The sequence below is a fragment of the Silene latifolia genome, chromosome Y (assembly GCF_048544455.1).
Source record: "Silene latifolia isolate original U9 population chromosome Y, ASM4854445v1, whole genome shotgun sequence".
Lineage (NCBI taxonomy): Eukaryota > Viridiplantae > Streptophyta > Magnoliopsida > Caryophyllales > Caryophyllaceae > Silene > Silene latifolia.
Window position 1 is genome coordinate 90,832,392 of NC_133538.1, and position 72,089 is coordinate 90,904,480.

The 72,089-nt window shown below is 38.2% G+C and overlaps 1 non-coding gene across 1 annotated transcript; it reads left to right on the top strand.

The window, feature by feature from the left end:
• Positions 1-30,774: 30,774 nt before the first annotated feature.
• On the top strand, positions 30,775-30,881 carry LOC141636472 (small nucleolar RNA R71). The gene has a single exon (XR_012541079.1). It is a non-coding gene; the product is annotated as a small nucleolar RNA R71 (small nucleolar RNA).
• Positions 30,882-72,089: the final 41,208 nt, after the last annotated feature.

Consider the following 72,089-nt stretch of genomic DNA (forward strand, 5'->3'; position numbering starts at 1 on the left):
CTTCGAAGACGAGATAGCCATGGTAGATCTGCCAAAAACGTTCATGGTACCATCAATGAGGACCTATGATGGAACTGCAGATACACAAAACCATGTAACCTACTACAAGCAAAGAATGTTGGCAGCATCAATACCCAGTGAATTACGTAAAGTATGCATCTGCAAAGGCTTTCAAACAACCCTGACCAGGCCTGCCCGACAATGGTCCATAAACCTGCGAAATGGAAGTGACAGGTCCTTTCTAGATCTGGTAAACTAATTTAACCATCAATTCGCCAGCAACAGGGAGCTTGAGAAAAGATCCAGTGATTTGTACCGGATCAAGTAAAAACCACTCGAGACAATCAAGGCATTCCTGACTAGGTTCAATAAGGAGAAAGTGTCAATCCCTAGATGTGACGTTGGAACAGCAATGGAGGCATTTGGGCAAGGACTACCGCTAGATAATGATTTCTACCATGAGCTTACCAAGATTCCTTGCCATACCTTTGAAGACGTTCAGGGGAAGGCACTTGGCTATATCAGGCTAGAAGAAGATAAGAGCTTCAAAGCAGAAATCACAACCAACGGTGCAGGCTACGAAAGATAATAGGAAAAGTTCCAATTATAGAGGAGGCAGCTCCAGGCCATCTCCCTATACCAGAACTGACAGATCAGAAGTCAACTATGCTCAGGAGCAACGAGGTAACTCCTATACTTATCCACCTATTCAGGAATATAACTTCTCCGTTGATACTGCAGGGCTCATCAAGAGGCTTGACAACATGGGAGACATTTTCAAGTGGCCCAAAAAGATGAACAACCCCAACTCCAGGAAAGATACAACTACATAGTGTGAATTCCATATGGACATAGGGCACACAATAGAAGAATGTCTGGGTCTACGCAGACAAGTGGCTTACCTCCTGAAGAAAGGCTACTTGAAAGATCTAATGCCATCAAAGAATAGGGATGACAACACAACAAGGAAGGATCAGGAAAGGCCAAAACGTGACTTGCCACCAGCACCACCAATCTATGAAGTCAAATTCATTAATGGAGGATCTGCGATTTGTGGCCTGACTAGCTCTGCTACAAAGAAAATAGCCAGGGAGTCCAATATGGAATCTCCTTTTAAACCTAGAAATTTACCTCAAATTACTTTTGACGACACTGATATGCATGGAATCCCAGATTTACGTCACGATGGCCTGGTCATCACCATGAAAATTAGCACTGCTTGCGTCCCGAGGATTTTAGTAGATGGTGGCAGTTCAGTCAACTTGATCATGCTCGATGTCCTGATAGCCATGAAGATTGACGAGGATCAGATCATAAAAAAGTCAAATGTTCTAGTAGGATTCAGTGGTGAAACAAGGAACACCCTGGGAGAAATCTACCTGCCGACCTACGTTGAAGGAGTCTCATCATATGAAAGATTTGGAGTCCTTGACTGCCTCTCATCCTATAACACAATCTTGGGCAGGCCTTGGATCCATAATGTCAGGGCTATTCCCTCAACCTGCCATCAATGTGTCAAAATTCTAACGGAATAGGGAATAGCTACAATCAAAGGTGAACAAAAATCTGCTAAAGAATGCTATACGGAGTCATTGAAACATTCCAGGATAGGTAAGTCACTCTCTTAGCAGTTACAGTACCCGGTCAGGAGCAGTTATGTGGCGCTGGCTCAAATGGAAACTGATCAGGTAATTATAGACCCTGAGTATCCTGACAGGTATGTACTGGTAGGATATGATGCCCCTAATAATGTTAGGCCGGAATTGGTAAGCTTTCTTAAGAGTAAATCTACATGTTTTGCCTGGTCAAAGTTTGATAGGACTGGCATAGATGTTGATGTGATTACCCATAAGCTCAATATTGACACTTCTTTCAAGCCTGTGCAGTAGAAAAGTAGAAAATTTGCCCTTGAATGCAATGCAATAATCAATGAAGAGGTGGACAAACTCCTGGACATGGGGATGATTAGGGAAGTAATGTAACCTGAATGGATCGCCGATGTGATTGTGGTAGAAAAGAAAAATGGCAGTTGGAGAATCTGTGTAGACTACACAGAACTCAAGAAAGCCTGTCTAAAAGATCTATTCCCATTCCCTCACATTGATGCAATGGTGAATGCAACAGCCGAACATGAAATACAAACATGCATGGAAGCCTCCATGAGTTCAATCAAATCAAAATGCACCCAGCTGATCAAGAGAACACTGCATTTATCACGGAAAGAGGCATATATTGCTACACTGCAATACCCTTTGGCCTGAAAAATGCAGGCGCAACCTATCAACGCCTGGTGAATATGATGTTCAAAGACCAAATTGGTGACATAATGGAAGCCTGCATTGATGACATGGTGGTCAAATTTAAAAAGGTTGAAGATCATGTCAAAGACCTGGAAGTAGCATTCAAAATCCTGGAAGAGTTCAACATGAAGCTTAACCCCTCTAAATTCCACTTTGGAGTATCAACAGGCAAGTTCCTAGGGTACATGGTGACAAAGAGAGGAATCAAGGCTAGTCCAGAACAAATAAAGGCCATCCTGGAGCTAGAGTCACCAAAGTCAGTCAAGGATATCTAGAGGTTGACAGGAAGAGTTGCAGCTCTTAACAGATTAATATCCAGGTCATCTGAAAGATGCAAATCATTCTACAACCTAGTCAGGAAGAACAACTCATTCCAGGGGACGCCTGAACATGAAATAGCCTTCTAATACATAAAGTCTTACCTGTCCTCCCTACCATTGTTGGCTAAGCCAAGAAAAGGGGAAACCCTGATAGTCTACCTGTGAGTCACTGAAATAGCGGTAAGTGGTGTCCTGTTTATAGAGATTGAAGGTCAACAACACCCTGTCTATTATGTAAGTAAAAGTATCCTGGATGTAGAAATGAGGTATGGATTACTTAAAAAATATGTACTTGCATTTATCGTATCCTGCACAAAGCTCAGACACTACTTTGAGAGTCACCCTATAATAGTGCGGACCAATCTACGTATGAAATCTGTCCTCAGAAAGCGTGAGTTATTAGGCAGGATGGCAAAATGGTCAGTCTAACTTAGAAACTATGATTTCACATTTGAACCTAGGATAACAATAAAATCGTAGGCCTTGGAAGAATTTGTGGCTGATTTTAGCCCCAACCTGGAACCCGACCTGATAAAAGAGATCAACCGACTAGACACCCAAAAATCAGACCAGGACTGGGTCATGTACACTGATGGGCCGAGCAAACAATATGAGGGGAACTGGCTTGGGGTTAATACTAAAATCGCCACAGGGGTATATAATAGCCCAGGTTGTCAGTTGTGAGTTTATAGCAACAAATACTGAGGCTGAATATGAAGCCCTGATAGCTTGAGTCAAGGTACGTATAGATCTTGGCGTGCAAAATCATCAGGTAAAAATTGACTTGCATTTAATTTAAAATCAAGTCAAAGGAACCTATGCCGCAAAGGATTCACATCAGGGTATTCAGAGAAGGGGACCTAGTCCTACTAAAAGTTTTCCAAATACAAAAGACAATATTGCATGCAAACTTGCCCCTGTATGGGAATGGCCTGACCTGATCGATTCAATAGTAGGTGAGACAACTTACAGACTTCAAACCCTAGATGGAGACATGATTCCTAGATCCTGGAATGTCTCTCACTTAAAACTATTTCATGTATAAGTCCTTATATTTTGCCAAAACCGGGTAAGGCTACCAAATCTATTTCTCACCTGGCATGCTTCTACATGTAACTGTCATTTATAAAATGATCCTTGTTTTTGATTCTATGTGATTTCTTGCTACTCAAAATTGCCTAATATTTTCATAACCTGAATTTCTTGATTATTCCTTCACTTTACATCCTAAATCGTTATATCGAATCCTAAAAACTTATTTTACGCATTTTTTTTATTTAGCATGTTATACTTGCCTACTTAAACAAATATTCAGGATTGAGGGCCACTCCACCTAACCTGAACAGCATACCAGAAATGCTTCACAAACTATGACATAATAGAGATCACTAAATCTCAATATTTTGTCGCATCTAAACTACATAAAAACCTGAGCCCAGTACAAAACACAAGTAAGATGGTAAAAAATCCGGACTACTTGTCATAAGCCCTCCTGACCGGTTGAAGGTCGTAAGCCCTCCTGATAGACAACTTCCCCTCCTTCCCCAAAAGCCCTCCAGTCAGGCTAAGAACCACAAGCCTCTAAACAGGCTAAGGGCCATAAGCTCTCCTGGCAGGCATCATCTTCAAAAATACTAATCAGGTATAAAAGAAGAATGATTAAAGTAACCTGCTTCAAGTTTCACATTCACTCATAGCACGTGAAAGCCAAAATTAATGTTTATCCAAGGAATATCCCCCCTATATGGGCCAGAAACCATTCAAAAAACGCAAAGTTTATCCAGGGAACATCCCCCCCTGGATGGGCCAAAACTTGTCCAAACAAATTTTTAACCCGCCTTGTAGGCAGTAGCAGAGCAAATCCCCTCATCAGCCCTGTCTTCCTCATCATCATCCTCATCAACTCCAACTTCTTCAAGAACCTCCTCTTGCCTTTTCCTTTTATTGGCCTGGATGGACTTACCAAGGTCACACACAGCCAGCAAGGGATGCTGCAATTGCGCCTGATGAGTAGGGACCTGAATCTGGAGAGTTCTGTCACTCCTTGTAGCCTCACTACTTCCAGACTTCTCCCCAGTGATTTGATAAATCCATGCCTTCACTTTCGCCAGGCTAAACCCGGCGATCCTTGTAGAGGCCCTGGTAGCTACACAACAAAACTTTATATCAGTGAACATATGTTCAACTTAAAAATCGATACAGGAAAAGGAAACTTACTTCCAGAGGCTGAGGCCCCAGAAGCCTTAGGACCTTTGGTAGCCTTTAAAGTATTCAGCTTAGCCTTCATTAAACGAGGCAATGGTTCTTGGCCAAGGTAATCAGGCCAACTCCTCTCATCCTCTGGCAGGGCCATAAAGGCTGCAATGCGATCAGCTGACCCGTCAGCACCAGGATCACAAGTCCAATCAGTAACTATAAAACAATACAAGTAAGCACGCACTAGAATTATTATATAACTCATATATAATTGTGTTCTGACTACATGCATGCAGGGAAATACTTACCAGTCTCCAAGGCTGGATAGCTAAGATAATCCAGGTCAGGGGCAATAGAATCGGCCCAGACAAACATATAGGTCTTGGCCTAGCCCTTGTCATCGCCTGAATTAAAATTTGTTATCACATGAGCCATCTTTGCCCTAACAAGAAAATTGAAACGCCTAACAACATTATTCTTTAGGTGATTAACATTATTAAAATCCTCAATGGTAACCACCAAGTCGTGCTTGTTAGACAGATGCTCAACAGATTGAACAATCTTCCACATCATTGGCATGAGTTCGAAAGGAGAAACCTTAATAGCCCTCATAATATCAACAATAAATGAAGCAAAAGTAAGCTTACAGCCTCCCTTGAACGCCCATTCAAAAATGCAAAACCAGCCAGGGCTGCACCAATTGGCCCTGACTGGACCACGTTCTGGAATCCAAACATTGGCTCCATTAGGAAGGATAGCTCTACCCTTCAGATAATGTTCAAAGGAGGGTTTGAGATAATTAGCCTCACGAAATGAAGCAGATATCGGTTTAACAGAAGTAAAGCTGACATCCTTATGCATAACAGCAAAGATTTCTACAGGAGAGGAAATCTCAACAACCTTATCCTTAGGAATGACGTCAGGGATGTCAACCACCGATGGAATTTGCTAAGCCTCAAAAGTTTTGAGGGCAACAGTTCTTCTTCTCCCACCGGCCATTTTTGGAATGATTTAACTTTTTGAGAAGTGAAAATTATTTTGCAAAGAAGTCGGAAAAATAAGAGAAAGATTGGAAAATTGGAGAGTTTAAAGTAAGAAGAAATGATTAATGGCCTCAATCAATTTATAGGCGCCAAAACAAGCTAACGGATAATGAAAGTGGATGAGTTTAATCATGACTCTCCTAGGGTTTGATGAACCTACCCTATTAAATGCATTCTAGCCGTTAGGAAGTTGAAGAGAATACAAACTCTGAAGTCTTATCCAACAAGTCACTAATTTTTACCTGGACCGATTTTTTATCTCCTTATCCTTGGCAGAACCAGTGGAAATAAGGAGATAAGGGGCCAATTGTTGAGCCAGGATTTATCCTACCTGGTCAGACAAATGTCAGGCAACAACCGTCAGGTCATGCTATATAGGGGAAACCCAGGACAGAATATCTATCATCTATACAGGCGCCAACCAGGTGGGAAAGGCAGGTCAGGCTCTCGTATCTGGCCTGTCTTGAAGGAGTACACACCTAGCATACACTGGATACAACTTATACACGTCAGGCAACAACCCGAGTGTAATGGGGCGGTTCATACTTTCATGGAAGACCAATTCTACAAACCTATAAAGGAGGAAAATCTACCATCCAAGCTAAGAACGTGAGCAAAATATGGTTAAAAGAAGAAGCTCACATCCGGATTAATAGGGCACAAGGCCTATTAACTAGCAACGTCCATATTAACGTTGGAGAAGCCGTTAAAGATCATTGAAGGCCACTATAAATAGAAAGAGCAAAAAAGACATAGAGATATCATCAATAATCACACACTCTCACTCTATTGTATACATTTTTACTCATTTATTCATCCATACATTCATACTACAAATCGCGTGGCAGACCTGTACTCTGCCAGCCTACCTTAACCGTAATAAAATCCTTCCTGGCTTGGTGCCCATGGTTTTTTCCCTTATTCCTAGGGTTTTTGACGTATAAATCCTTGTGTTTATTTAAGTTATTTACTCTTTAATATATTTACTATACTAGTCATGCATTATCAATTGAGTTAGATCACCATGCATTAAACTACCCTTGCAAGACAATACATGCGTGTAAATTCTTGCTAAAACAATCGTCATATTGCTCGTGCCCCTATGGGCTACCTGATGCTTTTCTGTCACTTCTTTGATACTTGTCTTGGACGATCCTAATTACGGTTAACCCGAATGCATCGTGGATCAGATTGACGAGTTAACACCTACAAATTTTTTTTGGGATTCATTAATTTCATTACTTAACATATTGAATATGTGAAAAATTAATTTAGTAATAAAATTAATTTAAGATCTTATGCATGCAAAACAAATACAAGAGTAAGGAGAAAAATAGTTCCTTACGTTTGATATTTCGGATATATTGGCACTAGTAAGGTCACCAACCTAACTTAGTTCTTGAGCGTTCCTTATGGATGAACAAGATTCAAGTATAGAATCTCTCCCTAAATATTATTCCAAGATAATACCCTTAATAGTTTAAATTAATATGAGACTAGTATTAATAAAAACTACCTTAAAAATTGACACAAAATAATTGTATTATGCTCTTGAATATTTCGGTCAAGAGGGAGGATTTTTTAGCTCTCCTTGTTCTCTCAAAATGTAGAGTAAAAGGAACCACTAGTAAAAATATAACATGTATCTTTTTACAAATTATAGAATGAATAAAAATGTAAGAGAAAAACTCTTCTTTTTCTCTTTGGGAGACCGGGTAGCATGGGAGGAGAGGAGGCAATTCATGAGCTTGTTTTCTTCCCAAAAATAATAGGTTTGTATAGCTATGAAATAGGTCATCATTGTGTTTCTTTTTAATAAATAAATTAGACAACACAAACCTAATACTCCCTCCATAAAACCGATTATTACCCATAAAATGGAGGTCCATTTTATTTTTGTCATTTGTCAATTGTGACATATGTGACATATTACTTGACATGTTAGATTATAATGTATTTTTAACATATTAAAAATCATAATATAATTAAATATGTCACATAGAAAAATAATTAGTAATTCATAATTACTTGTACCAAAATGGGTCATATAATTTTAACCTACAACAACTTGTATTTATAATAAATTAGTCATTCTATTTTTAATTGTTTCATAAACAATAAATTAATCTAAGTAATAAAACAATTCGATTACTTAGACTGAATCTTATTTAATCAAATTACAATAAGACACGTAATTTTACTCAAAAAATCACTCGTCAATTTTAAGAAATTTAATTAACCCGTATCAGCATATGATTAACTAAATAATCAATTAAGAGCATTACTCTATAGGTATGACATTAGGGGATCAACTGGTCACCACCGTCGTACGACAGTAATGTCAAACTCTAGTCAGCCAATCATTACCTATATGTGTGGACCAGTTGACTAAGAAGTATTACTTTCCCTCATGTATTCTTAATATGAGATTTAAACATGTGATCTCACTATGATCAACTATGTGATCGCATTATTGTCGGGGACACTCCAACAATCACCGACTTGTCCTCGACAAGTGTGTGTCACCAATTCTCTGGTCCTATTACTATCTCCCACTCAATGCAAGGTATCTTTCTGGTCGTACTTGCAAGTGATCACATCGAGGGTGGTTTCCTCGATCTAGAGAACAACTGATTGACCGGAATTATCTACCACAGATACCTTCCGAGCATGGCCACGCATTTCCAGTTCATTACTCCTCGTGTGGCCCAAAGATATTGTTGTAACTCTGACAAGGGGTGGACAATTCATATCACACTATTCCCTTCGACTAGCCACAGCTCATCATAACCCAAAATAAGCCCTTTTAACCCCATTTACGAAGGTTGTAGGAACATAAATCAAAGTTACCCTGAAACTGTGCCACCTTGAGCGAACAGTCTTTAGTCAAAAGAATCGACTCATTATAATTCTATAGTAGCTCTTGCGATGACCAGGCCATATAATTTGCCTGAACTCCATAAGCGGTCATTAGGCGTGACAGAGTGTTCCAAACCGTCTGCCTATGTGATCGACTAGTCATCTCATATGACTCTATGTCACTTGAACTTGCCATCAATCGCATCACACTCTAGTCACTTCAAGACATCACCTCATACAAGTGACTATGGGTGATTACTATATTAATTTAGTTCACTTTAATGGGGTTCTATCTTGTCTCTACAACCCATTTGAATATGACAAAGTAAAGAAAAATTAAAAGATAAATGTGATTATGCATATGAACAAATAAAACAACTCTTTTATTTCATATCAGAATCTAACATAAAACTGGCATGCGTTTAAGTCCCATGGACACAACATGTCCATCATGTTTAGCCTGCGATAAAGGCTTGGTGAGCGGATCAGCAATGTTATCATTCGTCCAAACCTTAAAAATCGCAATTTCCTTCCTTTCGATGAAATCTCTAATTACATGGAATTTTCTAAGTACATATCTAGATCTATTACTAGACTTGGGCTTTTTAGCTTGGAAGATTGTCCCATTGTTGTCACAATAGAGAGTAATGGGATCATTGGCGGTAGGTACTACTTTTAGCCCTTCAAAGAATTGCTTGATCCACATAGCTTCCTTGGCAGCTTCTGATGCTGCCATGTACTCAGCCTCCGTTGTGCAATCCGCAGTCACAGCTTCCTTGAAGCTTCTCCAGCTTACGGCATCACCATTGAGCATGAAAATAAATCCAGCTTGTGATTTCATGTCATCTCTATCTGTTTGAAAACTGGAGTCCGTATAACCCTTAACATAGAGCTTGGAGTCACCTCTAAACATTAAGACAAAATCATTACTCCTTCGCAAGTACTTAAGAATGTTCTTGACGGAAAACAGTGACTCTCACCTGGATTTCCTTGATATCTACTCGTCATGCTCAAAGCATACGAGACATCTAGACGAGTGCATATCATGGCATACATCATTGATCCAACGGCGGAAGCATAAGGGATCAACTTCATGCGTTCAACATCTTTGGGTTCGGTGGGTGATTGAGACTTGCTCAATATGGTCCCACTAACCATAGGAACCAAGCCTCTTTTGGATTGGTCCATGCTGAAGCGTCGATGAATCTTATCAACATAAGATTCTTGACTTAATGCCAATATCCTTTTGGGTCTATCTCTATTGATCCGGATACCTAATATGCGTTATGCTTCTCCTAAATCCTTCATTTGGAAATGATTTCCTAGCCACTCCTTGACAGAAGACAACATAGGAATGTCATTTCCAATAAGTAGTATGTCATCCACATACAATATTTGGAACACAACATTGCTCCCACTGAACTTCATGTATAAATATGGTTCCTCAATACTTCGAGTAAAACCATTTTCTTTTATGACATGATTAAATCAATGGTTCCAACTTCTTGATGCTTGCTTTAGACCATAAATGGATCTCTTAAGCTTGCATACTTTGTTAGGATTTTTAGGATCCACAAAACCTTCAGGTTGTATCATGTACACCTCCTCTTCTAAATGCCCATTTAGAAAAGCGGTCTTGACATCCATTTGCCATATTTCATAGTCATGAAATGCGGCGATCACTAACAGTATCTGAATTGATCTTATCATAGCCACGGGGGCAAAGGTTTTGTCATAGTGAAGAACATGAACTTGAGTAAAACCTTTTGCCACTAGTCTAGCCTTGTAGACATCATCATGTCCTTCTATGCCATTCTTTACTTTGAAGATCCATTTGCACTGAAGAGGTCTTGCCTCTTCAGACAAATCCACCAAGTTCCATACTTGATTTTCATGCATAGAACTCATTTCAGATTTCATGGCTTCAAGCCATAAAGCTGAATTAGGACTAGAGATCGCAGCTTTGTAGGTGGCGGGTTCATCACTTTCTAAAAGTAACACATCGAGGGTCTCATCCTCTTCGATAAGTCCAACATATCTATCAGGATGGTTAGAAACTCGACCCGACCTCCTCAGTTGAGGAATAACAGCAGAATTAGATGACGAAGGAACGTCTTCTTGTGTCTCTATTTCGGTTTGTGGCTCTTGAACTTCATCAAGTTCAAAATGTCTCCCACTCTGTCTCTTAGGAATAAACTCACTTTCTAAGAAGACAGGCTTAGTAGACACAAACACTTTGTTTTCATGAGGTTTGTAGAAGTAATATCCTCAGGAGGTAATGGGGTAACCTACAAAGATCCATTTTTCGGATCGTGGGGCAAGCATATTGTCTTTCCTTGCCTTGAGATAAGCATTACATCCCCAAATCTTCATATAGGATATATTAGGAACCCTTCCTTTCCATATCTCATATGGAGCCTTTTTGGTTGCCTTTGTTGGACTATTATTCAATGATTTGATTGCGGTTTGGATTGCAAATCCCCATAACCAGTCGGGTAACTCGGTTTGACTCATCATGGATCGAACCATATCTATTAGGGTTCGATTTCTCCTTTAGGCAACACCATTAAGTTGTGGTGTACCGGGTGGAGTGAGTTGTGACACGATGCCACAACCTTTCAAGTGTGAATCAAATTCATTACTAAAATACTATCCACCACGATCGGATCGTAGTGCCTTTATCCTTTTGTTCAATTGGTTTTCTACTTCATTTTGAAATTCTTTAAATTACTCAAAAGCTTCACTCTTATACTTCATTAAGTAGATATACCCATATCTACTTAAATCATCGGCGAAGGTTATGAAGTAATCATAATTTCCCCTAGCGGTGATAGTCATTGGTCCACATACATCGGTATGTATAAGTCCCAATAGTTCACTAGCTCGAGTCCCTTTACCACTAAAAGGATTACGAGTCATTTTTCCTAGGAGGCAAGATTCGCATATACCATATGATTGAAAATCAAATGGTTTAATAACATGAGTGGAAACTAATCTTTTGATGCGATTCTCGTTGATATGACCCAATCGACAATGCCAAATGTATGATTCTTTTGGATCACTTGTTTTGAGTTTCTTCGATTGTATATTATAGATATATTTACTTGGATTAGAAGTTTCTAGAACATAAATGCCATTAATAGAAGAGCCTCGACCTATGACCAAATCATTTCTTGAAATAAAACAATAATTGTTTTCAATGGCAAAATTAAAACCCTCTATGTCTAACATAGCAATTGAAATAATTTTCTTAGAAAGAGAAGGTGCATAAAAACAATTATGCAAATACAACTCAAATCCATTTGCTAAAACAAGCACATAAGTTCCCTTGGATGTAACCGCTACCCTAGCTCCATTCCTAAGACGGAGATCAACATTGCCCTTGCTCAACTTTTCCACGTTTCTTAGCCCTTGTAAATGATTACAAAGATGAGAACCGCAACCGGTATCTAATACCCACGTTGTGGCGGAAGTAAAATTTACATCAATAACATAAATTTCAGAAGGAATTTTACCAAGTGGAATAACAAGTCCATCCCTAATATTTCCCATATATATGGGGCAACTCGTCATCCAATGTCCCATGCCATGACAATAATGACATTCATCATCAACTTTGGCTCTTTTGGTAGTCCCACTAGCCATCTTTTTTCCATTGTTGAATCTTCTACCTTTCTTTACCTTCCTTTTGAACCACTTTCCTTTAGTTGCAAGAGCTTGCTTGCTAGAACTCTCACTAGTTTTGGCATCCCATTCTTCCAAAGATAAGGATCTCATAGATTTAGCGAGATGGTCTTCCTGAGACACATTCACAAAAGATATAGTCATAGTAGGAGGTATGGTGGAAGTAATGAAATTAAGGTTTCCATCGGAACTGATCCCAAAATGAAGCCCTCTAGTAGTATCCAGATTGTAGTTGGAGCAAATATCGTCAAATAAGTTATGACAAGACGCAATGGTAATAGGTGTAGTTGCATTAGTAGGATCCATTGCGATATATAAACTACAAACATGGAGGTAAAGGAAATATTAACATTTGTCATTTGATCAAACTTGCCAACATTTTTAAACAAGTTTTAAACATTTATATAGTGACCTCCACCCAACTATTATAAATGATCCCGAGATCCAAATTCATATTAACTCAGGCACGGTGACCCGATTAATCCCTTATCAATAACTCTTTAATCGATTCTTCTTCTAGAACTCTCGGTCGATAAAATTACTCTAATATTTATCTTTAGCCCGGAACACATGCGACTACGGTCATGAATACTTCCGTTGAGCTCAATCCAAATTTCGATGCAATAACTTTTTACTACCCACTTACCTAACGTAACAAGTTTAGCACCCCGGTGAGTGGAGCCTACTTCGTTATGAAATTGGGCTTCATGGTTTCTACTATTTGGTAAGGCTAATTCTCAATTATTATTTAGTGAGAGGTCTTGTCAATTTATTATCTATCATGTTTTGGGTGAACTAAGGCGGTGAACTACGATAATTATAATCGACACGGTCGATGGCTCGATAAAATAAAATGCATGTTTAGTTATGGCGATTTAGCGATGCATGAAAACATATAAATAAATGCAAAACATAAAACATAAAATCCTAGTATGGCCTTCCTAAAATGAAAAAATAATTAACTATTACAAATTCGGAAACCAACTCCATTGGTCCCTTGAACTTCATTTGGCATGCATTCCAAGGCAACACCGTCTTGTCGGAACGCCTTTCCTAATGGCACCGTCTTCAAGGATCTCCGCAATTACCAGTAATAATTAAAAATTACATAATTTTCTATCATACATTTGTAATAAAAATAAATCTATTAAATTACAAAACGGTGATACTAGATCACAATAATTACAACCAAATCGATCTTCCCATACATTCCGGATAATAACAATTAAAACTAAGGCCATACTAAGTAAAATTACATAATTCAAAAATTATATAAATTAAAAAATATGACAATCATAAATAAAATGCAGCATTAAAATATGTATGAACATGCTTAATTTTATGCCAAATCGCCTTTAAAGAGCTAATATCGTATATTTTCCTCGGTTTTATGGATTTGAATGATTATTAACTATTAAAATCATGAAACATTTCATAAATCACATTTATGTTCAAGTTAATTACCCTAACCTTTTAGGACTCAAAATTTAGTCTTCACAAAAATTCCGACAATAATTCAACTTGAATTTCTAATATTGTTCATTTGGACTCAAAATATATATAAAAACTTCAAATTAAATTTAAATAATTCAAATAATTTGAAATTTTAACTCTTGAACATTATGGAATAATTCCATGACATTCATAATATTCAAAACATAGGTTAAAAATTTCGAAAATCGTTCAAGAAAAAAACATCGTTGCGGTTTATCGAATTTGGCAAATAAAATCATTAAAGCATAAGAAAAAAAATTTAATCAACTTTTCACTTTTAGATATGAAAAGTAGGATAAATAAGCAACAATGGACGTTTTTCTTAAGTCATGAAATATGTTTTAGCATTATAGGCTAATATAAGTCACTATTTAGTGAATTTTTACTCAGAAATTCATAAATCATGCAAAAGGAGTTCAATCCATCTAAAATTTTTACACACACTGAGTAAAAATGCATGTGCCAACATATAAAATTTTTATGACCAGATTCGAAATTTAACTCATATTAACCTAATAACCCATTTAAATTAAACTTTAACATATAAAATTCATATTTTATGCAAAATGACTTTATTTTACACAAAATTTAATATTCAACCAGTAGATTATATTTCTGAAATAATATCCAAAATTCACTGAAAAATTTGAAGTTTAACTATTTTTTTTCGTCCAAAATTGACAATTTTCTCATAAAAATCACATTTTAATGCCAATAATATATATAATGAACAATAAAATCCATAAATCATCCCATATGACCTAAAATCTATTTAGGACCAGAAACTTTTAACATGAAAAATTATTTCGTGAATTATCTTCATAAATCCAAAATAACAAGTTTTATTTGTTAACTAATTAACTCGGAAAAACAAACCCGATTTTGCATGCAACAACCTTGTGCTCTGATACCACTTGTTGGGATTCATTAATCTCATTACTTAACATATTGAATATGTGAAAAATTAATTTAGTCATAAAATTAATTTAAGATCTTATGCATGCAAAACAAATACAAGAGTAAGAAGAAAAACGGTTCCTTGCATTTGATATTTCGGATATATGGGCACTAGTAAGGTCACCTACCTTATTACTTACTTCTATTGAGCTTTCCTTATGGTTGAACAAGATTCAAGTATAGAATCTCTCCATAAACATTATTCCAAGATAATACCCTTAATAGTTTAAATTAATATGAGACTAGTATTAATAAAAACTACCTTAAAAATTGACACAAAATAATTGTATTATGCTCTTGAATATTTCGGTCAAGAGGGAGGATTTTTTAGCTCTCCTTGTTCTCTCAAAATGTAGAGTAAAAGGAACCACTAGTAAAAATATAACATGTATCTTTTTACAACTTATAGAATGAATAAAAATGTAAGAGAAAAACTCTTCTTTTTCTCTTTGGGAAACCGGGTAGCATGGGAGGAGAGGAGCCAATGCATGAGGTTGTTTTCTTCCCAAGAATAATAGGTTTGCATGGCTATGAAATAGGTCATCATTGTTTTTCTTTAGAATAAATAAATTAGACAACACAAACCTAATACTCCCTCCATAAAACCGGTTATTACCCATAAAATGGAGGTCCATTTTATTTTTGTCATTTGTCAATTGTGACATATGTGACATGTTACTTGACATGTTACATTATAATGTATTTTTAACATATTAAAAATCATCATATAATTAAATATGTCACATACAAAAATAATTAGTAATTCATAATTACTTGTACCAAAATGGGTCATATAATTATAACCTACAACAACTTGTATTTATAATAAATTTTTCATTCTATTTTTAATTGTTACATAAACAATAAATTAATCTAAGTAATAAAACAATTCGATTACTTAGAGTGAATCTTATTTAATCAAATTACAATAAGACACGTAATTTTACTCACAAAATCACTCGTCAATTTTATGGAATTTAATTAACCCGTATCAGCATACGATTAACTAAATAATCAATTAAGAGCATTACCCTATAGGTATGACCTTAGCGGATCAACTGGTCACCACCGTCGTGCATTTACGAATGTCAAACTCTAGTCAGCCAATCATTACCGATATGTGTGGACCAGTTGACTAAGAAGTATTACTTTCCCTCATGTATTGTTAATATGAGATTTAAACATGTGATCTCAATATGATCAACAATGTGATCGCATTATTGTCAGGGACACTCCAACAATTTTATCATTTTATTATTTTATCCTTTTATCTTTTCATTTTAACAATAAATGGACCGTGTTAAGCACCTTAACCCGAGCTTGGTAAATGGTTGTTTAATTTCCATTTTAACATGAAAATCAACTTAAATCCAACTCGACATCAATTGCTTGATACTCGGATAAACAACCGACATAGCAAACTCTCAAATGTTATATTACTTTTGGATGCACATTCATGCATTTAACCCATTTTATCAATTTTTGCACTAGCAACCACGATCGATCAGTATAGGCCGTTAACGATAGCGGGATTCGGTGTCCAATTAAAGGGCTTCCCAATACGTACCCTCACCGCTTACTCAGACCCTTTGGATTGTGGACTACCTTATCCATGGCAACTAGAGTCATTCTAGACATAGAATGCTAAAGGGGGACGAGTCCTTATCTTTAGTGTCTGTGTCAAGCACTGCTTCATGATGGTTTGACTAAGGTATAAAGTGGATCTCGAACGGTGTCCAAGCACTCCACATTTGCTTGGTGGTGACTCCGAAAGTCGTTACATCCTCTCGAGACCTTCACCGAGACGAAACAATCCGATCTAAAGCAATCCGGTCAAAAGCATTTATACGTCACCAAACGTGGCTTTTGAGACCACCGTTACGTCCATATGTCGGCGTGCGGGTGGCCTATGTCTACAAGTGTGTACTCTAAAAAATGAAGGGGGGGGGGGGGCTGGGAATTAGTGACAGCTACTTCTGGAATATTCCAGCAATAAGGAAACTGTTATGGTTGGTCTATTTTTGTCCTGAGAGGGTTTGGGTGAATCGGCTCAACCAGGTTTACTTAAAAGGGGATCTGTGGACTGAGTACCAGCCCAGTGGAGATATGAGCTGGGGTTGGAAACATGTTTGTAGAGTTCGAGATCAATTGGCACCTGGGTATGTAGATGGACAGTAGATGTTGGATACGAAGGGGTACATAGTTGGTAGTGGCTATAAATTGTTGAAGCAGAAGTTTGAAATTGTTCCTTGGCATAAATTCATTTGGCATAATTAGGGTCTTCCCAAGCATCAATTTATTGGCTGGGTGATTGCGAGGAAAGCACTGCAGCTTAAAGACAGATTGTTTTCATTAGGTATTGCTCCTGATGAAGTTTGCCTGATTTTTGGAAGAGAGTCTGAGAGCTATGAACATCTTTTTCAGACTTGTGAGTATAGCAGGATAATGTTAGATGGGATGGCCAGGCTATGCCATATGATTTTTCCTTACTCAGAGATGCTGGAATGGTTGCGGGATGACAATGTTCATAGTTGAAGAAGGGTGTGCTCTTGTGTATAACAACCCGACCTATCACGGTCATAAATCAACCCCAATAAGATGGGATGTACACCTTTGGGTGTATTATTTGTCCTCACTTAAGCCCAAAAGCACAAGGCCTTGTTACTAAGTAGTGGGTGGAATCCCTTATAAACATATCACAAGCTCCATATTTTCCCGATGTGGGACAACATCCTTCTCATAGTCTTGGGGTGTTACAAACTCCCCCACTTAAAGAACACAACGTCCTCGTTGTGCCTCAAACTTGACTGCAACCAAGCCCGAAATCCACCCCCGCTAGATGGGTGACCCGAGTACTCCTGACCACAAGCTCACCACACGGTCGCAGGGTTGCTCTGATACCATTTATAACAACCCGACCCATCACGGTCGTAGCACAACCCTAAGATGGGATGTGCATCTTTGGGCCTATTATTTTTCCTCACTTAAGTCCAAAAGCACAAGGCCTTGTTACTAAGTGGTGGATGGAATCCCTTATAAACATATCACAAGCTCCATATTTTCCCGATGTGGGAGGACATGCTTCTCATACTCTTGGGGTGTTATATTGTGCGTTATCTTGGAAGAATATTATCACATCTAGATGTAGAGGAATAAGGCTCGGGTTGAAGGATGTTTGCTGAGGCCTGAGTGTGGACATGGGCCACCTATAAGCCAGTCTATGGACATGGGTCACCTGCACGCCAAGCCAATCTTTGGACGTATAGAGGTCTTGAAAGCCATGTTTGGAGGCGTAGAAATGCTTTCGACCGGATCACTTTAGATCGGTCAATTTCGTCGCGGTTAAATTCTCGAAACGATGCAGAGATATTCGGAGTTGCCACCAAGCAATTATAGGACACTTAGGAACCGTTCGAATCCACTTTATACCATGGTCAATCAAGGCAAAAAGCAGTGCTTGACATAGGTACTAAAGATAAGGACTTGTCCCCCTTTAGCATACTATCGCTAGAATGACTCTCGTTACCATGGATAAGGCCATCCACTATCCAAAGGTTCTGAGTAAGGGGTGAGGGTACGTATTGGGAAGCTCTTTAATCGAACACCCAATCTCGCCCGCGTAAGCGGCCTCTACTTATCGATCGTGGCTGCTAAGTGTAAAAGTTGATAAAACGGTAAATGCATGAATGCGCATCCAAAAGTTTAACGTAACAGGTGAAAGTTTTCTAAGTCGGTTTGTTTATCCAAATATCAAGTAATCGGTGTCGAATTGGATTTGGATTGATTTGCATGCTAAAACGGAAATTAAACATCCATTTACCAAGTTCGAATTATGGTACTTAACACGATCCATTTATTTGGAAAAGAAGTGTGTTTAAATGATAAAGTGTAAAACGTAAACTTGTCAATCTAATCCGTCATGTATTCGGGTTAACCGAAGTCGGGATCATCCTAGACAAGTGATAAAAATGAGGCAGAACAACATTAAGCAGCCCCATAGGGGCGCGAGCCATAGGGCGAGGCAAATGGGCGTCCTCTGGTTTTATAAAAAGGTTGTTAAATCCGATTTAAAAGGTTGCTAAGAAGGTCTTTTGAAACCGTATTTGTGATGAATATTTGTAAATGTTGTTTGCATGACTCGGAATGATTACCGTTATATTGGTAATATTCGTCATCGGATTCATATTTGCAAGCTTGGAAAGTATAGTTTACAAATAAAAATGTAAAATGTGTGTGCTTAACGTTCTATCACCGTACTCGAATTAAATCGACATGGTATTTATTTTAACCAAGGGTGATATCCATTATGGTCAAGACAAGGATGAAAATAAAATAATACAAAATTAAGAGAAATGTTGGAGATGAACTAAATATGTTAAGTTCATTTATTTGTAATTAGCCAATATTTATCTTCGTCTCGGATTAAACTGACATGGTATAAAGAACCAAGGATGATTATCCATGTATCACTAATATGATTTTTTTCAAATGTAAACAAGTGAAAAAAATGGTAAATTAAAGAAAAAGGTCATTAAATAACCATGAATTTGTTATTAATCAACAAATCTCATCGAAACACGGAATAAATCGCCATGGTATAATTTAACCAAGGATGATTTTCGGAGGTAGTTAACACACTTGTCATAAAAATGAATTAAAATTGCAAAAACCGTAAAAGGAAATAATTCAAAATAAAAGGAAAATTTTGTGAAAGACGAACTCAAAAACATTTGAGTCTCACCCGAGAAGCCACAAGAGTCGCGAGTCTCTTTGCATAGCAAAGAGCTTATGTCTCAAGCCAAAACTCGGTTTTGGCTCAATCTTTCCAAGTTTTGAATTGTGTTATGCATTTTCATGCATATAAACTTTTAAAAAACAGTAAAGACAAGAAATAAGTGAAATATTTACACCCTTAAACATACATGTTATCATGTTTGCGAGGTAGACGACTATTGAGACGGTTTTCTTGTTATGCGACTACTCGGGATCAAAGATTTTTAAAAGAGTGCCTTAAAAAAGGATTTTGTTTCCAAAATATGTTGAAAATATGTTGTTTGAAAACATGTTGATTAATGTTGAGTTGGTCGAATGTGTCGGTCGAATGCACGGCGATAGTAGCAAACAAAATGTGTAAGGCTTGTGTTTTCAATCGGTAGGTCGAAAACACGTGTCGATTTTTTGACTTAATAAGTCGAAAGGCCTGGAATTTTAAGGGAGAAGGAGGGGTCAGAGGCATAAGGAGGTGCGAGCCACCTAGTGCTACAGTGGGGTATCCTGTCCTTTTCAATTTGGACGTGGCCTTTGCTCTATCTATTCAAATAGGATGTCATGTAATAATATGGTCATCTAATATGATGGTATTTGGGTGTTATTTGGGTAGGTATTTTGTGTGCTCGACACGGTTTTGACCTGTGTTGAGTCGAGATTTGAATTTTGAGTCGGTTTTTGGCCCGGTGTCGATTTTGACTATAATTAGTGTCATTTTAATGCAAATGGCATGATAAAAGCATTTATGGCATTATTTTTTCATTCAATACTCGAGTTGTGGGTTTCTAAGTCGGTTTTGGGTCCGAAGACGGGTTTTACTCTAAATAGTGTTGTTTTAATGCAAATGAAGTTAGAAAACCGTTTTTGAAATCATTTTTCATATCCGAGTAATGCATTAAACCGTCTCATGTATAGCCAATCCACGCAATCATGTCAAAAGATGTTGTAGTCTGATCATGATCGGGTGTTTTTTGGAAGGTGCAGATACTTGGTATCTACACCGAGCTTGTATGGGATCACATAAGACGTGAGCTAAAATTCAATATTTCTACTCGTTTTAATGTTAATCTTGTTGGGCCAGATTTATTATGGTTGAGTAGTTTAATATTTGATTTCTAAACCCTTTACTTTTGTTTTGGGCATTTTGAAATTGTATTAGTATGTGGAAAATGTATTAGCTTGAAATAGTTGTTTTGTTCTTAATGGAAACTCACATTTCATCAAAAAAAAAACACTAAGTCCAAGAGGATACAAACAAGTCACCTCCAAGTGGTGTCAAACTAGCTACTTTTGTCCACAATCACTAAATACTTTCGTCAAGGGCGATCGGATGGGATGGAAGGATGATCCATATTATGTTACTGGCATATGACATGACAAGTCTCGAATTCTTCATAAGAGGAAAGGTCAAGGATCAACCCTTTCCCAACAAGGTGGCATAACAAAAGATTTTCGGGAATGAAGTGCTCAAGTCATTATACAAAAGTGGATTTGACTAGCATTTAAAATTTGACCTCATTCAGCTTTAACATTCAAAACTTGAGATGGGGTTTGTCCCACGCGAGTTAGTGTCCTTTGTTTTCGCCAATCGCTTATTAGGGAACCAGTTAACCTCTAGACAATAGATTTTCGGGATGATAGTTACTCTTGTCTTTGGTCAAGAATGAATTCATGACCATTATAGGGGCCCAATTCAATGGATTCCCAGGAAAGGCATCGAAGTGGTACGCCTCCATCAAAACGACTTACTTTCATAGAAATTCAATATTTCAAAACAATTTGAGGTTTTGTTGGTAATTATAATGATTCCACAACACAAACTCTTTAAAATGAGGACTTCAAACTTATTCATAGAAATGTAATTTTGGGTTGCCAAACCACCAAGTCAATCAAGGTCACCTAGAAAAGTTAACCAAGTGCCTATCACATCATAGGGTTAGATAGGTGACTCACATGGAAACCCTTGACTAGGCCTTAGTTCATGGGTCAAATTTTTCAAAGTTTTTTCAAATTTTTATGGTTTTGAATGTAAATTCCCATCCCCACACTTATTTTGGACATTGTCCTCATTTTACAATTAGGAATTGAAAATGAAAAGAAAGAACACATTTTTGTATTTTAAAAATATGGTATTATTGAAAAATAAAGAACAAGTTTATGGGTTTTCAATTTTTGAAAAGTAAGAACATATTTTTGTGTTTTTGAATAAGCCAATTGAATTACAAATGCAAATGCAATGCATGAATGAATGAAAGAATGGATGAATGGATTGATACATGGTCTAATGCAACTACTTGTTATATAGTACAAGTGATGCAACTAATCTAGACTAAGCTAAGTGATGCATGCTTTCGATTAAGCTGGAGAGCTAATTTGAATTAACTCGGAGTGCTTGTGTTGAAACTTCCTCAAACTAAACACAACACTATTTCTAGTGCAAAAATAGGGAAGTTTTACCACAAGGCCATGCATGTAAATATGCAATGTTGATTGTCATTTTGGGTGTTCTTTGGTGGAAGAAAAAAGGATAATCACTCCCATATGACTGAGGTATGAGTCCCTTGACAGGGCTAGGACTCAAAACTACAAACATCTAAGAGAGTCCAAAATCACTCTCACATGATATGAATTATACTAAAATGAAATATTGTTATAAAATTGGTCGTGATCCCTCGTGAGGGTTTAGTTTTCAGTACTTGTAGTTAGGAACACCTAGACCAAAACACAATTTATAACTTCACAAACAACTCTACAATTAGTAAAGAGTCAAGTAAAGGTCGGATCCCAAGGGACGGGAATTTAGATGAGATTTCTATTGCAACTAGTAATGTCTAAGGGTGTCACAATTGGAGTTTGAAGTAGAAGATCACTAAACTAAATAGCAATGAAAGTAAACAAGCAAGATGAATTAAAAGGGGTGTAAAAAATTGATAAAAAGCACTAGGGTATCATGGGGTCATAGGGGATTCATCGGAATTGATCATACAAACATATTCTCAAGTTATAAGCAAGCAATTATTGTTGTGATGGATCGAGTTGGTTTATTCCTTACAATCCTAGGAAAGTTTGGGTCCCGGAGCCGAATCGATTAGATTGTACAACACCTACAAGTCGACTTAATCTTCCCTACTCAACAATATGCATGGTCTAATCAGACTCGAGTTGGTTTATGTCTTACAAGTCTCATTGAAAAGATAGGTGATGGGTAAAAAATGCAAGTATTCATAGGCTCACATTTCATCAAACATAACATGTGCATAAGTTGAGATCACAACAAGCAAGCAAATAAACTATGAAAGCATATTAATTTAAGCATGAATCATTCTCCATGTTGGTTTCCCTTAATTACCCATTAACCCTAGCTAAGGAAACTACTCACTCATTATCATGTTGAGCATTCTAGCAAGGTTGTCAATCATACCAACATAGTAAAACATGATGAATAAATGAAAGTGATTAACAATAATTAAAAAGGGATTAAGAGAATTATACCTACTAATGATTCCAATAATAAAGCAAAGAATAAAAGAAGTACTTCATGCTTGATTGGAAGGTTGTCAATCTCCCAATAATAACCCAAATAATCTTCAATTACCCAAAATAAAGGATGAACAAGAGAGAGATTAAGGAAATAAAACTTGTATTAAAACTTGATTGAATGCTGATTACAAAATTAAAGAGAGATTTGATTGATATTAACTACACTAAAGATTGCTAAGAAGAACATGCTCTTCTAATTAGACTAATGGGGTATTTATAGTGGGGATTAGGTACATAAATTAGGGTATAATAAGGGCTTAAATGACGATTAAGTCCTTGAGGAATCGCCGGTCTCTAGGGAGACTCCGGTCTTTTTTTTGCCGGTCTTAGAAAAAGATGTGCATCCTTTCTTGAAGCTTGTAGAAGACGAAAGTACTGTCTGGGAATCCGGGCGTCTTTGGCACGGGACGGGCGGATTTGGGAGCTTCTGGACGGGCGTCCAGAGGGTGAAGACGGGCGTCCTGTGGAGGTTTTGCTCGGGCGTCTTGTGGAGGAAGACGCTCGGATTGTGGGTAAGGGACGGGCGTCTTCACGGCAATCCGCACGGATTGTCAAACAGTCTCATTCCTTCTTCTTTTCTTCCTTTTTCTTCATAAACTCCTTGAGCATTTCTTCGGGGATGCAAGGATATTTACTCATCATTGCCCATATATGTACAAAGGCCTTCTAATCTTGTCTCTCCATGATGCTTGGTCATTGAATTCAATCAATTTAGACTCATTTTGCCATGAAAATGCAATGTTTGCACTCCTTTCCTACCAAGGACAAATAACCTAAAAGAATATGCAAAACAAAGAACTAAAGACAATAAATGACCTAAATATGCACTAAAAAGTATGGGAACAAGGCTAATTCAGGGACTAAATATGCTCTAATTATGGTCACATCAAATATCCCCAAACCGAACCTTTGCTCGTCCTGAGTAAAGAGGTGACAAAGACTAGGACCATTATTTAAACTAACCTAATAACATAGCCGATATGAGGCAATTAGCGGGTCTCACTTCACCCCTTCAACTCACAACAAGACAACCATGAGGTAGGATGCCTTCTTACAAGGCAAGGTGGGTCTTGCCAAAATGGCGACACATCCAAACATTAAGCACACAAAATCAAGTAATGGATGCATCTATCAAAGAATAGCCACTTTCCTCATCTAAGTAGTGGAAATTATCTACAAGGGAAGCAATTCAAGGGTACACACTCTTTCATAGATGCAATTTCTTCAAACTACTAAGCCTAGAAGGATACCAATAAATCACCTCCAAGTTGTGTCAAGCTAGGGTACCTTTGTCCTCAATCGTTAAATGCTTTTGTCAAGAATAGACTCCCTATGGTGTTAGAAACACTGGAGGATTGCGGAATTCCCCCTCTTGCCTAGACAAGAAGAAGGGTCGTCCCCTCTCTACCATGCACAAAAATGGATATGATGGATAAAGGGATCAATAGAATTTGAGTTTCATTTGGGAGTTTGCCTTGTTTTGCCCCCCAATTTCTTGTGGCATATAACATTTGAGAACACTTTCTTTTTGCCGTTTCTTTTGATTTTTGGCTTTTCAACACTTGACAACTTTTCAACTTTTTGCAATTCTTTTTGAACATTTTCAAAGTCACCCCATATGTAGTGAGGGTGCCTTATATTTAAAGCATTAGGAGTCTATTTTTGCTCCTCTTTTCATTTGATGCAATTTGCAAACTTTCTTTCACTTTTCATTTCATTGAACTCAAATCGATTTCTTTTTGTGCCCATTCCCTTTGATGACAAAAATGTGGTAGAACATGGATGATGGATGCATGCATGGTTTCAAGGGTCACCTTGGAATAAACGGTAGCCAAGGAGTTATCACACCACAAGGTACTCTTGACTAGGCCTTAATCCATGGGTCAAAGGATACTAGCATGACAAATCCTAGGGTGTTTTACAAGCAAATTAACAAGCAAAGTCTTAAGAAGAAAAAGCATCTACTAGGGCCTATATACACTTGTCAAGCTTCCCAATTAGACGGTTTCGCAAAATTTTTCTAACATGCAACTACATGTCATGATGAAACTAGCATATAAACATCCTAATGCAACTGATTCTACCAACTAATATGACATATAAACTAAATGCAAGTCCTAAGTTCACATTGTTATACCGCATCAATCAAAATAAAGCCACATAGTCATTAACATAAAGAGGAAAAAGGAGATTGGAAAGATCATACCATGCGGTCTTCAATATCCTCATGTCTCGGATGTGGTGTAGTTAATCAATGTGAACAAGGATAAAACAAACACAATATATACAATAATATATACATGACTACACTACAAAGAAATGAAGTTGTTTTTGGATTTTCAAATTTTTCAAATTTTTATGGTTTTTCGAAAATTTTGGATTTTTTTTTTTGGATTTTTGAATAAAAGTTAAGTTAGAATTCCCCATCCCCACACTAATATGGGCATTGTCTTCAATGGCCAAAATGATGGGAAATTATGCAAACATGATGCATGAATTCTACACTAAATGCAAGCTATACTAATCTACACTACATGATGCATGGGTTTTTGTTTATGACGGAGAGCGTAATTTAGATTACCTCCCGTTGCGTATGCATGTACTTCCCCAAACCGAGATAGATATTATTTCTAATGTCCTAAAGTTGGGGGTAGTTCATGCACACAAGATGCAATGCATGAAACTAAATTGTCATTTTGGATTTTCAAAAGTGGGAACAATGAAATAAGAACACCTCAATGGGGCCAAGGTGTTAGTCCTATATGTTGCTAGGACTCTCCAACCATGATCAAGATAAAATAAATAAAACAAGGACAGAAGTAGACAAACCTCAAGAGGGTAGGAGCCTCCAAAGCTTGCTAGTCTTCCACCATATCATCATTGTCATCATCTTCCTCAATAGAAGTGGACTCATCACCACTTCCCTCTTCACTTCCTTGCTCACTTCCTTCATCATCTTCTTCTTCTTCATTATCCTCTTCCTCTTCATTTACCTCTTCATCAATGCTTTCATCAACAACCTCATCACCGACAACCTCATCGTCACCCGGTGTCTCACCCCTAGATGCACTTGGAAAGAAGACTTCCCTATCCGCCCAACTAGGCAAAGGACATGATGGATCAAGTAGTGCTTGCTTAGCTAAATGAAGTAGGGGTGGATATTGGGCTAAGTATGCATCTTCCCGATCCTTATAAGCTTGTTTATGCATCTCTTGCATAAGTAGAGTCATGTAGTCATTGCTTGCTTCAACAACTTCGGGTTTGAACTCTTGGTACTTGAATGGATAGGGTGGTGTGACAATTGAGGAGGAGGGCATTTCAATTTCACCCCTTTGTTGACGGATGATGTATTCGGCTTATTTTGAGAGGGGAAGGAGGTAGTTTGTCTGATGGATAGTCAAACGACATATCTTGGAAGGCAAAATAAAAGATCTAGCATCATTGGTAAGCCCCCCATATTTGGTGTCAAGAGGGTTATGAGTGATCCATTTGTACTTGTTAATCATGGCATCCATGTCAATGAGATGACCCCCTTTTTTCACCACATACTTGCTATCCTTGTTGAAATTCGGATCAAAGTACTTAGCCAAAAGAGTGACTAGACCTCCATTTACAATAAAAGCGGTGCCTTGCTTTCCACAATCAACATTTAGCCATCTTTCCACCAAAAGCCTTATAGAATTGTAAGGCTTGGTGAATTCCCTTCCAATATTTAAGGTCGACTCTAGTAGAACACAATCGAGCTTGGTAAAGTGGTTAGTGTCTTTTCTTGCAATGATGGTATTCCCGATGACCTTGTGCCACACTCTAATGCCCGGATGTTGGACTAATAGAGCGCGACTAGCATGATAATTCTCAAATTTCCTCCCGGAAATCGCCTCCCAAAGAGGAGCGGGGTCATATTTTTCGGGCTTCTTGTAATAACTAGGTGAATCACTAAGACCTAATGCTTTACCCAATTCATCAAAGGTGATGCGCCTACTCACATTGGCAAGGCGGAACTCGATGTTTTCCCTAGTCTCTACCTTAGTCACTTTCAAATAACTCAAGAATTCTAAGGTAAGGGAGGGGTATGTCAATTCTCTTGTAGCAAACAATTTTCCCAACCCCATGGCTTCAAAGAAGGCTTTTGTTTGTTCAAAGACACCCAATTTGTTCAAGGAATCTTCATATATGAATTTGGTGGGCAGAAAGGATTTCCTAGCATACTTGGCAAATGTATCCCTATGGAGTTAGAAATGAATATTACCTCCGGATTGTTTGATAATTGAGCAATTTCCGGAGTTGTTGAAGTTGTTGCTTCCAAGGGAGGAATTTGTTGGTGAACTTCCAAGTTTGAACTAGCTACCAACATAGCCAATTAGGCTTTCTTTGCTTGAAGACATTTTTGTCTTGTTGAGAGTGCCTTTGCCTTAGGTGCCTTTGTTGATCCTTTTGTCCTTGTCATTGATGATTATACCAAGAAAAGGGTGAAAATCTTCAATGTCCAAGTATACCCAAATCGATTTTAAGATGAAAGGCTTTGCCTTTGTAATTTCAAAAATCGACTTAAAGGTTGAAGATTTTGGTGCTTGGTTTGATTTTTGTTGGAAGAGGAGTGATTAATTGTTGTTAAAAGGAAGTTTGGATTTGATTTTGTTGAGTTTGGTTGAGGAAATCTTGTTTTAGTGATGGAGAGGATGAGGGTTTTGAGTTATGGGGTTTATGGTTAGTGTTTTGAATGAATGAATGAAGAAATGAATGTGGGAAGGGGTATTTAAAACACCCGAAAATCTTGAAATTGCAGGGGAAGACGAGCGTCTTTCCTTTGGGACGCTCGGATTTTGCCTATTTTGGGTTCAGCATTCTCGCCTAAAGACGGGCGTCTTTCAGCTGGACGCTTGGATTCTTTGATTGCAGGACGAGCGTCTTCTGCTGAAGACGGACGGATTCTTAGACAACAAGCTTTCTTGTTTTTCACAGGCAAAAAGACGGGCGTCTTCCTACAACGACGGGCGGATTTCTGAAGACGAGCGTCTTCTCTACCAGGACGCTCGTATTCTTCGACAGTCCCAAAATTTCAAATTTTCAGTTAAAATGGACGGGCGGATTCCTGCAAAGACGGTCGGATTTCCTGGAGACGAGCGGATTCCCTTTGAAGACGCTCGGATTCTCCCTGTTTTACCCGGATTCGGTTCCATCCGTGTACTTGCATATCCCTTGTCATTTTTCATTCTTCAAATCCCGTGTTCTTCATTGTAGGGGCACTATTAAGGCATGAATAGCCTAGGCAATTGCTATCCCCACACTAAGCTAAAGCACTACACATCAATTAAATCATTAGTCCTTCCCTCACTTCTCTCAAAAATGATAATTATCTTGATCAAAGCATAAAAATCCAAAAATGACAAAAATGCAATGTAAGACTTAAAATGCAAGTTAGGGAGTTAGAAATATTTACAAATGGTGGTTTAGGGAGGACTCCACCAAACTCTCATCCTTAGTGAGATGTCATGGGGGCATGTCCAATGTGTTGTTGATGTTGCTCAACACCATGAAAAAGTAGTCAAAAGCTTGTTCATTATCATGATAAAGATCTTCAATAGACCTTTGCCCTTGTTATCCTTCATGTCGGTCTTGATCGATAGCATTACCAATATAGGGATTGAAAATCCCTTCAAACTCATCATCCCAAAGACCACAAACTTCATCTACTTGATCACTAAAGATCTCTTGAGTTGATAGAGATAACTCTCCCACTTTCTTGTCTTGGCCAATGAGGCCATCCTCTTCATTGCTTGACTTTGGTGAGCTTTTCAAGCTCTCTTTGTTACAATTCACTTGCTCTTTAAATGGAGCATCATCAATTTTCTTCTTCCATTGGAATTCCGACTTCTTCCTATCATCCTTCCGGCTATAATGATCAACCATAAAACATGGTTCATGCAAACGGGGAGCTCTCATAGTCTTGTCAAGATTGAAAGTTATGCTCTCATCTCCCACTTCTAGAGTGAGCTCTCCATGTTCACATTAATCACCGCACCCGCGGTGTGTAAGAAAGGTCTTCCTAGAATGATTGGAATGTTGGAGTCTTCTTCCATGTCAACAATGACAAAGTCCACCGGGATGAAAAATTTCCCAACTCTTACGTTAACATCTTCCCATATCCCTAATGGTGTCTTCATCGATCTATCGGCCATTTGGAGTGTGATATTGGTGCATTTAAGCTCACCCATCCCTAACCTTTTACTCACCGAGTATGCCATAACACTCACACTAGCCCCTAGATCACATAAGGCTTTGTTGGACGTGGTGTCGCCAATGGTACACGGTTTTGAGAAGCTTCCCGGATCTTTGAGTTTTGGAGGTGAACTCCCTTGTAGTATTGCACTACTCACCATAGTGAAGGCGATAGTCTCAAGCTTCCAGATCGACTTCTTCTTTGTGAGGATGTCTTCCATGTATTTTGCATAGGCCGGCACGTGATTGATTAATTCCGTGAAAGGAATTGAGACTTCCAAATTCTTCACTATCTCCATAAATTTTCCAAGTTGGTCATCAAATTTGGGCTTAGCTTGACGACTCGGAAAAGGAAGTCTAATCGCAATGGGCTCCTTCTCCTTGACCTTGTCTTCATTTTTCTTTGAAATTTCTTCTTTTGATGGTTCTCCATCCTTGGAGTTTTGCACAATTTCTTCTTTGTCACTAGCTTCTACAACTTCATCCTCAACTTCCTTCTTCGGTGCTTCATACCTTGTACCACTCCTCAAGTGAATGGCACTAACCGTTTCATGTCTTGGGGGATTACTTTGAGGTGGTAATTTCCCCTTTTGCCTTTGTGAGCTTGATGATTCTAGTTGAATCAATTGGGTTTCCAACATTTTGGTGTAAGCTAGGATGTTGTTGATGGTGATTTCCTTTGCTTTACTATCTTTTTGCTTTTGAGTGAAAAACTCTTGTTGATTCTTTTGCATTTGGAGGACCGCTTTTTGAACATCAAAACCTTGGTAATTTTGTTGATTGTATGGAGTTTGATTTTGGTAACCTTGGTTTTGGTTGTAAAAGGGTCTTTGATTTTGGTTTCTCATGGGAGGTGGGGTGTATGTTGGTTGAGGGTTTTGAACATTTTGGCTTTTGTATGAGAGATTTGGATGGAATTTTGTGTTTTCATTGTAATAGTTTGAATAAGTGGTACCACTCTTGTATGCTTGGAAAGCATTCACTTGTTCATTTGTTCCCCTACATTCACTTTGGTCATGTCCCAAAGTTCCACAATTCTCACATATCCCACTTAGGATTAATAAAGATGCCGTCATGGCATTAACATGATGCTTTGGTGATTTTGAGACTTCTTCAAGTCTAGCCATAGCCTTTTCAAACTTCAAATTGATGGTGTCAATGTGAGCACTAAGTTGAGCACCCAACTAAGTAATGGAGTCCACTTCATGCTTTCCTCCTCTAGTAGCCTTGCGAGGTCTATTATATTTTGAGTTATGGACCGCCATTTCCCCAATTTTGTTCCAAGTTTGATTGTCATCAACTTCGGTGAACATTCCATTTGATTCCATGTTGAGAATGTTTCTTGAATCTTCATAAAGACCGTTCCAAAATTGTTGTACCAAGAACCGCTCGCTAAGTCCATGATGAGGACATGAGCGACAAATTCCCTTGAATCGCTTCCAAGCTTCATACAAGGATTCTTCATCTCTTTGCTTAAAGCCCGTAATTTGAGCTCTTAGCATGTTAGTCTTTTCCGGTGGATAGAACTTTTTGTAGAAAGCTAGAGCCAACTTCTTCCAAGAATCAATTCCGAGAGTAGCCTTATCAAGGTCATTCAACCATTGTTTCGCGGTGCCAATTAGAGAAAAAGGAAATAAGACCCATCGAATTTGGTCTTGAGTTACACCGGTTTGAGAAATCGCATCACAATAGTCACAAAAGGTCTTCATATGAGAGTGAGGGTCTTCACTAGGCATCCCCCTAATTGGCTTCTTTCGACTAATTGGATAAATGCGGATTTGGCAATAAAATTTCCGGTTAGATGTTGTGGTGTGGGAGTACCATTGGGTAGGTTCTCCTTGGTGGCTACGGAATGTGATGAAAACTTAGGCATTTTAGGTTGATTTTGTGTTGGATTTTGTGTTGGGTTCTCCTCACCTTCTCTTGCAAAAGGGTTGATGAACTCAATAGTATTTGGTTGAATATCTACAACCTCACCAATACCTCTCAAAGTTCTCCTAGCAAGTCTTCTATTTGTTGTCAAAGTCCTTTCAATTTCGTGATCAAAGGGTAACAAGTTACCTTGTGATCTTCTAGACATGCAAAATATCAAACAACTCAAAAATAATTAGAGCAAACCTTGAGTAGTTTTACTTCCCCAAGGCGAAGAAAGACACAACTAATAACAATGTAAGAAAATCTAAATCAAGTTAACACCGTCCCCGACAACGGCGACATTTTTGGTCGTGATCCCTCGTGAAGGTTTAGTTTTCAGTACTTGTCGTTAGGAGCACCTAGACCAAAACACAATTTATAACTTCACAAACAACTCTACAATTAGTAAAGAGGCAAGTAAAGGTCGGATCCCAAGGGACGGGAATTGAGATGAGATTTCTATTGCAACTAGTGGTGTCTAAGGGTGTCACAATTGGAGATTGAAGTAGAAGATCATTAAACTAAATAGCAATAAAAGTAAACAAGCAAGATGAATTAAAAGGGTGTAAACAATTGATAAAAAGCACTAGGGTGTCATGGGGTCATAGGGGATTCATGGGAATTGATCATACAAACATATTCTCAAGTTATAAGCAAGCAATTACTGTTGTGATGAATCGAGTTGGTTTATGTCTTACAATCCTAGGAAAGTTTGAATCCCGGAGCCGAATCGATTAGATTGTACAACACCTACAAGTCGACTTAATCTTCCCTACTCAACAATATGCATGGTCTAATGAGACTCGAGTTGGTTTATGTCTTACAAGTCTCATTGAAAAGATAGGTGATGGGTAAAAAATGCAAGGATTCATAGGCTCACATTTCATCAAACATAACATGTGCATAAGTTGAGATCACGACAAGCAAGCAAATAAACTATGAAAGTATATTAATTTAAGCATGAATCATTCGCCATGTTGGTTTCCCCTAATTACCCATTAACCCTAGCTAAGGAAACTACTCCCTCATTATCATGTTGAGCATGCTATCAAGGTTGTCAATCATACCAACATAGTAAAACATGATGAATAAATGAAACTGATTAACAATAATTAAAAAGGGATGAAGATAATTACACCTACTAATGATTCCAATAATAAAGTAAAGAATAAAAGAAGTACTTGATGCTTGATTGGAAGGTTGTCAATCTCCCAATAATAACCCAAATAATCTTCAATTACCCAAAATAAAGGATCAACAAGAGAGAGATTAAGGAAATAAAACTTGTATTAAAACTTGATTTAATGGTGATTATAAAATTAAACAAAGATTTCATTGATATTAACTACACTAAAGATTGTTAAGAAGAACATGCTCTTTTAATTAGACTAATGGGGTATTTATAGTGGGGATTAGGTACATAAATTAGGGTTTACTAAGGCTTAAATGACGATTAAGTCCTTGAGGAATCGCCGGTCTCTAGGGAGACTCCGGTCTCTAGGGAGACTCCGGTCTCTTTTTCGCCGGTCTTAGAAAAAGATGTGCATCCTTCCTTGAAGCTTGTAGAAGACGAAAGTACTGTCTGGGAATCCGGGCGTCTTTGGCACGGGACGGGCGGATTTGGGAGCTTCTGGACGGGCGTCCAGAGGATGAAGACAGGCGTCTTGTGGAGGTTTTGCCCGGGAGTCTTGTGGAGGAAGACGCTCGGATTGTGGGTGAGGGACGGGCGTCTTCAAGGCAATCCGCACGGATTGTCAAACAGTTTCATACCTTCTTCTTTTCTTCCTTTTTCTTCATAAAATCCTTGAGGATTTCTTCGGGGATGCAAAGATCTTTTCTCATCATTGCCCATCTACTATAGTATGTACAAAGGCCTTCTAATCTTGTCTTTGCTTGATGCTTGGTCATTGAATTCAATCAATTTAGCCTCATTTTGCCATGAAAATGCAAGGTTTGCACTCCTTTCCTACCAAGGACACAAAACCTCAAAGAATATGCAAAACAAAGAACTAAAGGCAATAAATGACCCAAATATGCACTAAAAAGCATGGGAACAAGGCTAATTCGGGGACTAAATATGCTCTAATTATGGTCACATCAAAAATACAAGTTAGGATAACAATAGAACAAATGTGAAAGGTCATACAAAGGAAAGGGGTTCTTACAATGTTGTGTTCATGCCAAGATGCTTTGGTAGCTATTTTAGCAAGATTTCACGCAAGGGAGAAAATCGTACCAGGAATATTTATGCAGGGTGATCTAGCTCTATTAAGTTGCCAGGACGGGTTATTTTAATTGCAATGTAAATAAAATGAGGTAAACACAATGATTTATACGTGGAAAAACCCTTGAAATGGGAAAAAACCACGGGCACCAAGCCAAGAAGGAATTTCACTATGACTTTGTTTATGCTTGACGTTTCGTATACAATTGATCGGTGAATGTTGATAAAGTAAGAGTAAATAAGTTTGGGTGTAATGTGTTGTGTGTTTGCTGCTAGCCTTTTCTCTTCTATTTATAGCCTCCAAGTGATCTTCAACGGACGTCTCCTTGAGATATGGCAACCGTTGCTAGATAATGGGTAATGTGCCATTGACTTGTTCCACATTCTCAGATGTTGTTCCTACATATTCCAAGTTTGTTGGTTGTGCTCCCTTGATCATATGCGTTGTGGACCTGGTCTTCCATGAAGATAGGAAACACTTTTATGCTTGTTTATTCACCTTGTGCTTAATATCTACATCTTCCAACATCGATTCCTACTGAATTGATTCCTAGCCAAGACATTTTGATATGCTTGTCCTGGCACCCCTCTCCTGGATGGTGCCTACCTGCTATATGATATGCCTATAGTGATGCCCCTGTCAGGCATTATTAGGCTGACTGCTTACTGATTAGGGTAGGATTTATCCTGGCTTAACAATTGCCCCTTATCTCCTTATTTCTGCTAGATCTGACAAGGAATGAGGAGATAATCTGCCCAGACCAAATTTCTGATTTTCCGGATAATTCAAGAGGTCTATCAGTTTAAATCTCTAATGGATAGAGAAATAAATGAAGGTAGTTGCGTGATAACCTAGGAGAGTCATGATTGCTCTCATCCACTTGCCTTAACCCTACAATTTTTTTATTCGCCTACAAATTAGAGTTTCACTGTCTTTGATCTTTCACCATCAACCATTGCTTTTTTTTCATCTTGCCCCAAAATTTCCAATAAAATTCAAATAATTACCGTCTCCCTTAAACAAAACTCGAAACAAAATGGCACCAAAGAGAAGAGCTGCTGCTTCCAAGCCTGCTGAAATTGAGGATGCGATTGAGGTGGTTGATGTGATTCTTGATCATGAGGTGGTTGATGTGTCTGAAATTGGGATCTGCTGAAAATGCAGTCAAGTCCACCCAGGCGCAACTGAACATTGCCAAGGAAGTACTAGCTGCTACCAAAGCTGAACTCGAGGATAAAAAACAAGCCATGCAAGAACTTCTGCGCAAAAATGAGGAGCTGGCAGTTGAAAAGGATGAGGTAAAAGCCAGGTATAAAGATGTTGCTCTGTATTTCTTTGGTAAGGGTAAGGTGGATGATATGAGGGAGCCTACTGAGGTCAGGCCATTTTGAAACCCTGACAAAGAGATGGCAGATCTGAATGCCAGTTACCCTGAACTGTATAACCTTCATGAGATTGAAGAAGTTAACTCTCCTCCTTCTCTAGATAAGGGCAAATGTGTGGCTGACAGTGATGAGACCATTGAAGAGGATGAGGAGATGTTTGATCAAGGGGTTGGTTCTGCCACTGCCTCGAGGGTAGGATAGTAATTTTTATTTGGTTGCTAGTTTCCACTACTACAAATGAGCCCTTGGGCCACAACTAAATTCGTGGCGCAAGTGCAAAATTTTCGTTGCTAAATCATTTTGCCACGGGAATACCTTCGTGACACAAGTGGCCGTGGAAAAGAGATAGAGACGGGAAAAACAAGAACGTGGCAATTATGGAATTGGCCATGGATTCTCTCGTGGCAAATAAATCTCGTGGCCAAAAAAATTTCTTGTGGCCAAAAAATAATTCCCGTGACAAACAATATACATGAAAAATAAATAAACAAAACGGAAAATATTTTTTTTTTCCACAATGGATATTTTATCATATATGGAACCGTGTCAATTTAGGTATTTGTTTCTCTAGTTAACTCGCTTTATTTAAACGTTATTTGGTTTCCCCAGTCATGCATCCATGCGCATCGAGGAGGCTTCCCAGGATGTCATCCATCCTAACAGTACTCTCACCAGAGCACGCTTAACTGTAGAGTTCTTTTGATGTGCTACCGAATTTAAAAGTGACGTCATTTTTTTTGCTCAAATCAGCAAAACCATTTTCTCCAAAAAGTAAACTTAGTCTTGTTTTCCTAACATTTTTTCATTTTTTTAGTTTATCGACATTCTTATTTTCATTTCTCTTGTACTAATTTTTTAGTATATTTTTCTTTGCAAATTTTATAATATGACCATCGTACCTGCAATAAGAAAAATGTGACCATTTTTATGGTAAAGTAACGATTAATTTTTATAACTAATGGTCTTTTTTCCCTAAATTGGTCAATATTAACCAAAAGGTAGTCGCTTTTTACCCAAAAAACACGAAAAAGACCGTCGTACAACAAAATCGCTTATTTTCCTAAATTGATTTCTCTTTGTTATTATTTATCGTTTCTTTTCTCAAAAGTTTCACATTATTTGCACATGTGACATTAAATTATTATAATTTCTATATTTACTCTATGATGCGCTCATTTTCAATGAAAAAAAATTCTCCAAATTGAATTTTATACTGATAATTTTCCTAATATGTTTTTTTCTTAATTGATTGTGGGAGATCATTTTTTTCCTTTCAATTATTATCGTGCTTATATTATTTAATCAATTTTTCAATATCATTGTTTTTTTGTTTTTCACTCCTAAAAAAATTTCCCAATTTTTTTCTCAACATGTTAAATTTTATATCAAATAAAATTTTTTCTTTAAATATCTTACAAAGAAAGTTTTAAATCTAATTTTGAATGAAACGGTTTGACAGTATATTAATTTTAGATTTCTCTCAGATAGATGGTAAATAACTTATTTATTTAATTTGATATGCGATGCTATCTTTAAATGTGATACGATCATTTAATATTGTCAAACCGTTTCATTCAAAATTAGATTTCACGGTGCTCATGCTACAACTGGATGTTGGCACGTGTATTTCTGCAGGGAGACTGCTTCACAGCCATAAACTAGAGAGTATGGATTCTGTCCCGTTGAAGTTTTAGGCGTAGTTTTGTTTGCTAGAGGACTAGTGGGAGCTCTTCAGCCCATCTGCCTTTCCTTTTCTTTAACTTCTTCTTCAGGCAAGTAATCACCACTTTTTTACTGGATTCCGCCTGCCCATTTGCTTTTGGGTAGCCTGGTTTGGATGTTACCAAGTTTATGTTCCACTCAGCGCAGAAGGCCATTGTCTTCTTTCCCAGAAATTGTGTACCATTATCACACATTATCTATAACGGAATACCATATCGACATATTATGTTCTTTTTGATGAATGATAGGACTTCTTTGTCTTTGACTTGCCTGAATTAGTCTGCTTTTATTCATTTAGAAAAGGTCAGTCACTGCCAACATATATACTGTTGGACCATATAGTATATGTTCATGTTTTGATAATGACAAGAGTACTTTATTATACGAATATCATTGTTGCTCGTAATCGTTTTTTTTAGTCTTGATTATATTATATAAGGGTTACAATTTAAGCAAGTAATTGATGCGTGCATTTTATATAGGGTTTTTATCCTATATTTACACGTATTTGTATGTTATTTATATAGCATCTAGCTACAAATGCCCCGAATAGTCTACTTTGTTTTGTTTGGCGTTACTTGCAGGGTTGGACCTGAAGTGACCTAAATCAAGCCTGAATCTGTCTCGTTTGCATGCATTTTGGAGAAAGAAGAATCGGAGCCTGGAATTTGTCACCTAGGGATGCGTAAAATGGATTCGGAAGGTGTTTTGAGTTCATCCGTGCTGACATTGTGGTAGGTAACTAGATTGACTGAGTTGACTGACTAAAACTGGTCGATCGAGTACCTTTTTGTGCTGAGAACCTCTCGATCGAGAGAATGTTTATGCTCGATCGAGAGGGGTGTATGATGAGTTCCTCAATCGAGTACCTGCTTTGCTCGATCGAGGGGTTTGACCTTTATTATGCTCGATCGAGTAGATCACGTTTACTCGATCAAGAGGTTTTGACGCTAGAGTATTTCTACGCAATCTTTAAGATTTAACTATTTTGTATTTTAATTTTATCTAAGAATAAAATAGGGATAGATCTTTTTAGAGACGGCGGGCAAAAATCTTCTCTCTTGCTCTTTACTTCATAGACAAACTCTAGTTTTTCCAATTAATTGTATTGGGTATTTTCCATCCTTAATTTCAATTATTAGTTATTGCAATTGTTCTTGTTTGCCATCTTTTTCCTCTATTACTTTAGTTCTTGTCTTCTCTAGAAATTAATTTCTAGCATTAGGGTTCATAATTTATAACTTTATTAACATGTTCAAGTTAATTGTTCCATTTGTTATTGTTAATTTCTCAATTTTCATTATGCATAGCTAATCTCCTAATGCTAGGACTTAGGGGATCCATGGTAATTAGGAAGGTTAAGATTAGCTGATTAGGCTTGGCTAGAAATAGGTTTGTGTTGTTAATCACCGCAATAATTAGTAATTAGCTGCTTGAGTCGACGCATTTAGCTAGTTGATTTCATACACCTTGACCTAGATCGGAAGATTGGGAGGGGTAAGACATGCAGTTAACATCAGGATTTTATAATGAGGGCGGAAGCTAAGTTAAGAATGTTTTAGGGCGAAAAGCGGACAAGAAGGACCTTTTTATTACCCTGCAGACCGAGTTTATACCGAACTTTGACCCTAGATTGGATCTCTAGAAAAAGCCATGGTGAACCGACTGTCCTAGCTGTATCCCTTTCTCGTAATTTCATTAGAACTTATTGCTTATTTCTTTATTGTTCCTTTTCTCTAGACCTCTGTAGTTAAGAAATGTTTGCCTAGGCAGACTTAGTTTAGCATAGAGAATTCCCATCTCCCCGTGGATACGATACCCGACTGCCCCTACTACATTTTATATAGACCGGTTGGTTTTTTTTTGATAGGGTTGCGACAGCCGTGTCACATTTTGGAGTCGTTGCCGGAGAGACGGTGTTATTTTGTTTGCTTTATATTAAGTTTGTCTCTAGTCTCAAGGAATTTATTCCTTGAGATAGTTCTCATATTTCTCTCTAGTGCTATAGTTGTTCTGCATGTGATCCGTCCTAGAAGAGGGAATTGAAAGATCTGCTATTCTTACAATTTCATTTGCTGAAATGCCTAACATCGCTAGTCAAACGGAACCTACTTTAGATTCCTTACCCAAGGGTTTTCTACTTCCTACTACAGATGCTGATACCTTTGGAATTCATCCATCTTACATTCAGTTGGTTGAGAAGAATCTCTTCAAGGGAGTAGCTGGTGAAGATCCGGGCAAGCATATGGAGTTGTTCACTGATTACTGCTCCGCCATTCCTTTAGTGGCTGGGGTGACACATGATAGGGTCAAATAAATTCTTTTTCCTTTTTCTTTAACTGATGACGTCCGGGATTGGTTAAGAGATCTGGATAAGGAAGTTGCTGGTGTGAGTGACTGGAATTCTCTAGCATTAGCCTTTTTTTTTGGTGGATTGTGAAAATTCTCATTAGAAATTGGCAAGGTAAGTACATACACCACACACTATAACAATTTCAACAACACATTACATAAGTTAACATAAAACGACTTCCTGAACCCAAGCCATATCCCTACTTGGGATTTTCTCCATTCTTAGAGTATTTAATCTTCCACGATGCACATCATGTATACGCTTTCTAACAGCCTCAGGTCGAGGAACCCAGTCTCCAACTCTGCACTTATTACGCCCTTCCCAAATGAAATAGATAAGGCTAGCAAGAGCAGCTAGAGTAACTTTCTTACGCAACAAAGATCAGCCTCTCCATTTCAATCAGTTAGCAATAATATCAGTTGGCTAATAGAAACCAAGCCAAAGTTGCAGTAGTTGTAAACATCTCATGCTGAACGGGCATTCAAAAAATAGATCAATGGAAGTCACCTGCATAGTCCCACACATGAAACAGACTCCATTATTTTGCACACCAAACTTAGCCAGCCTATCTTTGGTTTGTAGCCTACCTTGAATGAATAACCAATTGATGAAATTCACTTTGGGTAACGCCAGCCTATTCCAAACATAAGGTTGCCAGGGTATCTGAATCTAATCCCTAGAGAGCCATTTTTACACCAGAGCAGTTGAACAAGGGACCTGCAGCCACTGTACAAAGCCAGGTGCAAGAATTTCCTTAACTTTTCACTATTGCTTCCAAGTCCAACCAGATTGAATGGAAGGAGAATAATGCCACCAATCATGCTACTTTATATAAAGATGATTTACCCATCTGACCCATAAACAGTCCTTCTTATTTGCTACCCACCAAATATACTTCCTAAGAGTGGCAATGTTCAAGTTATAGCACTTAAGGATTCCAAGACCACCCTGATTCTTAGGCAAGCAACATTTATCCCAAGCAACTGCAGGAACCTTATGGTGCTCATCAGTCCCAGACCATAAATAGGCTCTGCAGATGCTCTCAACCTTATGAATGATTGTTTTAGGTAGAAGGAAAACTCTTTCCCAATAACTGTGAATCTGAGTCAATACAGACTTGACCAGTAATAGTCTACCTGCATAACTCAACTGTTTTGTCCCCCATCCTCTGATTCTAGCTACCAGCTTCTCAACCAGAATGCTACATTCAGTATTGGACAGTCTCTTGTGTGAGATAGTGATCCCCAGATACTTAAAAGGGAGAGAGCCCTTCTTGAATCCAGAAATACTTAGAATGGAACCTTTAGCTGCACCATTAACACCATTCATATAAATATCAGATTTCTCTATGTTGATATGCAACCCAGAAGCCTTAGAAAAGGTAGCTATGGCTCTCATTATCACAGTGACAGAATCAGGATCTCCTCTACATAAAATGAGGAGGTCATCAGCAAAGGCCAAATGACACAAATTCAAGGCTATATACATGGGATGAAATCTGAAGTTCTGAGTCAGAGTAACCACATTTAAGATTCTGGTAATGTACTCCAAACACAAAGTAAACAGCAGAGGAGAGATAGGGTCCCCTTGTCTCAGGCGCCTCTTGTTTTAAAGTAACTAAACTGGCTGCCATTGAGGGAAAGAGTGTAAGCAGGGGTAGTCACACATTGTATAATCCAGCCTATCATTCTCCTAGGGAACTTAAGAGCATATAAAATATACTCCACAAAGTCCCACTCAATTGAGTCATATGCCTTCCTCAAATCAATCTTCATCATCACTCTAGGAGAACAAGTTTTCCTATGGTACAACCTCACAAGATCTTGATATATGAGGATGTTATCTATAATATCCTTATTCTTTAAGAAGGCACTTTGATTCAAGCTGATGATATCAGCATGAACATCATTCAGCCTACCACAAATGATTTTAGAGATGCACTTATATAACACGTTACAACATGCTATGGGTTTGAAATCCATAACTGATAATGGGACCTCTTTCTTAGGAACAAGAGTGATCACAGTAGAGCTAATCTGTTGCAACAGTTTATCATGGGTGAAAAACTATAAAATAGCCTCCACCACATCATCTCCCATGATATAAAAAGCATCCTTGAAGAAACTAGAAGATTAACCAAAAGGCCCATGGGGCCTTCTCATTAGGTATAAAGAATAGAGAAGTCCTGACCTTCTCTCTAGTAACCTCAGCTACCATAGCAAGAGACCGAAGATCAGTGATGCGTGTCTAAAATATGATGTTTCACACTTTATTCTACACGCATTTCAAGAGCTCAAATGTGCAATATATGCCAATATTTCTCTATTTTCCTCTACTTTCGTGTTTTTGTACGTTATTGCGAAAATGTGAAGAATTCAAATGGAAATCGAGCCAAATCCGTCCCCGAGTAATCTGCATTGCAAATTACGTAAAGGAATTGCTTAAGGAACGAGCTTGGTGCGCGATCCAAGGCCCAAAGACGAATCCACGAGAATAAAGCGATCAACTAGCAGCTCAGCATAAATGATCGACTAGACTCATCATCGATCAAACCAACTATCGGATCCGTGGCTACATTGTTGTCGAGATCCATCGATCGACTTTCCCCTTAGTCGATCGACCACAAATAAGCTTCAGACGAGAATTAAAAGATCAAGGAACTCAAAGCCCATTGTGTTTAGGTTTTGGAATAAGATGTTACGTATATTTCCTATATAACGTAACCTAGATCATCAGTTTATTATCAAGTCTTTTATTCAGAATTTTACATCAAGTTTTAGCATTAAGTTTTCATTCAAGTTCTTTATCGAATAGTTAGGGTTTGGGATTATTGTGAGCATCGGAATTTCGGTTCTTATTAATCAATCTTTCCCCTGCAATTCGGTATTCTCCCAGTTTACTTTCAGTTCATTTATTTTGCTAATAGATTAGAATTGCTAGTAGATTCCCGAAACCATCTTCATTATTGCATGTTAATTGCTTCCTTTCCTGTTTTAAGCATGAATTCAGTAGCTAGTTTTATCGTTTATGTTATTGTTTCTACCCTTAGCATGAGTAGCTAAATCTATAGTGCTGGGATGTAGGGGAATTGTAGCATAGGCGGCATTAGATTGAACACGGATCGAACCCAGCGTGTCGATCGATCGATTGACATTGTTGGTCGATCGACTGACCTTGTAAGGTTATCCTTCGTTTTAATTGTTCTTAATCTTGTATTTAACAAATCGAATGCATGCGACCAGTTAGATACCTTTTTGTGATCGACCCATTAGATCGAAAGATAGGGGAGGTTATTAGACCGTCAATTAAATCGACTAGACCGTGCTAAGATCGAAAGATAGGTATAGTTTAGACCATTAGTCACTTTTCGGGACGAGAGTTAGTATTAGTGACATTAGGGAACTATAGCGAGATCGAGAGATGCTATTTGTTAAGAGTGGACCGAGAGGACCTCTTTATTTCCCGCCTTACCGTGTTTGATTCAGACCGACTTAGTTTGTCTGTGCCCTTAAGCTATAATGACCCGACCATCCTAGTACCCTTCTTTTATCTGTTTAAATCTTTCATTTAGTTTATTGCCTTTATTTACTATTAGCTATAGATCAATTCAAACCAACCCCCATAATTGTTACTTTTGACTGATCATAAATCAACTAGAGTTTACAACGCCTCCTTGTGGTTCGACCACATTACCAGTAGCCTAGGTTAGTCTTAATAGGAGATTATAAATTTTATCTTTGGTACTCACAACGACGGGTATCAAATTTTGGCGCCGCTGTTCGGGGAGGCAATAGTCCTAACTTTAGTTGTTTTTATTTTTAGTCTTTCTTAGTTTAAGGGACATCCGTTCCTTAAACTTGTCTTATATTCTTTTGTAGTTTCTTCTTATGCGCAGTCACGGGTGGAGAATTAGTATCGTTGAACCCTGAGCTTGAGAAATCCTTGCGCGAGTTGAGGCGAACACGAAGAGTATTACCGACAGGAAGAACCGAGTACTCACAAGCTATCACGAGAACGATCTGTTCAAGAAGACCCACATCTTCACCCGTTTCCACTTCTTCACCGAGACAGTTACTTCTCCGGAAATTCCAATCATGGCCGAGGAAGCAAGTATAGCTAGTTTTTCCGAGCCGACAGCCGACAATTTATACAAGGGGTTCGAATTACGGAGATGCCAGAAATTCGAACCAAAGCCCGCTTACATTACTATGGTCGAGAGAAATCGGTTTGGGGGGCAAATGAAGATGCAAAGAAGGCATATGGAGACCTTTATTGACTCATCTGCTTGCTCCATACCCCCACCACCGGGCGTGACCCAGGATCAAATCAAAGAGACCATGTTCATCTTCTCTATTCGTGATGCTTTGCAAGGGAGTGGTATAGAGATTTGGACCGGACCGCTCAAGAGATCACCGATTGGAACACATTGGCATTAGCGTTCTACAAGAAGTACTTCTCTGCTTCAAGGACGATCGCTATTAGAGCTCAAATCACGGGCTTTAAACAAGGGCCAGATGAGAATTTCCACGAGGCATGGGTCCGATTCAAGAAGTTAGTGCGAACCATACCGCACCATGGGTTTGAAAAGTGGAGTTTGTGCAATCATTTTTACAATGGGTTGTACGACGATCGAGGGCTATTTTGGATGTCTGCAACCAATGGAAGATTCGCACGAAAATCTGGGAGCAACCAAGGGGTGGATGATCATTGACGACCTAGCTACCCACAAGGCCGAATATGGGAATTCGAGAGGGAACCAGAGGAGAGCTGCTGAATCCTCTTCTGTTGCTGCACTTGAGGCTCTCACCGCGAGATTTGACAAGTATGAGCTAGGAGGAGCTTCTAAAGGTGGGATATACCAAGTCAATGCTGTGTCGGACGGTCCCTTCGTCTGTGAAAGGTGTGGAGTTGAGGGCCATGTCTCGAAAAATTGCCCCACCCCTTTGAATCTTGTCTTTGCCTTTCAACACTATAGGCAGACAAACACCTACTACGAGCCACCGCATCCGAACTTGAGTTGGAGAAGCCAAAATGTCCAAAATCCAACCCAACATCCGCCACAAAGCAAGAAGCCATATGTCCCGCCTCATCAAAAGCAACAAAGAGCATTTAAGCCTCCTTATGTGCCGCAGCAGAACAATCACAAAACTCGAGTTCTCCGAGCTTAAGAATCTTTGCTAAAGGAGTCCCAAGCAAGAGAGGCCGGGATGAAGTTACTAGAGAGCCAAATTGCTCAACTGGCTAGTAAAAGTAACACTCGAGCTCCCGGACACTTACCTAATCAACCCGAACAAAAGGAGACCCTAAATGCCATCACTTTGAGGAGCGGGTCCACCCTTGATGGTCCTTCCATGATTGAGGATGCTGTTGAGAAAGATGAGCCGGAAACAAGTCAAGAGAAAGCTTCAACGAACAAATCAAAGAAAAGACGTCGCCAGGCATTTCGGTCGATCGATCGAAGTACCTAGTCGATCGATCAAACACGGTTCCGGAGCTTCGAATCGGCAACCTGGGCCGATCGATCGAGGATTTTGGTCGATCGACCAAAATCACTCGCCGATGTTGAAGAATTTCGTCCTTTAATGCCAAATAATCTACGAGACCACTTGTATCGGGAACCACCGTCCCGAAAAGTTTGGGGGGCGTAACCGAATGCGATGGGTCAGTCCCTTCTCCGAAGTTCGATCCAATGACGGTCAATGGTTCTCATTTGAGACGGTCTGAGGAGGGGTCTAGCTTCAACAAAGAAAAGGTGACAGACTTTCAGCCTAAGTCCAAGGATACCGGCACACGCGACTTAGAGGAGAGGGCTAAGGTACTCCTTACGGCCCCATATCCGGAGAGACTCGTGCCGACGAAGGAACAGTATCTTTCAAGAAATTTGAGAAAGTTATTCGTAGCTTAAATGTTCAGTACCCTTCCTTGAGTTAGTTAACCAAGTGCCAAAGATACACTAAATTTATGAAACAGTTATTGTCAAAGAAAAAATCTCTTGAACATGTTCACACTGTTGCGTTAACTAAAGAGTCTTGCTCCTACTTGTCTCACACTCGCGCCCCATAAATTAGAAGACCCGGCGCTTTTTCGGTTCCTTGCAAGATAGGTACCTTTTCTATCGAAAAGGCATTATGTGACTTAGGAGCTAGCATAAGTGTCATGCCCTTGAGTTTAGCTAGAAAGCTTAAGTTGACCAGTTTGCAATAACTGAGATGACAGATTCGATGGTCGACCGATCTGCGGTCGAGCCTATAAGAGTCCTAGAGGACATACCCGTCCGTATAGGGATGTTTTTCTTCCCTGTTGACTTTGTTGTCCTTGACATGCCCGAGGATGACCATATTCCCATTATTTTGGGTAGGCCATTTCGCACACCGCCGGGTGCAGATTTATTGATGTCGGTCTAGGAATCTTGACCTTCAAAGTTGGGAAACATTCTATCATTTTTGCCCAACTCGCTAAAAAGAAGGACGCCATGTGGCTCACATTACTTGTAATACGGTCTCCGAAAAGAGATCGTACTTTGTGCTTCCTGAATCAACTGTCCCTATTACTACTGCTGTGTTAACCCCTCCGCCCCGGATTGGGAGCAAGAAGGAGGAAGAATCTTCTATTTTAGATAATGCAGAGCTGGTTTGGGAAGGAAGAGCCGTTGGATGTTCCAAATGCGACAAAGCCTATCATTCAAAGAGGAGGTCTTGGATGCCTAAGCTATGGGACTGATGAGGAAGTGGAAGATGAGCCAGCCAAGGTGAGATGGGCCGATCTCGGATTCCGACGATTCCGAGGGAGTCCTTGATTGGGGAGGTGACGAAGCCGATCACCGAGCTCTCCGATGTTGAAACTAAGAAAGGTGCAACCGATAAGATGAGCACCATTGAGGCTACCTGTAGTAGCCAGAAGCCGTAGAAGTGGGCCATACCGTGGTCCTTCTTAATCAACTACTAGTTGATCATGCTCGTTATAAACTTCATTCTTTTTGCTTTGTTAAGACATTTTTATTGCTTTTGTGTGCGCGAAACTTCGCTTTTATTCTTTTTGCTTAGGATTTTTAAGCACTTTAGACTTTGCCATGGGTTTTGCGCAATTTTGGGCGCGTATTATTGTGCTTTTTGCGGTATCTAGAGCTTGTTAGCTCAAATCATTGAGCAATTACGAAGAAATAAGACGCTGCAAAGAAGTTTTCGATCGATCGACGGCACCATTGGTCGATCGATCAATTGCAGGTTTACAAGAGCTATTGTTCATGCCCATATGGTCGATCGACTTACCTTCTTGGTCGATCGACCACCGCTACTACTATATTCGTTTACGACCTCTCCCCGCTTTGTGTTTGGTCGATATGCGGACCTAAGGGAGTCTTCTACTCCACTCTATTTTCCGTCGAATTATCTATTTCTTCTATTTGTCTCATTTGTGCACAACTTTTACGTTTCAAAATTGTTTCCTTCGGTCTTATGCGTGGTTTTCAATTGCCTTTTCAGTCTTTATCGGTAGCATCGCTAGCTACAAACCTCCTAGCTCACGCTGGTTTGGGGAGGTTTCCTTTTTGCTGCGCTTAAAGTCTTGTGAGTTCCATATCTTTCCTTTGTGTCTTGCTTATTTACTTTATCGCAAATTCCCATATCTCCTTTCTTTCATTACATGATTTTGCACAATGGGGACATTGTGCGATTTGGTTTGGGGAAGGGTTTTGCGTCGCACTTCATTCACTTGCTTGCATTCACGTTCACTTTTTGTTTTGCATTGTTTATTTCATTTCTTTCATATATACAAAATTTCAAAAAATTGAAAAAATTTCAAAAAAATTCCCATAATGTGCACGTTTATTTTAGCATATAGGTCGAGTCGGAACGGTAGTATTTCAAGGATGATATCGCATTTGCACTGCTCGCCCGAGCCTTGCTTAATTAACATGTTATTAGTAGAATCATATATGCATAGTCTACGAGTTTTCGTTAAGTTATCTTGCTGAACTTGAGACTTGACTTTAATAATTGGCAACCTACATCATATTTCTGAGTTATTAGAGCCTATAACTGGTGACATTCATGACCAGTTTATTTAGGAATGTGAGTAGTACTCCTTATGAGACATGTTTCCTTAATTTGCATAATTATGAATTTGATCTACTTAACACCTATATGCATTCGGTCTGTGGTTTGTTGACACATGTGGTAGAGGTTTCCTTTTCTCGTTTTACCCATAAGCTTCACACTGCCAAAAATATCCTTTTTGTCCTATTTACTACATCCTACACATAGCCTGCCTTTGTCAAGCTAGTAGCCTAGTTTTTGGGATTGTTACTCGTTTTTGGTAGCATTGGCTCTTATGAGATTTCGTTGGGAGAATGAAAAAAAAAAGTAAAGAAAGAAACAAAAAAAGAAAAAAAAAAGATGGAAGAAAAATGATTCGGAAAAAGAAAAGAAAAAAATGTCCTATACTGTTCAAAGCAGTCGATCAACTGCTCCTTTTGGTCGATCGACTGAAGATCCGAGGAAGAAATTAATTCGCATACTTTAATCCTTATCTTTTGGCGATTTTTTGCTCCCATGTTTTATTCTTATTTTATGGGGAGTTAGTTGATTACTTTTACATCTGGAGATTGTGAGATTTGTGCTTGCTATAGCACCGTGTTGTTTGCCTATGAGCAAGAAGTTGGATGTTGTCCCTTGGTTCCGTTTTCGTACTAGCTTGATCACCTGTACCCCCACTTTACCATAAAATGTTTTGCCTCTTCTTACCCATACCTCACATATCCCATATATGCCTCGGCATGTGTCATTGGTCATCTGTTTGGTTGGAATGCATATGTACGATTATAGAGATCATTTTCATACTTTATTGCTGGCATGTCCTCATAGGTCGTAGTAGGTGAGAGTCACTACAAGATTAATTCTTTCTATCTTACCAATATATCACCTGTGCTTAATTGAGTGATTTGAGCGACCCGCGAGAGTCCAATTTGATAAGTCTTTACGATTGGCGATTCAAAGATGTCTTTGACGACTACATAACTCGCTTGCATGATTCACATTGCTAATTGATTGTTGGTTGTGCATTAAATTGGTTTAGGCTTAACAGTTGCATTTCGCTCTGAGATCGAACTCGTTCCATTAGGTCATTAGATCGAGTCTAGTTCTTGCTTGGGGACAAGCAAGGTTTGGTTTGGGAGATTTGATGCGTGTCTAAAATATGATGTTTCACACTTTATTCTACACGCATTTCAAGAGCTCAAATGTGCAATATATGCCAATATTTCTCTATTTTCCTCTACTTTCGTGTTTTTGTACGTTATTGCAGAAATGTGAAGAATTCAGCGGGAAATCGAGCCAAATCCGTCCCGAGTAATCTGCATTGCAAATGACGTAAAGGAATTGCTTAAGGAACGAGCTTGGTGCGCGATCCAAGGCCCAAAGACGAATCCACGAGAATAAAGCGGTCAACTAGCAGCTCAAGCGATCGATCGACTAGACTCATCGATCGATCGACCAACTATCGGATCCGAAGCTATCTGTTATTCGAGATCCGGTCGATCGACTTTCCCGCTTAGTCGATCGACCACAGCAATATTATTTCAGCGAGAATTAAAAGATCAAGGAACTCAAAGCCCATTGTGTTTAGGTTTTGGAATAAGATGTTACGTATATTTCCTATATAACGTAACCTAGATCATCGATTTATTATCAAGTCTTTTATTCAGAATTTTACATCAAGTTTTAGCATTAAGTTTTCATTCAAGTTCTTTATCGAATAGTTAGGGTTTGGGATTATTGTGAGCATCGGAATTTCGGTTCTTATTAATCAATCTTTCCCCTGCAATTCGGTATTCTCCCTGTTTACTTTCAGTTCATTTATTTTGCTAATAGATTAGAATTGCTAGTAGATTCCCGAAACCATCTTCATTATTGCATGTTAATTGCTTCCTTTCCTGTTTTAAGCATGAATTCAGTAGCTAGTTTTATCGTTTATGTTATTGTTTCTACCCTTAGCAAGAGTAGCTAAATCTATAGTGCTGGGATGTAGGGGAATTGTAGCATAGGCGGCATTAGATTGAACACGGACTGAACCCGCGTGTCAGTCGATCGATTGACATTGTTGGTCGATCGACTGACCTTGTAAGGTTATCTTTCGTTTTAATTGTTCTTAATCTTGTATTTAACAAATCGAATGCATGCGACCAGTTAGATACCTTTTTGATCGCCCATTAGATCGAAAGATAGAGGAGGTTATTAGACCGTCAATTAAATCGACTAGACTGTGCTAAGATCGAAAGATAGGTATAGTTTAGACCATTAGTCACTTTTCGGGACGAGAGTTAGTATTAGTGACATTAGGGAACTATAGCGAGATCGAGAGATGCTATTTGTTAAGAGTGGACCGAGAGGACCTCTTTATTTCCCGCCTTACCTGTGTTTGATTCAGACCGACTTAGTTTGCTGCCGCCGAAGCTATAATGACCCGACCATCCTAGTACCCTTCTTTTATCTGTTTAAATCTTTCATTTAGTTTATTGCCTTTATTTACTATTAGCTATAGATCAATTCAAACCAACCCCCATAATTGTTACTTTTGACTGATCATAAATCAACTAGAGTTTACAACTGCCTCCTTGTGGTTCGACCCTGTTACCACTAGCCTAGGTTAGTCTTAATAGGAGATTATAAATTTTATCTTTGGTACTCACAACGACGGGTATCAATCAGAAACACATTTACCTCTCCTAACAACACCACAATTTACCCTGGTTACTCCCTCAGAACTTCCAAGGAGTCTCTGATAATAATCAAGGAAGGCCATTTCAATGGTGTCATTATCAGAGCACTGAATACCATTCACATCCAAAATGCTAAGCACCTTGTTCTGAGCTCAACTAGCTTTAATTGAAATATGAAAATAGTGTGTATTTTCATCATTACAATTCATCCAGATAACCTTAGCTTTCTGGCCAAGGAAGGAGAGTTTAGCATCCTGGAGTTCCTTAAAAGAAAGGGCAGCAGCTCTCTCTCTTCCAGTTGCAGCAGAGTATTATGGGGATCCAAGTGAAGCTGAGATTGTTTCTGTTCAAGGACTAAACGAGCCACCTCAGTAGTATTTAAGATATCACCAAACCCCTCTTTATTAAGTTTTTTTAAGGGACCTTTGAGCATCTTAAGTTTCTTAGCAACCTGAAACATAAGATAACCTCTAATCTGTTCACTCCATACACCCTTCACAGTCTCACTGAAATTACCATCCTTACTCCACATAGTGAAGCATTTAAATCAGATATTTTGCTTGCCAACATCCTCCCAAAGACTGAGAATACTAGGACTGTGATCAAATAAGCCTTCTGGTAAAAAATTGACAGTACCAGCAGGTCCATTCAAAATCCACTGAGCATTAGCCAATACCCTATCAATCCTACTAAAATCCCTAGCATCCCCTCTTGTTTGTTGTTCCAGGTAAAATAATCCCCTTGAACAACCAGATCATACAACCTACACTGATCAACACACACTTGAAAATTATTAGTCTCAGTATCAGTCATTTTTGCCCCTATCCTCTCATCAGCATAGAGCACATTATTGAAGTCTCCCATCACTAGCCAAGAACCAGTAACAGATGCAGCCAAGGTAGTGAGGGAAGACCACAAACTTCTTCTATCAGTGTCCTTATTACAGCCATACACCATTGAACAAGTCCAGCAAAAACCAGTCTGCAGGAAAGTAACATGTAGATGCATAACTTGCCATTCTTTACTGAGCACATTCACATTAAAAAGAGAAGGATTCCATAGGATCCAAATCCTACCACCATCAATAATATCATTATTTTCTACAGATCTCCATTTAGAGCCTAAACCGGCATGTACTTTATTCATATTAATACTCTTCACTGTAGTCTCTACAAGCCCAAAAAAACCAACATTATTCATGTGAAGGAGTCTCCTAACATCTCCTTATTTATTCCTTTTATTAATACCTCGGACATTCCAAAATCCAATACTTACCATTGAAATGTAATGTTGTTTTGCCCTTGCTAATGCTGTTCAAGAGGTTTCTCCTAATGGAAAAGCTGAGAACATCCATAAAGGAAGGACCACTCTGAACACCACCCTCTCCCCTCTTTGCAACCTTATGAAGGAAACCAGCAGCAGGTCAAACTGAGTTAGTCATTGACCCCTTATATGGCATAGGAGTTACCTTAGAGGCAGGGTTTAACACTGGTAGGATTTCCTCAGCTGTCCCCTGACCAGGAGTCACCACCTTGGGTTTCCAAACCATATGAACTTTTTTAGGGACTGGCTTAGCTGGTTTCTTCTTACAACTATCAGTTTCATGACCAATTCCATGGGATGTATCACACACAGCAGGCTTCCACTCATAGTGGACCTTTTGAGTTCATAAGACACCATGCTCAGCTAGAAATTCAATAGAATCAGGTAGAGGCTGACCAACCTGCACTTCCACCGTGTACCTGGCGTACTCGAGAATCTCCCTCTTCTGAGTAGCCCGGTCACACTGGACAGGTAAGCCAACCAGACCTGAAAGCTTAGGTAAAGCATTTCCCCAATACTTAAAGCTCAGACTGTTGAACCTAATCCATATATAAACAGATTTATGTTTTTCCTTCTCCAACTTAGAGTCAGGAGACCAATCCTTCACAATAAAAGGTTTACTGTCAAAGAATAGGGGTCCTAACTGTAAGGCTTTGAGTTTATTGTCTCCAGTCTTAAACCGAACCAAACAAACACCATTAGGTTGAAAAGCGATCTTATCAATTAATAAATTCTTCCAAATACGTCTAACAAACCCTCCTAATACGTTGCTAGGCGGATTTGCTCCTTAAACGTAGCAGAAAATCGATGAAGACCAAAAATCCAACTCACTTTTAACATCCTCAACAGACAGTTGTAAAATCGTAGGCTTACCAGCTGAAGGAGAAGACAATCGGTGACGACGACGTCCAACCTCTTGCCATTCTTCATCATCTGTTGATTTATCCTCCGAGATCACAGACAGCTCCTTAGGAAGATTAAACGCACGCAGTTCAGCCGCTTTAGAGCTCTCAACATCACTCACATTCGTTCCAATTTTACTCAATTCTTTATTATTTAGTGTAATAGTACTATTTTTGGATTTATTTGTATTATTATTAGATGAATTATTATTATTTTTTGATCTAATAGGAGTGTTACTAGCATACGTCGTTCTCTTACTTCGCGCCATTGCAGGAAAGCTTGAGGAAGACAGGTTAGCATTAGCCTTTTACAGAAGGTACATTCCGCCACAACACACCAACGCATTAAGAGGACAAATCACTAATTTCACACAATTGGCCGCTGAAGATTTTAGTGAAGCTTGGACTAGGTTCAAGAAGCTAGTTTGCTCTGTACCTCATCATGGCTTCCAACAATGGTTCCTTTGTAACCAATTTTACAATGGGTTGTATGATGATCAAAGAGATGTATTGGACGTTACAGCTAAAGGAAGATTTCAGAACAATATTGAAGACAATATGGGATGGCATCTCATCGAAGACATGGCCATTCATGTAGGTGAGTATGGGAATCCCAGAGGAGATAGGCGAATGAGCGGAAGAGATGGTGAATCCCTTGCAGTTGAATTAGAAGTTCTTAATGCTAGGTGCGACAAGTCAGAGAGTCCGCCAATTTTGGGTGATCAGTAGCAGGTTCATGCTATGTTTGAGCAAGAGGTGTTTTGTGGTAGAGGTGGCGCGGAAGGACATGATCCTATTACTTGTACGGCAGAAATAGAGCGAGTTCATGCTTACCAACAATATAAGCGAGGAATTTCGTTCTCTAAATTTTATGAAGATGTAGCAATATCAAGTATTTCTAGTCCTATTAATTCAATGCCGCAGCAAGATAATTCTTCCTCTACACATACAGAGATAGCGGAGTTGAAATCCATGGTGCTATCTTTGGAACTTCAATTCAAGAAGAATGTGCAAGACAATGAGAATTCTATGAACAAGTTGAACGATCAATTAACACAATTTGCATCCGAGCATATGAATCAAGAAAATCGATCACCTTCTTGCGACCCGATTAATGCAGATAATCTCCGAAGCGGTCTTACTTATGACGGACCAATAATACCGGAAAATGCCGATTTACCTGTTAATGTAAATGTTTTGGAAGAGAAATTTGACGTTAACGCTGCTTAACCTTGTCAAAGTGCTCGATCGAGTGATTTGGGTACTCGATCGAGAACTTCTCCCTCTGAAAGTGCCTGATCGAACACCCCTAAAAATTATGAGTTCGATCGAGCATGTTGTGCCCCTCGATCGACCAGATCCCACGAGGAAAGTAATCGATCGAGTGGTAAGGTTACTCGATCAAATGTACGCAATGGCGAAGACATTGTTTAGAGGTCTAAACACGTTGGTGGGTCATCTTCCTCTACTGCGGAGATACCAAGTTTAGACAAAGGTACAGAGAAAGTCGCAGACCCGCTCGTTGTTATCAGAATTCCTTATCCGGAATGACTGAAACATTCTAAGGTTGAGCGACAGTTCGGTAAGTTCGTGGAGGTGGTCAAGAACATTCAGGCGACCGTTCCTTTTACTGAGGTAATTACCCAGGTACCTTCTTATGCGAAATTTATAAAAGATATTTTGACGCGTAAGAGAGAGCTTAGCCAATTTAAGACTGTCGCTTTCATGGAAGAGTCTAGCAATTTAATTCTTAATAAGGCTCCACCCAAACTGAAAGACCCGGGTAGTTTTTCTATTACCTGTATAATAGGGACTGAAGTGATGGAAAGGGCTATTTGTGATCTAGGAGCCAGTGTCAGTGTCATGCCTTAGTCTATGTGGAAGAAACTTAATATGCTTCACCTTAAAATGACTAATATCACCCTCCATATGGCTTTTAGATCGGTTAGACGACCCTTAGGTATCCTAGAAGACACGCCTGTCAAGGTAGGCAGGTTCTTTATTCCAGTAGATTTTATCGTCTTAGACATAACTGAGGATGCCCGAACCCCGATTATATTGGGAAGACCATTCTTGTGTACAATTGGGGCTATTATAGATGTTAAACAAGGGCGTTTGACTCTTGCGGTGGGGGATGACGCTATCACTTTCAGCTTGCATGGTACACTTGCTAGACCAATGATAGAGGATACTAACTATTTAGTTGATATCATTGATAAGTCTGTTTATGAGGTCTGGTTGGATTCCTTGATAAGGGATCCACTCGAAGCTTTGATGTTGCTAGATGATTGTGCAGATAAACCAGAGAACAATGACGCTGTGTTGGATCTGCTTGAAGCTACAATAGCTGAGCGTGAACTCACCAAATTTGAAGGACAGAAGGTAAAACAATTGGTAAACACTTCTTGCGCTATTGAGGTAAAGGTACCTGAGCGTAAGCCTCTTCCTTCTCATCTTAAATATGCATTTTTAGATGATACTGAGCGGTATTTAGTCATTTTTAGTGCTAAGCTTAATGATAACCACCTGACTAGTTTGTTAGCTATTCTTAAGAAAAAAATAGGAAAGCCATGGGTTATTCTTTGGATGATATTCAGGGCATCAACCCTGATATTTTCATGCACATGATTAAGATAGAGGAAGATCATAAGCCTTGCAGACAAGGTCAGCGGAGGCTGAATCAGGAGATACAAGATGTTGTGATGGTTGAGGTAATGAAGCTACTTGATGCAGGTATTATCTATTCTATTGGTCATTCTAAATGGGTGAGTCTAGTTCAGGTAGTTCCTTAGAAAGGAGGAACTACCGTGGTTCAGAATGATAAAAATGAGTTAATACCTACTAGAGTTGTGACTTGTTGGTGGATGTGTATAGACTATAGACAACAGAATGCCGCCACAAAGAAGGATCATTTCCCCCATCCTTTTATTGATCAGATGATAGAAAGGTTAGCCTCTTATTAGTTTTTCTGTTATTTAGATGGGTACTCAGGGTTCTTTCAGATCCCTATTCATCCGGATGATCAGGAAAAGACTACTTGTACTTCCCCTCAAGGTGTTTTTGCTTATCGTAGAATGCCTTTTGGTTTGTGCAATGCCCCAGCTACCTTTTAAAAGTGCATGATGGGGATATTTTCTGAGTATATAGAGTCTATTATGGAGGTCTTTATGGACGATTTCAGCGTCTATGGGAGTGATTTTGATAACTGTTTGTCTAACCTTGATAAAGTGTTGCAGCGCTGCATTAAGGTTAATCTTGTGCTTAACTAGGAAAAATGACACTTTATGGTCAACGAGGGAGTTGTCTTAGGGCACTTAGTATCTGATAGGGGCATAGAGGTCGATAAATCAAAAGTGCAAGTGATAAACCAATTACCTCCTCCTGTTAATGTTAAAGAAGTGAGGAGTTTCCTTGGACATGCTGGCTTTTACCGCCGGTTCATCAAGGACTTTTCAAAAATTGCTAAACCAATTACACAATTTTTACTAAAGGATGCTCCATTTGTATTTACTGATGAGTGTCTTTCTGCTCTTAACAAGTTGAAACAGGCCTTGATTTCAGCACCGATTTTCCAGCCTCTCGATTAGGTGCTTCCATTTGAGATTATGTTTGATGCTTATGATTATGCACTAGGAGCGATGTTGGGCCGACGAAAAGACAAAGCTTTGAGTGTGATTTATTATGCGAGATGAACTCTGGATAAGAAGTGAAGTATACTACCACTGAGAAGAAGTTGTTAGATCTGGTTTATGCACTGGAGAAATTTCGATCTTATTTGATAGGTTCGCAAGTTACTGTTTTTACTGACCATGCAGCGCTGAAACACCTTCTTGCTAAGAAGGAAGCTAAGACATGATTGTTAAGGTGGATACTCCTTCTCCAGGAATTTGATCTGCAAATCAAAGACAAGACAGGCACCGAGAATGTGGTAGCTGATCACCTGTCGCGATTACCGCAGCGGGAGGGAGAGCATCCTTTACCTATTGATGATTCTTTTCCAGATGATAATTTATTTGTGATTACCACTAACACAAGTGGTTATCCGTGGTATGCAAGTTTTGCTAACTACGTTGTAGGTGGTGAGCTACCACTTAAGATGTCTTATCAACAGAGGAAGAGATTTCTTCATGATGTGAAGCGATATTTCTAGGATGATCCTTATTTATTTAAGGAGTCTGTTGATGGTCTTTATAGGCGGTGTATTCCGCAGTGGGAGACCAGAGCAATCCTAGAGGGATGTCATTCTTCCTCTTATGGCAGTCAATACGGTCCATCGCGAACTGTGGCCAAGGTACTTCAGTCTGGTTTTTTCTAACCTACTTTGTTTGCAGATGTTAAAGTGTTTGTTTCAGCTTGTGATGCTTGCCAGCGCCGGGGAAATATTTCTAGGAGACATGAGATTCCCCAAAATGGCATTCTAGAGGTCGAGGTTTTTGATGTCTGGGGCATTGATTTCCAAGGACCTTTTCCGTCTAGTAAAGGTAACAGGTATATTCTAGTAGCTGTGGACTATGTATCTAAGTGGGTTGAGGCTGTTGCTTCACCAAACTGTAATGCCAAGACCGTGATTAAACTGTTTAAAAAGATTATTTTTCCCCGATTTGGTGTCCCTAGGGTCGTCATTAGTGATGGGGGTATGCATTTTAAAGAAAAGAAACTTATAGCTTTATTATCTAAAGTCGGTGTCCAACATCGTAGAGTTCTGGGGTATCATCCCCAAACCAGTGGGCATGTTGAGGTCTCTAATAGGGAACTAAAGGATATTTTGGCTAAAGTTGTTTCTAACTCACGGAAGGGTTGGAGATTAAAATTAGATGACACATTATGGGCATATCGGACTGCCTTTAAAACATCGATTGGTGCATCCTGATATCGGTTTGTTTATGGGAAGTCTTGTCATTTACCTCTTTAACTAAAATATAAGTCTTGGTGGGTCATACATGAATTAAATTATGATTCTAAGTTGTGTGGTGAGAAGCGTTTATTGCAGCTAGATGAGATAGAAGAGTTTAGGCTAAATACCTATGACAGCTCGCGCATATACAAAGAGAAAACTAAGAGATCGCTTGACAAAGGGATCATACCGCGAAAATTTTGTGGGAAATATCGGTATACTTCCCTTAAAAATAAGGATTATAACGAAATTATAATCTATGAAAACTAGTCATAAATGAATTGCATAAACAAAATAGAATAGGGATTATGAATCAACCTTTGGTCCTTGCAAATATGTCCTAAGAACAATATCAAAATTGATATTCGCCTAATCATTGCACCCAAGATGATATGAGAAATGCCCTTTTGTTCTTGCTAGAATCGATCCCTAAATTCACTAATTAATTTAGGGTTTTTGTGTGATTTTTGATGAGAGAATATTAGGTTAAGAACTTGGTTAAGAAAAATGATCTCCCACTCTTATTATAACCGAAAATAAGAGTGAATAAGGGGGAGATATATTCTCTCCTTTTTCGTCCAACCCAACCGAAATAATAAGAGGATTTTTCTTCTTATTTTCGGTTTTTCACCTACCAGAATAATCAGATTAAATCTTCTTATTTTGGTAGTTTACAAAATGTATATAAAGTGTATCATTTATAAATTGTCATTTAATTTATTCCGTATTAATAAGTCTACACACAACAGCTTGCAGTCTATTTATTAATGTCGGTCCGTAATAATTTATTATGACAATATCGTATAATATGTACTTTAACTATAAATATCGCATATTTATAATTAGCTAATTAAATATATCTGGTTACTTTTAATTACGAATTAACATCTTGATTCGTTCAAGCTAACATTATATACATTAATTAAATATAACATATTATATTCAATTTCCGAATTGACAGTTAATTCGTCTAAGCTAATATTATTTAATTGTGTTAAATAATCGTCTCATCAACACATTGACTAACTGTTTAGTCAAATACTTGGACTAACCTTTTAGTCAGGTATCAATGTGATTATATTTTCATACAATCACATCTTTCAAACACATCCTTTAGGTGTGACTTTTAGGGACCAGTTGATCACCGCCATCAGTATGATAATAACGTCAAACTTTCTAGTAATGCAACCGTTATTAAGTAATCGTTAATCAACTGATAAAATACGAAGTATACCCTTGTGAACCCATAAGAGATTTATAAATATTATCACACTAATTTGTGGAGGACACAAGCTCCAACAAACTCCCACTTGTCCTCACAAGTGTATGTGCGATAACCGATTCTCATATCCTAAAATTTCTCCCACTCAATGTAAAACAATTTGCAAAATCCGTATTCACAAAGGTCGTATTTTACAAGTGATCAATATCAAGAGTGGTTTCCCCGACTAGAGAGTAACTTAACTGATAAACGAATCATCATTCGACCATGGCCATGCATTTCAGTTACAACTCCTCGAGTGGCCCTGAGAAATAACTAAACCTGATAAAGGTTGGATATTTTCTTCAACTCGAATCCTGCACATATAAGCACTTTATGAAATGTCCCAGAAAAAATCTGCTTAGCCTCCCTGTTACGGAGACCATGAGAGAAAGAAACCAAAGTCACCCAAAAACTGCCTTAATCTCAAGAGACAGTCGATAGTCAAAAGAATCAACTCTAGGAACACAATGGACGTCCAATCCACGACCTGGCACCAAATGTTTTTAAACATTTAGGACTCCATTTCGTTGTCACAAAAATTTGTCCTACGAGGTATCGTTATAACTCGTATCTGTGATCGATCAGCCAACCGTTTGACTTATGGCTCGTTGAACCCACCATCAATCGACTGCACAATATAATAGCCAGTGTTATCAGCTCATGTAGGCGATTACTGACCAAATTAAATATAATGTAATTCAGTTCACTTTGTGGCGTTCAATGTTGTCAGTACAATCCACATGAAAAACAACATATGAAATAAAACGATGAAGTTATAAATAGTATATGAAAAAGATAAAGTATTGAGTTCATAATCAAATACTACAACTCAGGAACACGTTTAATTCTCATGGAAATAACGTGCTCTTTATGCTTATCATAATTCAACGGTTTAGTGAGAGGATCCGCGATGTTATCATCCGAAGCTATCTTGTCAATCACTATCTCCTCTTGCTCCACGTAATCACGGATCAGGTGAGATTTCCGATGTACATGTCTAGACTTGTTGCTAGACTTAGGCTCCTTAGCCTGGAAGATGGCACCTCTATTGTCACAATAGATAGTGATCGGGTCATTCGAACTAGGAACTATCATAAGTCCTTGTAAGAATTGACGCATCCATATAGCTTCCTTTGCTGCTTCCGAAGCGGCATAGTACTCGGATTCAGTAGTAGAATCTGCTACAACACTCTGTTAAGAGTAAAGACGAACCTGGACTGAGATTTTGAGTCATCGCGATTCGTTTGGAAGCTAGCATCTGCGTAACCGATTGCGCATAGCTTATTATCTCCTCCATAAGTCAATACTCTATCCTTAGTCCTCCGTAGGTACTTAAGGATGTTTTTAACAGCTATCCAGTGTGTGTCATGTGGATTCTTTTGGTACCGACTCATCATACTCAATGCATATGCCACGTCTGGACGTGTACATATCATGGCATACATGATTGATCCTATAGCTGATGCATAAGGAACACGACTCGTGCGCTCAATCCCTTTAGGCGTCGTGGGTGACTGAGACTTGCTCAACTGCATCCCAGATGTCATTGGAAGGTTCCCCTTCTTGGAGTTGGTCATGCTGAACCTTTCAAGAATCCTATCCAAATAAGACTCCTGATTTAATGATAACATCCATCGTGATCTATCTCGGTAGATACGGATTCCCAATATGTATTGTGCCTCACCCAAATCTTTCATCTGGAAATGGTTCTTTAACCATCCTTTAACCGAAGATAAGAGAGGAATGTCATTCCCAATCAAGAGTATGTCATCGACATACAATATCGAGAATACAATCTTGCTCCCACTCGACTTGATATATAAGCATGGTTCCTCGACCGATCGAGTAAAACCATACTCTTTTATCACCTGGTCGAAACGATGATTCCAACTCTGAGAAGCTTGCTTAAGTCCATGAATGGAACGCTTAAGCTTGCACACTTTCTTAGAATTTTCAGGATCTATGAAACCTTCGGGTTGTACCATGTACAACTCTTCCTCCAAATAACCGTTTAAGAAGGCGGTTTTCACATCCATTTGCCAAATTTCATAGTCATGAAAAGCGGCAATCGCTAAGATTATCCGAATAGAACGTAGCATGACTACAAGTGCAAAAATTTCATCATAATGCAATCCGTGCACTTGAGTGAAACCTTTTGCCACTAGTCGGGCCTTATAGGTATCTGCTTACCCGTCTACAGAACGCTTTATTTTGTAAAGCCATTTGCACTGTAGATGTTTTACCTTATTAGGTAAATCAACTAGATCCCATACGTCATTCTCATACATAGAGTCCATCTCGGATTGTATGGCTTCAAGCCATAGCTTTGAGTCGGAACAGGTCATGGCACCTTTATAGGTAGCGGGGTCATTACTCTCTAAGAGCAAAACGTCGATCTCCTCGACCATACTAATGTATCTGTCTAAAGAATTAAAGACTCTACCCGACCTCCTAGGTTCCTGAGGAATTTTAACTGTATCATCAGTTGGAGGAACAACTTCCTCCATCTTTTCCTCGGTTGTTGGTTCTGGAATCTCCAACAGCTCGAAGGTTCTATTACTTGTCTTGTTCTCGAGAAATTTTTTCTCTAAGAACGTCGCACTTGCCGCAACAAAAACTCGATGTTCGGTAGGCGAATAGAAGTAATGACCAAACATTCCTTTTGGATAACCAATAAAGTATGTCTTGACCGATCGCGGGCCGAGCTTATCCTCGTGTCTCCACTTGACATAAGCCTCGCAGCCCCAAACCCGAATAAAGGACAAGTTAGGGACCGTTCCCCTCCACATTTCATATGGAGTCTTGTCGACAGATTTAGTCGGACTTCGGTTAAGTATAAGAGCAGCTGACAAAAGAGCAAAACCCCATAATGAATCAGGTACTACCGCGTGACTCATCATGGATCGAACCATATCAAGTAATGTTCGATTTCTCCGTTTGGACACACCATTTAATTGAGGTGTTCCAGGTGGAGTTGACTGTAAAACGATTCCACAGTCTTTAAGGTGTTGATCAAACTCATTTGAAAGATATTTGCCACCCCTATCTGAACGGAGTGCTTTAACCTTTCTACCTAGTTGGTTCTCAACCTTGTTCTGGTATTCCTTGAATTTCTCAAAGGACTCACTTTTATGCTTCATTAAGTAGACATATCCGTATCTACTCAAATCGTCCGTGAAAGTGATAAAATATCTATAGCCATCTCTAGCGGTAATTGACATAGGTCCATATACGTTAGTATGTATGAGTCCTAATAGGTCACTAGCGCTCATTCCAACACCTTTGAAGGAAATTCGAGTCATTTTGCCGATAAGACATGATTCACACGTGCCAAATGTAGAAAAATCAAATGCGGGAATAGTCCCATTATCGACGAGTTTCTTTACACGTTTTTCATTTATGTGTCCCATTCGACAATGCCATAGATAAGTTTGATCTTTGTCACCAACCTTTAATTTCTTATTATTCACGTGTAATATATCCGTGGTTTGACCTAAGATGTAAATTCCATTCATGGAAACTGCTTTGACATAAACCATCTCATTAAAAGAGAAAATACAGCTATTATCCTTTATTGAAAATGCAAAACCGTCTTTATCAAGTACGAAAACAGAAATAATGTTCTTAGACAAACTGGGTACATAGTAACAGTTATATAAATATAACTCAAACCCACTAGGGAGCTAGATTACATATGTTCCCATGGAGACTGAAGCAACTCGTGCTCCATTTCCGACTCGCAGTTCCACATCACCCTTTGCGAGGGGTTTGATGTTTCTTAGGCCCTGCAAATGATTACACAGATGAGAACCACAACCAGTATCAAGTACCCAAGTTCCGAAACTTGCATGGTTAATCTCAATCATATGAATATAAGATGACATACCAACAGGAGTTACGTAGCCTGCTTTTATGTCCTCACGTTACACGGGACAGTTCCTCCTCCAATGTCCAGTCTCGTGACAATGGTGGCACTCAATGTCACATCCCTTGCTCTTTGCCTTGCCTTGTGAGCCACTAGTCTCACCAGGCCCACTCTTACCGTTTCCTGGCTTCTTAAACTTTGGCTTACCTACAGTTAGGTCACTGGGAGCTTTGCCCTTACCCTTATTCTTGTTGGAAATCATGAGAACATCTTGCTTCATGCTCCCACTGAATTTCATATCCTTCTCGGTCTGTACGAGAAGTGAGTGTAGCTCATGAGGACTTTTCTTCATGTCATTCATGTAGTAATTTGCCCTGAAAAGGGCAAAACCATCATGAAGTGAATGAAGCATACAGTCAATGACAATGCTCTCACTGATTTTGCATTCAAGTGCCTCCAATTTCTCGACATTCTCAATCATGTTAAGAATGTGTGGGCTAACCGGTTGGCCTTTCTGGAGTTTCGCATCAAAGAAGCGACAGGTATGCTAATAAGTAACGATTCTCGGTGCTTTTGAGAACTCGTTAGTGAGCGTGGTGAAAATATTGCTTGCACCTTGGGCAATGAAGCGTCTCTGCAAATTGGTTTCCATTGCAAAGATGAGTACGTTCTTTATCGCACCCGCTTCCATGACGAAGTCACTATAGGCAAGTGACTCGTTAACTCCTGCATTGGGGCCTGGGTTTGCCGGTATTGGCTCAGTTAAGTATTTGAGCTTACCGTCAGCAATGGCAGCATTCCGCAATGATGCCTCCCTGTCCGCAAAGTTAGACCCGTCATTTTTCAGACGTGTGAACTGATTCATGTGGTCCATGAAAGCTTTCAGCGAGGACTCGCGTCCAAGTGTGGCACTTGGCATAGGGATTTCGTTATTTCCAGCCACTTTTATAACGCGAAGACTCAAGCATTTATACAATTAACCTCCCTCAAGAATTATATAAATGATCCCAAGACTCAATTATCTGTAAATTGATAAGCCAACCTTTTGGCTAATTCTACTGTTAGAATTTGTGGTCGATAAATTTCTGTAAAATCTATCTTTAGTCCATCATAATCACGAGAAACTCTTCGGACTATAATGTTGAGGTAAACTAAGTCAACTCAAACTACTTACCCAACGTAGAAGGGGTCATATGGAGAGTAAGGTCCTATATGCCTACCGACGAAGAAGGGATTCATAGTTGTTTGCCCTTATAAAGACTAGTCTCAATTTCAGTTTTAGAGGAAGATCCCATCCACTATATTTTAATTAATTTTAAGTGAACTAATATCTAGCATTCGATAATGAATAAACTAAGGTGATGGCTTAAAATGTGTGACATATGTATGTCTATGAAAACTAACATTCAATCTATATGAGTCAATTTTCATGCATTTTAGTAGGTGGTTTGGTTTAGGCGGAATATGATGCACTAACTATCATGTGAATGAAAAGCAATAAGAACGGTAAAACGTAAAACAAAATAAAGTCCTAGTGTGGCCTATCTACAAAAATGAAGATTAAATACAATTTGGAATCCATCCTTGGACCCGAGAAGCTTGTCTTGATGTTCTATCTTGGTCCATGTAGCGGGAGTGAGCTCCAATCTCCATCTTTAGTCTTCTTTAAAATAATAATTAAAATTACAAAATAAACCTATTTACATTCTAATTTCAAAAAATAATACTTAAAGAAAATAAAAGCAGATTCAAGATCTCAAAATAACATTAAAAATTAAGTTTCCATCATTACGAAAACATAATTTAACTAAGGCCACACTAGGTATTACAAATTACAACCGATTGCAAAAATACGTAAATAAATCCATTCAACGATTCATTCAACTAAAATAAAATGCATCAACTAATAAATTAAACATGCAAGACATAATTCCTTAATTATGTAGATTAATTTACCCAAACCACCTATTTAAATGATCAAATTAAGTGACAATTCCTCAATTACTCACAGTAATTTCAATTTTAATCATATTGACCTATAATATGAATTATTTGCCAATATTTTAAACCTCTTTAAAATAATATGGGTATCTTAAATTTGTGAACTTTTCACAATAATTATTATTCATTATAGATAATAATAATGATTGGCCAAAATAACCAAAAAAAATTTTATTAAAAATTGCCCACGGCATCTAGCAAAGACCAAAAAAACTGTTCCTTTTTTTTCTTGTGCTCTCGGCTAATTGCAAAAAAAAAAAAACAAAAACAGTCCTTAATTTTTTTTTTAGGTCGGCAATTCAGCAAAAAAAAAAACATAAATTTTTTTTCTTTCTATTTCTTTTTTTTTTCGGCATTTCAGCAAAACAAAAAAAAACATAAACTTTTTTTTCCTTTTGCTCACGGCTTTTTGCCAAAAACACAAAAAAAAAAAACCTCTTTTTGTTTTTTTTTTCGGCATTTTGCCCTAATAAAAAAAACTAGATGAACAAATTCGTTTATAGTTGCTATTAGAACAAGATCGGCATTATCATGAACATATAAATTAATGAAACATGATTCTAAACAACGATTTAAAACCATTTATGCCAAAAACTATATAGCAAAAACAAATTTAATATCATCAAACAAGATGATTTCCATTTACATTTTAATTTAATGCTTATTAAATCAAAACATCTACAAAATTATTATATTATCATGTTAACCTATTAAAACAATAATATGAATAAATCAAAATGGAACAAATCATCAAAAAAAAAAAAACAAAAACCAATCGGCAAAAAATTAAAAACCCTACGGCACAAAAAAAATTTAACAGCCGAATGTTTTTTTTTTATTTTCTCGAAATTCTTTTGTTTAAATCATCTATGAAAATCATATAAAAATAATTTTGTGGCCTTGGTTCTGATACCACTTGTGGGAAATATCGGTATACTTCCCTTAAAAATAAGGATTATAACGAAATTATAATCTATGAAAACTAGTCATAAATGAATTGCATAAACAAAATAGAATAGGAATTATGAATCAACCTTTGGACCTGGAAAATATGGCCTAAGAACAATATCAAAATTGATATTCGCCTAATCGTTGCACCCAAGATGATATGAGAAATGCCCTTTTGTTCTTGCTAGAATCGATCCCTAAATTCGCTAATTAATTTAGGGTTTTTGTGTGATTTTTGATGAGAGAATATTAGGTTAAAAATTTGGTTAAGAAAAATGATCTCCCACTCTTATTATAACCGAAAATAAGAGTGAATAAATGGGAGATATTTTCTCTCCTTTTTCGTCCAACCCAACCGAAATAATAAGAGGATTTTTCTTCTTATTTTCGGTTTTTCACCTACCAGAATAATGAGATTAAATCTTCTTATTTTGGTAGTTTACAAAAGGTATATAAAGTGTATCATTTATAAATTGTCATTTAATTTATTCCGTATTAATAAGTCTACACACAACAGCTTGCAGTCGATTTATTAATGCCGGTCCGTAATAATTTATTATGACAATATCGTATAATATGTACTTAAACTATAAATATCGCATATTTATAATTAGCTAATTAAATATAACTGGTTACGTTTAATTACGAATTAACATCTTGATTCGTTCAAGCTAACATTATATACATTAATTAAATATAACATATTATATTCAATTTACGAATTGACAGTTAATCCGTCTCAGCTAATATTATTTAATTGTATTAAATAATCGTCTCATCTACACATTGACTAACTATTTAGTCAAATACTTGGACTAACCTTTTAGTCAGGCATCAATGTGATTATTCTATTTTGTTTATGCAATTCATTTATGACTAGTTTTCATAGATTATAATTTCGTTATAATCTCTATTTTTAAGGGAAGTATACCGATATTTCCCATAAGAGATTTATAAATGTTATCACACTAATTTGTGGAGGACACAAGCTCCAACAAATTTCATGTCGGGCAGAAGGTGTTGTTGTTTAATGCCCGACTGTGGGTGCTTTCTGGTAAGCTGAAGTCTAGGTGGAGTGGCCCTTTATACAGTGACTGGTGCCACCAATTTTGGGTCCGTTGAGTTAGATAATTCCGAGGGCAGAAGATTTAAAGTGAACAACCATCATATGAAGCATTACTATGGAGCAGATGATTTTGTTGGCAACGTTGAAGTTTTCTACTTCAACCATCTAGATGAGCAAGATAATTGAAGCAAAAAGGTCTTGCGGGACCTTTTAAAGCTGCGCTATCCGGGAGGCAACCCGGCTTGTAATCTATTGTAATTTGCTTAACACATTTAGTTAGTTTCGTGTGCTTTAGTTGCTAGCTTTACAGGCGATAGACTGGAACGTTTAGACTTGCTTTGTTAGCTCTATAGGTCGGTTGTTGCGTGTTTGCAGGTACCTCAAATGGCGCCTAGGAGTTCGTGCATAGGGAGCTCTCGATCAAGCACCCTGAGAAGATGACCTCTCGATCGAGCACCCTTAGAAGATGACCTCTCGATCAAGCACCCTTAGAAGATGACCTCTCAATCGAGTACTTTCATCTCTCGATCGAGCACTTCCGCAATCCCATTATACTCGATCGAGAGCCACCTTCTTCGATCGAGTTCGCCTGTCTTGACTTGCGTTCAGTGATGTTGTTATGGGGCTACTTACGACCTCCTTTATTGTTGGCTGGTTTGGGGAGGTCCTTACTTTGCGTTATCTTGTATGTTTTCCGAGGCTACACTCTTCTTTTCAGTTTGCATTTCCTTTCCTTATTTTCGGGTACAATGAGGGCATTTTACGATTTGGTTTGGGGAGGGTATATGCATCCATATCCTTATGTCTGCATATTGTTTTTATTGCATTTCTGTTCTCACGTTTAATTTTTTCATGCCTTGTTCTTTCATTATATAAAAATCAAAAATCACATAAAAATTATAAAAAATCATGAAAAATTTCAAAATAATCACGTTTATTTTAGCATATAGGTTGAGTCGGAACGGTGAGACTTTTATGCTACATTGAGTCTTTTTATCTTTGCCTTGCAATTTTTAACATTTTTATTGGCATAGTTATTTGCATAATCTACGAGTTTTTGTCTAAATTTAGCTGAACGAATAGACTTGACTCTAATATTGGCAAACTACATATACATTCTAAGATTTAGAGGTTGATAAACTGGTGACATTCATGACTGGTTTCATTTAGGATGTGAGTAGCACTCCTTATAAGACATGTAACATCAAATGGCACAAGAATGACACTCTTTTCTTAGTACCTGTATGTATTCGAGTTCGTGGCGGTGACACATGCGGAGAGGTACCTTACGTCCCCTTCTTTCATTTCTACCCATGAACCTCACATAGCCAAATTGACATGTTTTGACCTATTATTTAACTACGATCCTAAATTAAGCCTACCCTAGTCAAGCTAGTTTAGTAGTTATTTTGGGTATGTTGTGTTTATCAATTTGATATCTTGTCTTGAATTAAGAAGATGAGGAGAATGAAAAGGAAAAAGTTAAATGGAAAGATTGAAGAAAAAAATGAAAAAATGATGAAAGAAAGTTGAAAGAAGAAGAAAAAATGAAACATATGAAAAAGATTGTTGAATATTACTCCCATGCTTATCACTATTTTTTTTTATGGGGAGTCTTTTGATGGTGTGAGTGATATTTTTCCACAATGGCACGATTTTATTTCTTGTATATTGAGTAGTGAAGCGGAATGAGTTCATTATGGGGTTATGGTTGTACTAGCTTGGCTTTACCTCCACTTATTGTAACACCCCGATTTATGAAGGAGCCTTTAGCAAGACATTCCCTAATAAACTGAACTGTTACCATCTCGGTTTCCCGAGGTAGTGAATAACAAATTAAACTCCAAGGCGAATTATATAATTTCTTTAACTTAATTTTTACAAAACCTCTTTTACATCAAATTGCAAAGAACTAACATAAATAAAAGTGAAAGTCTTCTAAATAATGATCTAGCTACTAAGTCTTATGATCCAGTGTCTCACGCCCATCAAGCTCCCGTCCTATCTCTTAAACCTGTCAAGTCTGCTCGCCAATATTTGGGTCATCACAGGTGTTCACGAATACACAGGGTCAACCACGAGGTTGAGTAGGGAATACAATGAAACAACAAAATATGATATGCATGCTCCTCCGTCACCTCCACCTCCATCTCAACTCATATCTCATAACCCGTACAACCTAGCCATACCGATCCCCGGTAGACTATATATCGACCGTAGCCGATCTGCCAGCGCGCAGCTGAGGACACCAGGGCAAGTCCTGCAGAACCCGCCTGGGCCTTATGAAGGAGCCTTTAGCAAGTCATTCCCTAATAAACCGAACTGTTACCATCTCGGTTTCCCGAGGTAGTGAATAACAAATTAAACTCCAAGGCGAATTATATAATTTCTTTAACTTAATTTTTACAAAACCTCTTTTACATCAAATTGCAAAGAACTAACATAAATAAAAGTGAAAGTCTTCTAAATGATGATCTAGCTACTAAGTCTTCTGATCTAGTGTCTCACGCCCATCAAGCTCCCGTCCTATCTCTTAAACCTGTCAAGTCTGCTCGCCAATATTTGGGTCATCACAGGTGTTGACGAATACACAGGGTCAACCACGAGGTTGAGTAGGGAATACAATGAAACAACAAAATATGATATCCATGCTCCTCCGTCACCTCCACCTCCATCTCAACTTATATCTCATAACCCGTACAACCCAGCCATACCGATCCCCGGTAAACTATATATTGACCGTAGCCGATCCGCCACCAAATTGTGAGGACACCAGGGCAAGTCCTGCAGAACCCGCCCGGGCCTTATCACAACATCATCATCACCACACCACGTCACCACAACATCCTCAATCTCCAATGCATATGAATGCTCAAGAAATTAATGCAACACAATATGTATATCATTGAACTGGTAAATCATAGAATCATGCCGGTTACCGAATGTTGTGATAATATACTCAATACGATCAATTCAGACAAGCACATTCCAGGATATGAATCATAACATGAATCAACAACCACGAATCACGTCAACGTTCACAGTTTGGTCATATGAAACACAAACAAGTCAACACAATTCAACAACAACGATAATAAGTCAAGTGTATTTCCCTACCTTTTCGCAATCCAAGCACACAAGCAATCAATTATGATCCTTCACATATCCATCACCTACATAACATAATTATGTATAATTACCACCTACTCAATCAAATAATCATGCACATAACCTAGACTCATCATAACTTAATAGGAATATCAACTTATAGAACAAACACGATTTTTCCTGATTTTCCAGCATATGACAGACTCGGAGTAAAATACATAACTAATTCCAGAAAAATCAAATTGATACACGGCCAATTGGATTGGAACCCCATGAGTCTTAGCTACAAATTATATCTAACGTGTTTTTCTCAAATTCCAAACTTATCAAGAGTTTTCAGACTGATTTCAAAAAACTGACAGAAACCGTCGCATAAAAAGTATTGACTCATAAAACGAGTTTAAAACATTATTTTGCAGTAATTCCAAATCCTATTATCATCTAGACTATACAAATATGATGTATGAAGAAGCCTTATAACTGAATCTACATAAAAATTAGGGTTTCAAATCATTTTCCACAACCAAATCAGATTCGCGGACTTTTCAGCGACATGTTCATAAATAAATCACCTAGGACAAACCATAAAGAATTTGACTACGAGATTTTATATGCATAAACTAGACATCAAATAAACAGGACTCGCTTTTCAAACTTTTTGAAGATGAACAATTTAAAACAGTATAAACAATGGAATGAAATCGACTAACAAACAGGGAAATCGAATTAGGTTGGAATCGATGAGAAATCTTCAATCAAATGAAAGGCTCGACAATTCTTCTTCCTCTCCCTTTCTCTAGGTTTATAAATGGCTTTATGAATGATAAAATGAAAATATGGGAGAGGGAGAGCGGCTCTTAGATTAGGTTTAGGGCAAATAATGGTTACATGTTCCGGGTAGGGCAAATGGGTTAAACGGGTATGGTCGTTGGGTAAATGTAGATGGGTAATTCTTGACCCAAAAGACAAAATGTGAGGTAGCCCGACTCAACATATACGATATAAATCCGACTTAATAACATTCACGATATTACGATGCAACCAATATAAAATGTAAAATACTAATATATAATAATATCCGTTTAATCGATTATATAAAATACGGGGTATTACAGTCTACCCTCCTTAAAAGAAACTTCATCCCGAAGTTTACCCTCTCTACCAACCAACGCAAACGAATTATGAAACGCATATACAAAAGTATGTAAGGCACCCACCAATTTGAATATTAAACGCAGTATTACATTCCACCCTCCTTAAAATAAACTTCGTCCCCGAAGTTTAACCATAACAGAAAAACATCATGTAACACTCCAACATAACCCACACAACGCATAACCAATATAGCCAAACTGAGAAATCACACATGAAAGTATAAAGATTTTACAATCCTACCCTCCTTAAACATGGTTACGTCCCCGTAACCTTCATTATTATAACAAAAGTTCTCAAACTCTCGCTAACAACCGAAAGAGGATAAAAGATTCACAACTCACGCTCAAGTTACTAATCCCTACTAAAGACAATCAATATACAAGCTCTCTCAAGATGCCTAGGTGCTCACATATGGTTCATGTCAAATAACATCGTTTTATCAAGGTTACTAAGCAAGATCACTAACGTAACATACCACGATAATCCTATCCGGCGTATTCTCGTGGCAAAGATATTTTCCAAGAAATATTGGTAACATTTATTCATGTGAATAATCAAATTATGAATGGAACAATACTTTACAAGGTTACCAAGAAAAAATCATTAGTAATTATTCATTTCACTAATCATTGTAATCTCATACCTTAGGAACATAGGGAATCAATCAACATAAGAAAAGAATTAGGGTCAAAACTTAATAAATCGATTTATGAAAATTTGTAACCTAATAGGTCCAAATGACTTTCCTTTACATAATCTGTACATGATTTAGGTCAAGACACGAATCACCAATAAAATGAAGACAACCAGTTTCGCAGTACTTATCATCCTAGAAATATTTTTAATCCTCTTTACAAAGGGTTTGGGATTTATTCACGAATGACGAACGCACATTGATTGGCAAATTTTACAAACTTATTGGTCGAGTCAATCAAGCGAGTAAACAGCGATATTGGAAAGTTAACATACAAGACTATCATACATAAAATTTCGTTCTTGGTGTTAAATATATTTAAACTGCACCCAACACAATGACATAAAAGATTAAATGTATTTAACTACACCAATTTTACAAATATTCATTACATATTATGCTAATATCAACATACCATGTTAACACATAACTCACTTAAATCACCACATTACATTTCCCGTTTTGACATTCTTAACTAACCACAACCCACCAATTCACTACATGAACGAACAACATGACCCAAATTAACCCACTAATTTGTGACTCCGTTCTAGCTTCATTCCTCCAGACTAGCAAATATCATGAAACCATACAACCAGGCACTAGCTGGAAATCTCATTCCGAATTTATACTCACACGACAAAATTTAACTTCATTTTCAAAACTTTTACTTTCATACTGGACGGTGAATAACTTTCTTAACATAAATCTTATAACAGAGCCGTCCATAGAATCCATTTACAACTTACTACGAAACTCAAAATCAGATAAACTTAATTCAATTCCTTCAAACAATACAAGCTTAGGCGTCGACTCATATTTCATAATTTACAGGTTCATCTTATTCATTTCAGTCCTATCTTTACTAATGAACGACTATTACCTCAACATCAGGGTTCTAGTCACACTTCTTTACTCAGTTATATACACGGCTAACACGACTACAGCATTTAATCGGAGACCTTTAAGATAGTACACATTCCCTGGTGACGTCTCATCAAAGCATACGATTCGTACCATAAAGTAAAGCAAGTAACTACAAATTAACTGTGTTCAATCAAATTTTTACCTCTTTATTATAGATCTATTTATCACAAAAGTTGCATGGTCACACAAAGTATAAGTACCAACTCAATCGCATGTTAAATTTTAAAACGATTTATCACGTCCTAAGAAC